At 39.1% G+C, this 60,948-nt stretch overlaps 1 protein-coding gene across 2 annotated transcripts; it reads left to right on the top strand.

The window, feature by feature from the left end:
• The first annotated feature begins 486 nt into the window (after window positions 1–486).
• Window positions 487–38,155, top strand: HTR7 (5-hydroxytryptamine receptor 7). 2 transcript variants are annotated; one of them, XM_037401333.1, is made up of 3 exons: window positions 487–1,331; window positions 26,018–26,764; window positions 36,007–38,155. In XM_037401333.1, the coding sequence occupies exons 1-3, from the start codon at window positions 805–807 to the stop codon at window positions 36,041–36,043; spliced, it is 1,311 nt and encodes a 436-aa protein (XP_037257230.1). In that variant the 5' UTR covers window positions 487–804; the 3' UTR covers window positions 36,044–38,155. The 2 variants fall into 2 exon arrangements, with proteins under 2 accessions (XP_037257230.1, XP_037257231.1); XM_037401334.1 differs by lacking the exon at window positions 36,007–38,155 and having other exon boundaries at window positions 26,018–27,209.
• The last annotated feature ends 22,793 nt before the right edge of the window (window positions 38,156–60,948 follow it).

Here is a 60,948-nt window from a genome sequence, read left to right as displayed (position 1 = left end):
CTGATTTAGTAGAAAGGAGAATGTGTAAGCTTGAAGATATAAAGAAATACTTCACAGGTGACCACGCTGGGGGTAGATCTTACAAGAGTGGCCACTATTAATTCTCCAAGCAGCTGTCACGCTCCGGCCGGACCCGAATCTGGCAGCAGGGACATTTCCATAGCGGGGACAGAGGCTCTTCTGGAGCAGCCGCGGGAGAGGCAGGGCTGCGGGGCGCCCACCCGCCGCCGGCTGGAGCCGCTCAGCCTGCCGGCGCTCCTGCTCCGGGCGCGCCCTACAGACGTACCGATCGATCTCTATCTACCTATGTACACACACACGCACATACATAGGGGCTTTCCCGAAGCGCCCCCCGCCCGGGCCGGCCGCGCAGGCGGAGCCGGCGCCCGAGGCCGCCGCGCAGACGGGCTGCGGCCAAGGGGCTCCCCCCCAGCTGCCGCTCGGAGCGGGAGGCGGGAGCGGGGGGCGGAGCGGCTCCCGCCCCGCCGCCGTCGGAGGACTCAGCCGCGGGTGGGAGCGGGCGGTGGGCGCGGGTGGGCGGGGAGCGGCCGCCACCCCCGCCCGCCCCCCTCTCCCCGCGGGCTGGGGGTGATGGCGCCGAGCCCACCCCCCGGCCGCCCGGGGAGCGCCGTGGGCGAGCCCGGCTGTGCCGGGGGAAGTTGAAGGCTGGGCCCCCCGGCGGGCCGCTCCGCCGGCGGCGAGGGGGCGGGCGGCGCCGGGGGCCCGAGGAGGAGCCCGAGCATCCCGGGCGGCGGGGAGAGCTGGCGAGCGGGCGGAGGGGCTTCATGGGCGGCTCACGCCAACATGGTCCTCGCCCTCAACGGCAGTCACCTCTACGGTAACCTCCGGCCCTCGGTCCTGGAGGACCCGCGGGCGCTGAGCGGCGGCAGGATGATCGCCGGCTCCTGGCCCCCGCGCAGCCTGGCCAAGCTTGGCCCGTCGCCCCCTCCGTCGGCGCTGCCCACGGCGAGCCCCCTCCCCGCCAACGACTCCCAGTGCGGGGAGCAGATCCTCAGCTACGGCAACGTGGAGAAAGTTGTCATCGGGGCCGTCCTCTCCCTCATCACCCTGCTGACCATCGCCGGCAACTGCCTGGTGGTCATCTCCGTCTGCTTCGTGAAGAAGCTGCGGCAGCCCTCCAACTATCTCATCGTCTCGCTGGCCCTGGCCGACCTCTCGGTGGCCCTGGCCGTCATGCCCTTCGTCAGCGTGACCGACCTCATCGGCGGCGAGTGGATCTTCGGGCGCCTCTTCTGCAACGTCTTCATCGCCATGGACGTCATGTGCTGCACGGCCTCCATCATGACTCTCTGCGTGATAAGTATCGACAGGTGAGACACGGGGCGGCGCCGGCCCGCCCGTCGCTGCCCGCGCTCCGGGGGCCGGCTCCGCGCCGCTGCCCGCCGCCCCGGGGACCGAGGGTGGCCGCGCCGCTGGGGCCAGTCAGCGGTGCCACCAGGGGTCTCTTTCGCCTCCTCCGGGCCCCTTGGAAACGAGCTGCAGACGAGCTGGAGGCACGGCGGGAGGCGGGAGCCAGCCTTGCAGCCTCTCCTGTTCGAAGGCGCCCGCCGGAGCGGGCGTGCTGCCCCCCGCTAGCCCAGCCCGGGTGCCTGGTCATCCCTCGGGGTAGCTTCCCCGCTGTCGTTAGGTCCAAGTGTCAGAACCAAGCTGGAGCTGGACTCCGTAAGTTTTCTGTGGCTCTGTACAAATCACGGGGCATTTGCAACCGCTTTAAAATTTGCAACGTTACGTCTTTAAACTATTTATACCACAGCTAGATCGGAGCTGATTCTCCCGAAGCTGGTGATAGTGTAACCTCACTGAGTTCAGGGGAGTCTTACCGGATCAGAGAATTACAGCTTATTAGTGTTTTATCATTGCTCTGTGACAATCCCAGAATAGCTCCATTTTAACTAACAGAACCATTTCTGACAAATAACGTTTTCTTTGAAGGAAAAAATTTCTTTCAAGTATTTGCTTTTTAAACATTTTCTTCTGCCTTCTTAAAAACCAAGATGCTCATTGACATTTAGCTTCATCCAAAAGATGCAGACACTGGAGCAATAAGATGTAGACAGACTGTAGAAGAGGATCTTAGGCATTCACTTCTGATGTTAAGGCCATACCTAAGACCTTACATTTGCCCATGTCTAAGCTGTCCTCTGCAGAGGAAAGCTAACAGATCCCTTTATTCCATGCAGGTCCCATTCTAATGTAAGTTGCAGCCTGTAACTTCCCTCTTCCACAGCCTAAATCCCATGCCAAGAATTTCAGCATCTAGAGGGAGACTGTTTTCATTACAACTCAAGACAATTAGCAGAAATCGAAGAATTTCCTAACTAGACTCTAGAAGTAGTTTTTCAAGTCTGATATCAGCAGTCGTCTTGACTATGTACTTCAGAAAGTTTTAGGAAAAAACTCCGTATTAGGTTTCTGCAAAGAAACAGTCTCTCAAAAGAGTTGCCCACAATAACTGGAGATTGTTTCATGCCAAGGAACATCATGGTTTATGTTAGTTTCAAAACTTTAGTTTCTGTATAAGCATGCCCTCCTTCAATGCTCTTTGTGACTTATGTAATAGCTAGCAGTTATCTGAATGCTGCAATGCATCTTGTAGCAATGAGATCCGTGTACAGACTTCAAGTACCAAACGGTGGGGTTTTTTTGTTGATGTTGCCTTGAAGCTTGCTGTCTTTTAACTTAATTCCAGTATTGTAAGAAAATATTAATAGTTTCATCTGCTTTCCCAGTGTTTTTCTATCCTATTTTTAAGATAGGTGATTTAATTTTTCCACTCTCTCCACATAAAGTATTTCTACTGATTGTTCTTGATGTCCATCTCTGAACTCTTCACCTCCGTTTCTAATAACCTTTTGAAGACAGGTATAATTAAACCTTCTTACCCAAGTAAGGGTGTGTGTGACTGATTCACACTGTAGCACTGAAGTAGTTCGGTTTTACTCTTTTTCATTTCTTAGCTTAACAATTGAGGTCACTGCTGTATGCTGAGCAGGGGCTTTGGCTGAACTGGTCACAGTGATGATTGCATCTCCAGCTGTTGTCTTTCCATTCTCCCTCCACTCTCCTCCCCCCCCCCCCCCCCCCCCGCAAACACCAACAAGAGATATAGCTATATATTTAGAACAGAATATAACCTATTATGAGTGACTCGGTTTCATTAACAATTGCTGGTTTAAACTTGAGTTATTCTCCTCTTGTCCTTGCATTCTTACTTCTATCACTGAATGTTTATTGTACATCATCTCTTCATAATTCATTATACTCTTGTCTACTTGCTACATGAAACCAAAATTCTGTGAATCATGATGTGTTAACCTGTGCCACCCAAATCCTATATACAGTTAAGACAGGTGATATAAATAAAAGGTGACAAGCCAGCAATTCATTAGCAAAATGTCTCTACCACTTGGCAACAAAGAATTGAAAAATCTCCATGATTTGTAATCCTGTTTAGAAATAAATAATCTTATACTGTTGTAACACTGCTCAGTCAGGCCAAAGATTAGCTTGGGATGTTAACTAATCTTTGAATAGTGAATATGTACAAAATACGCAAACCAGGGAGAAATGATTAAAATAAATGTGAATGATGAAATGTTGCCAGTGTAGTATTGATTTTAATGGTGCTATCTTACTGGCAGTTGTTCTTACACTTCCGTACTTAGGAACTTAGCCTTGAATGATCAGTAAGGGAGATTTATCTCTGAAAAAATGAGTACCTCCAGATAGAGTATTGTATGTGGTACAGGAGCCTGCAAATCACAACATGTATAGTGCGTTAGAGGGCCAGACCATTTTCACAAGGACCATTTTTCCATGGGTTTGATGGAAACACTTGCATGTTTTATATTATCTTGGAGGAGGACATCTCTGATGATACAGTACCTATTATCTCAGTGCAAAGAATACAAATACAAGATGAACCAGGAAATCCAGAAGCAGGGAAGAAGTGAATGAAATTCACCGTCCTTCAACTTTGCCACTATCCTTGATGCCATTTAGACAGACTTAAGCCTTGTAGCACAGTTAAGTATCCTGGGGTCACACGTGAGACATTTGTTTAGGGAGAAGGGTTAAGACAGGGCAAAACCCCCCATTTTTGAATAATAATTATTAATTGCATTGCCAGCTGTTTTCATAGGACAGTTTAGGAAGCCTTTGTCGTGATCCAGTAAAGCCTCTCCTGAAGGGAAAGATGCTGTTACAGCCAGTGCAGAGACAGCAAATGGCGTTGGGTATTTTAAGATTTTTGTTGTTAAATCTCTAGGTTCTTCCTGAGGCAGATATGAAAATCTGTTGAAGGTAAACAGCTGAAAGAATGTTACTATTGAATTAAGCTTTTTTTTAAAAAAAGTTTGTTATAACTGTTAGGCAAGGTTTGTAGGGAGATGTAATATCTTTTGTTAAACAAACAAATACAACTGGTAAAAAAAAGAGGCTTTGAGGCCCTTCCAAACGGGATATGTTTGAGTAAAGGATATGAGTAAATTGAAGAGGCTTTTTGATTTGTTTCCCTTGCACAAATATGTGCTACTCAACACATGGCACTGAGAGCCATGAAATGCCAGCAGCTGGCAGGCCTATTGCATGCAGAGATATTTTGCTACACAGCCCTTAGTGGTGGATGTGTTTTTCAGCTGAATTTATGAGTTGGAAAGCTCTGAAAGATGCAGATTAGCATGGAGTCTACAAATGGACTGGTATCATTCTGTTGAAAAAAAGCCATCCTTTTTTCCTAGTCAGATATATGAAGCACTGGTTGTACTGTTTAAGTTGCGTCTACCCTGAAGTTGTATAAATGTTACGACTGTGAAGTAGATGTTAGTATGCTATTATGGGGATCTCTAACTTTGTAAAGGGTGCACAAGAAAGAAGGTAGTTTGAAAAGGTTATTTTATTATCCACAAAGTACTGAATTTGTGGTGATCATGAGTTAATGTCTGTAGTGATACCAAGATTTGGACTATTACGCTTTTCTCCAGATAACATCTTTCCTTTTATTTCACAACCTGAAAACCTCCACATATCTTTATCAGGGTGACCTGAGATAAGCATGTTATTTTTAAAGTATCTCTGCCTTATTTAAGACCCTGTTTTGGAAGAAGACTATGTGCTTACAGGCAGGTCTGTCAGAACGAAAACAGATGTGACAAAGAGGCAAGAGTATTTCTCCCTTTTCAAATTTCAGAAGGATTAAACAGGCAAGACAGCTTGATACCTGAACAATCAATATTACATTCACTATACTCGCCATCCATGATACAAGGGGTATCTCTGGAGAAAGGTAGGCATTACAGAGACTTTGGCAGGATAATTGTGCCGCAGTGAATAGTAGCTTCTTTTAAGAATTTCTTATTAGTGTGTTTGTGGGGTTTTTTTTGTTTAGGTTTTGTTGGGGTTTTTTTTGTCTCTTAAGGCTCTACTTTTTTGGTTCTGAGTTAAATAAATTATACCACATTTAGATTCCTTCACATTTAAGAGTGAGAGAACATTGGGCGTGAATTATGAGGGACGGATGTGAACCACATCTTAGTGGGTGAACGAACATATAAAGGGAATTAATTGAATTTAAACTGGTGGTGTTTGCATGCTGATTCATCATGTTCTTCTGACCCAAGATAGCTACAGAAATCTTGTTTTGGAGAGTATCCACTGGATAACTGCAGAAGTAGCAATTTTTAATTCAATTTAAAAATAGCTCTTTGGCTTAGAAAGTGATAAAGTAACATAACTACTCAAATACAGTTGATGAATTATAACACTTTCGTCACACCCACACAAGTAATGAAACACTTTTGGGGAACTTTTCCAGTCTGTATCTTAGCCAACAATTTGTGAGTATTCCAAACTTCCATTAAATAGATGAGGATTTAGAATTTTATGCAAATGATACCAAAGTTTTTGTTGATCCTGAGATTTTTGTACACAAGGATCAGTTCTTTGTCCATCCTTGTTTTGTATCTTTTTTCATGCTCCAAGTAAGTATGAGTACTTATGCTTGACCTTAGAATATGTCAGCCCCTAAAAGCTCACCCATTTCCAGTGTCCTTGCTGCATACCTCGGAACTGAGGAGGCCTCCAAGTGCCTCACAGGAAAAACTTGGTGCTAAACTTAAATAAAGACTTAAGCACTTTCAATAGAACCCAGGTGTCTAAATTGTGCCTACATCCCAAACTGAAAATGTCACCTGAAAACCCTGTCAGCGATTTCCTAAGCCTAATGACACCTAAGAGCCCTGCGTGGCTTCCCATTCGATGTGGAACTCCTCTGCTTTCAGGCCATGGGTGGAAAAGGCTGCAGTCGTACTGCCAGCTCTGCTCAGTTCCGTCAGAAAATACATGTAGAGTATATATATGTAGAGACAGATATGAAGAAATCCTGTATGTAATGTATTTTGGATCTAGAATAAATATAGGCACCTACCAGCAGTGTCCCCCATGAGGTTTTGGTGAGTATGTGTTTATGCCGGAATAACTGAGGAATTAGGAAAAAACTAAAGGAACTATAGGAAAAGCATGTGATGAAGTTACTGCAATTAAGGTCTACATTGCAGAATAAAGTTTGGGGATTAATATCCCTCCTAACCACCATCACAAGAGCCATTCTTTCCATTGCTCAGCCCAATAAATAACTGTATTCTCTCAGTCTGTACATAACTTGTCTAGCTTATGAAAGATACAGGCAGCATTGATACACTAAAGTGGAAAAAAGTTTTGTTTTTATTCCTTTCCGTGTAGTTTTTCTAATTTAGTCCACTTAAAGAACGTTCCTCAAGTTGTTTGAATCTGCAAATTCGTTTTGCAGAGAAGTTCTTGCTGAACACCTCTGCAATCTCAGTTTTATTATTTACATTGAAAATGTATGCAACAGAAATTTTTTCTCTCAAATCCTGAGATGAAGAAGTTGAATTGGAAGTTGGAAGCATTAAGTAGTAGAAGGCAGTGCAATGTGTATCTCTCACTGAGAGCCACCTCCAAAAGAGTAAATGGGGTGTTTTGCTGTACTAATGATCACACTTTAGGTACCTTTCCGTGGCGTTGTCCGGTATGTTTTCCTACGTCATGCAGGCAGCCTGCAAGAGATGCAGTTACTTACACTGTAACCTGGTCTTGGCCACAAGAATTGTTTTGTTACATCTTTGCAGAGACATTGTGCTTCATGACTAGCCTGCCAGATGCACAATAAGTAAGATAGGAGGTAGCAAATAAAAGATATTTTATCAGAGGGACTATTTAGTGAAGACTTAACAATTCAGAAGTAAAGAGGGTTCTTTTACCACCAAAACGAGTGGTAGTTTTGTCCTTCTGCACTGGGAATAGATGTAAGATCTAAAGTTTGGTAGGTGTGTCTTGTGGCTGCACAGTAAAGGCTGACAAAGTTTGGGAAGCTAGAGGATGTTACAGAAAAAGCGTGTAGATTGATTATTCTATCGCTGTTATATACTGGATGCATTTAAGTAGTGTCACTGAAATGGAGTCATGAAGTATGGAGATGCAAGATAACCTAGAGGTGGCAGTGAAATGGCGACTGCAAATGGTAATGTTCCAAGGTATGCATGAATGGAGAATTATAGTTCAGCCACTATCAGGAGATTTGGAATTACACCCCATTTATGTGAATGCCTTTTCTTGAAATGATGTTGCATTTTCCCCCCACATTTGAAACTATCTTCTGTTTGCCTACCAGGGTTTAACACTGGATGAGTTTTCAGAAATTATTTTGGGGTCTCTAATTCTTGGGGGTTCAACCAGACATTTCAAAGGAAGCCTAATAAACAGAGGTAAGGGAACATTAATTCATATTTTTGCCAAACAGGGCATTCTGGAGACATTTAAGAAGTGACTTTTTTCCTGTCAAGGTCACAAAAATAGTCTCCATAAAGTAAGGTTGGATTTGCCTCAAAATTCACAGGAAAAATACAATTCTAGAAACACTCCTCTTAGGTTTTGAAGGGAGCTTTCAGAAATATCTCCTAATATAAATCACAAAAATGCAAATACCTATACTGGCATGATGGTGTAGTACAACCTGTGTACACTGGTATCAAACTATATTTTCCTCGAGTGTTCTTCTTGAACTGAATGAGTATCATAGAACAAAAACATCAAAGCATTTGTAGTCGTTATACTGTGTTTGAAGCAAGTTTACTCTATCACTGGCAGCATGCTCTCACAGCCTTCTACAGGAACAGAAATTAATCAAGGAATGTTCTTTGACTTTTCTAGAATAATTTTCTCTGAAATTTATTTATAAAAATCCCTGTAAATTATATAAAGAGAGTATCTTATTACTTTGAAAGAAATCCAGTATTTGTTGAATTTGAAATATTTTATTGGAAACATTTGTGGCAACTTTTGAAACAGGACATCCCATTTAATCTGCAGTTGATACTGTACATATGGTGCTGTCTTTCAGCTACAAACACCTATTTTTTTTCTCTCTCAGTATATCATACAAAGATCTGGTCCTTCCTCTGTGGACTAGGAAATCTGCAGACAGAGCTGGCCATTGCAGGTTTTGCATGAACATTAAAGAGCTTGAGGAATAGTTGAGCCTGCCAAGCTGCAGCTGTCATACAAGCAAGACTGGGGAGCAAAATTACAAGTTCTGCTATCTGAGTGTACAAAGCACAAGCATCATAAAGCAATGCTCACTGCAGCTTTGTCCTAGTGGTCACTACTATTTGTAAGGTGAGGATAACTTCTTCCAACTGGAAAGCTTGCAAGTTTTAGTTTTTCATGTTATACTGCATGGCCAACTATTTCTAAAGGACTGATTCATAGTATATCTATTCCTATGTATACTGAAGATAGAAAAAACAGATTAAAAGTTTTGAGGAAACTCTTACTACGAAGGTGAAGTTTTCCTTTCCGCAAGACCCCAGTAATTAAATATGTCATAGGGAAAATTTGTTTCTATTCTGTTTGAATTAACATAACAAAATGAAAGAGCACAGCAGCTTTGATTTTCTTCTTTTACCTTGCTTTTTACTCAGGAGGCTTTATATAGATAGAGCATCTAGATTATTTGATACATATGGGTGGTTCTGTACATATTAGTATGTATGCAAATCAGGTAGTGACTCACCTCTAACTGTAAACAAGCTTTTTGTGTAATGTACAGACAAGAATGAAATTTTTAATAATGCCAGCTGTTCTAATAACATGCAGAACTGAGATATGCAGGGAGATCAAGCCAGTAGTCAGTATATTTCTGTCTTTATCTGGCCTCTGCTATGAAACTGTGAGTTAGCATAAGAGACCTCTGAGAGGGGTTAACGTCGTCGTGGACAGCTATTTCACTGCAAAATGGTCATGATTGTTTAAAAAAAAAAACACCCAAAGCATAAAAACAAGGAGAGATATTACAAAAATAACGTTTTTTAAAGTAAGGAGAAACCAGGGTGGAGTCTATTTTTAGAGGTACATTGTGTCTTGATGAAAAAGCTGGCAGCAAAGTTTTTTCCTGAGATATATCAAGGAAATGGGTGGGGTTTTGGTACTGTCAAAAACTTGAAACCAAGCTTTTTAGCTGAAGAAGAGTAAGTTAAAAATATAACCACAAGGAAAGTTGATTATCCATTTTTGTTTACAGTTTTCTATGTTCCTGTAAGGAAATTGTGAGAAGTGGAGGTAGAGCCATATGAAAGGAAACACTTTTCTGATGTTGGGAGCTATTTGTTCTCCAGGGTATAGCAGGTTGAGGGGCAAGCAGCAGCTTGCCACATATTAATGGTGGTGGAAAAACTGCTCAGGGACAAAAGGAGACTGGGCAGAGTTTGTTGTATCTCAGAAATTCACTGAGTTGGGTAAAATCAGAACTGGAAGCAAAGGCTTGACTGCAAGGGCACCATTTTGTGGGAGAATTGTGTACAAACTGTTTTACTTCTGACTCACTATGTGATGAATTTTCTGTATTTAAATATATCAAATTTCTAGTTTTCATTTAAATAAACTTACTTTTTTGAGTTGAAAACTTTTTAGTCTTAGGGGAGAGCTTGTTATTAGAGGTCTAGGCAGACAGATCATGAGATCTCCCAGTAACCTGACCTGCAGCTGTGTCACCTTCACTCCCACTGAAGATTACTGATCGCTAACCTTGCTGGCATTGGAATCATCATCACTCATCAGCTGTACAAATACCTGCAATCAGAAATATGGTCTATTGCTGCTGCAAGTTAAATTGAGCCACAGATACAGAGCTTTCTTTAAGTACGTTATTTATAAACAGCTCACTTTTTATGAGAGATGTGTTAAGAGACTAGGGACAATGTATTTCAACATATGGTTTGCAGATCTCCAGAGAGGAACATAAAAGGTAACTGCAAGAAACCCAAGTCTGTTGTCAGTAGCATGTATTTACTGGTTAGAGAACTGTTCCCATACTAGAAAATGTAGGAATTTTTGAAACAAAGTAAAGAATAATGGCCTAGAAGAGTTACTCTGGTAACAGGTATTTAGAAATTGGCAATAGGCATAAAATTTAGAAGGTGGAAATGGAAAGCATGAGCTCAGATAATAGAAGTATATGCTGTTATCTAAACTTGCTGTAGAATTTGCAACATAACTGTCATAATGAATACAAACCATGAAAACCTGTTGTGATTGTCATGAAATATTTCAGATACACAGTACCATCTGCCAGTATAATATTTTGTAAGCAGTTCTCTATGCGGGTTGTTAAATTTTGTTTATTTGCTGTAGAAGTCAAGGTTTAACAAACAGTTGAAATACTAAATCCCTGAACAAAGTGTGTTGTCTGGCCACAAATTACTTGGAAATATTTATACCCATGACCCAAAACAGCTGCTGACAAGGTGCAAAGCTTTTCTTTAAGAATCTAATAAGATGTTTTGATGATAAGTCTTTAGAGCTAAAGCTGTGCTATTTTTAATTTTTGCATTGTTATGTACTGAAGTTTCCCTTTTACCTGAAGAGTCTGCATTTGGAGACCACTTAGCACAAGCAGTTTTAGCTACAATACTGATTGTAGTCTCTCAAGAGTGTATTGTCCCATATTAAAAAGCTATTTTTGCTAAATGAGTTTGGTCATTAGCAGAACACAATCTGCATTTTTTTCAAAAAATAACTGAAATTAAAATAGCACAGTGGACGGACTGCCTGTGAATTAAACAACACAAGAAGGAGCTTAACATTTCCAAAGCCTGTTACTTAACACAAAGCTTCTGCACCACTGCCTAAGCACTGAAGGGGAGCATCTTATCAAATATCCCAAAGACCTGCAGTTTGCAGTGAGCTCCCTGAAATGTCCATAGGCCACCTCTGGTGATTCATCCCACACTGACGCCAAAGTTCTGCTCCTAAATTCAAGTGCATCTTTGAAGTTGTCAGCCTGGCAATGAGAACTGATATTATTGGAAGCTGTAGGAACAGCAATAAACCTTAGGTATTTTAGTCTTTATCCACACAAAGTTGATGCCACTACATCTCAGAAAAAAAACCTTAGAGTTGCCAACTTGCTGCTGGGAAGAGCAACGGAAAGACATACTCACCGAGAGACAAGAAGAAGGGCCTCCTTCTGCTGATCCCACTTCATTGCTTTCATGTGTGGTGTAGCACCTGTGAAATGAACAGAGAAGAGGGGCCTCGCATCCTTGATAACGTCCAAATCCCACTATCTTTAAAGACTTTGGAGGAGGAGATGGTTTATCACCAGCTGTATCTATTTCTGTTTTAGCATAAAGGTATAACTCTAAATTCTGATGAACATAAAAAGGCATTGTAAAAGAATTGTGATACACACGCTGAGGTGGGAAAATGGTCATTTGTGGATAACCAGTAGTGGAATCTGGCCTCCAACTTTGCCATTCTGTACAGAAAGTCCAGGGGAAGAAGGCAAGAAACTCCTTTCTTGACAGGAGAAAGGCACAAGGTTCATTCTGTAGATTGGATGTACTATGTTTTCATGCCTGTGAAGTTGGTGGTAGCAATTTGTGTTGTGCTGAAAGTTGTCCTGTATTTTAAAAATATTTAGTGTTTTGGATTTTGCATTATTTTAAAAATGAGGAAAATTATAACATATTTTGCTGAAGGAAAAGAATATACTGTAGTGGAAACTTGTCATGGGCAGGCTCTTATTCAAGAAGACAAAGAGGACACATTATCCTGGCTAATCTTTTTTTGGGTTTCTTGTCTAGCGATCTCTAAGCTTTCTTGGAGCTGCCTTTGCAAAAGTAGACCCGTTGACACCTGAAATGGGGAATATAGACTTCTGGATTTGGATTAAATTTTACTGAAGCAGCAAGCTGGAAAAAAACAGCTATGTGGAACCGCAGCCTGGCAAGTCTGAGCAAGACCCCGGAGACTCAGAATTCATTACAGTGGAGGACTGGTTAGCTAGAAAGAAGTAGTGTCCATTTGGCCATTAAATTATTCATTCCCAAACCTGCTGGTAAAAATGAACAAATATTATGACAAATGAACTATTAAATACTGTGGTTGTAAAGGGCTGAACATAACAGTTTCACCCACTGCAATTTGGGTTTTACTGCAGTTATTTTTCATCACTTGATGTTTCCCCCCTTCAACATTCTCCTTCATTAAAGGGCACCTGGAGCTGTGTTTTTAAGGATTGTGAGTGATTGAAAGGGGAAGAAATACTTGTAAAGTGACACTAAATTCCTACATTTTTTTTATTTCCAGTTTATGGAGGAGAGGCTTGATCTTGACCAATTTATTTATTGAAAGTAAATTCCAAAATATCACTGAATGAGACAACAGGACGTTCTTTGAGTATAGCCTGTATGGCAGCGATGGGATCCAACTGTATAGAAGAGGCAAGAGAATCTTTGGCAGCAGGCTGGCCAACCTGGTGGGGCAGGCTTTACACTGAAGGACTCAGGGAGAGGAGTCCAAGGTGGCAATGCTCATGCCATTGCATCTGACTGGGAAATAAACCAGGCCAACCGGGGCAGCAATGTATGTTCCCTTGCTGCCTCCCAAGATGGGTACCAGAAAGCCGGCCACCTCAAGGGTGTGCGTGGCCATGGTGGATCCTTTTGCAGCCCTCCTGGGAAACCTGTGTGCTCAATTACCTCTCTGAAATGCCTGTACACCCACACGGGGAATAAACAGGAAGAGTTGGAGAACCGTGTGTGGTGGCAGGGTCATGATCTCATTACAGTTACAGAGACATGGTGGGGTAGCCCACATCACTGGAATGTTGTCATGGGTGGCTACAAAATTTTTAGGAAAGACAGGCCAGCAAGGAGAGGTGGTGGAGTTGCTTTTTATGGGAGGGAGCAACTAGAACATATTGAGCTCTCCCCAAGGATGAATGCAGAATAAATCGAGAGCTTGTGGGTAAAGATTAAGGGACAGGCCAACATGGGGGAAGTAGCCTCATGGTCACAGGTCCTGGTTCTCATGGGAGATTCAACCTCCCTGATATCTTCTGGAAAGATAACATAGCTAGGCTCACACAGTCCTGGAGGTTCCTGCAGAGCACTGATGATAACATTTTGATGCAGGTAGTGGAGGAGCCAACAAGATAGTGAGGTGTGCTACTGGACTTTGTACTTTACAAAGAAGGACTGGTTGGGGATGTGAAGGTTGGGGACAGTCTTGGCTGCAGTAACCATGACATGGTGCAGTTCAGGATCCTGTGTGGAGGAAGCAGGGCAATAAGTAGGATTGCAACCCTAAACTTCAGAAGAGCTAACTGGCTTCTTCAAGGACCTACTTGGAGGAATCCCATGGGTTAGGGCTCCAGAAATTCGGAGGGTCCAAGAGAGCTGGCTAATATTCAAGCATCGCTTCCTCCAAGATCAATATAGGTGCATCCCTATGAGTAAGAGATCAAGCAAAGGGGTTATTTCCTGGTGATGTCCTCTTTTGATGTTTCAGAACAAGCTGGTTCAGTTCATTTGATTGTATGTGAAAAGCAGGGTCCAGTGTGCCATTGTGTTCAGGAAACCAGTCCGTTCAGGAAAAAAACCTTTGGATTTTTCTTTTATAGAATTCAAAATGAAGGCCAGTTCTAAAGCTTTCCTGAAACACAGCACGGCTCTTTTCATTCTTCACACAGCACTGCTAGATACCTGCTACCATGTGACTTGGAGCAGAGGTAGCTTATTCTTCTAGTGCTTTGACTAGAGTTGTGCTTAGTTGCTCGTGCTCAGGGAATTTATCACAAACTCCCTACCTCGTGTTTTGGATGGTTTGCTGGTTTGTCGGGTTTGTTTGTTTGTTTTCTTTTTTTCTATTGACTCAGCCTTCCAAAAAAAATCTGCTTTGTTTGCTGCTATTCTCAAGTAAAGCATCACTGATCTAAGTTAGCCAGAAAATATTGGTGTTTGTGGAGATACAGTGTCCTTTTTCATCTCAGACTTTTTTATGAAACAGTATTACTTAGATGCTTTAGCAGCTTCAGTACCTCAGTTACAATTCCAACGTTGCCATTTCTCACTTTTATTCTGTTAGTGGGTTTTCTTCATGCTTCCAGACTTATTTGCATTGAGAGTTCCTTTGTGAGAGGATTACATTAGTGAAAAGTGTATTTTACGCTGAACTACAATGACAATGTTTAAAAAATATTTTTTGGGAAACGAGGAACATTAAAACTCACAGTGCCCATTTTCTAGGAACAGTAGGTACTCTGGCTGACATTTCCATGGGTAATATTATAGAGAAACCCAGACTCTATACAGACTTCATATATGATGCTTTACACATCCCAAAGTTTTAGAAATAAGACTTCTAATTAAAACTGCTTTAGACTTAGATTTTCCTGTGTATTTAGCGCAGCTCATTGATATACCGTGGGTTTTTTTCTGAAGCACTTAAGCAAAAATGGAAAACCTGAGGTAAACATTTACAATTTTTACATATCCAATCCAGCAGAACATAACAAAATCTTTGTGTGGTTTTTGACAAATTCAGATCTACCCTCAGGCCAGTACAGCTATAGACAAAGCCAAAACTGTCCAGGTAGATTAGTTCTGTATTGAGATTCACCTGTAATGACTATATAGGTGTTCCTTAGGGTTCTTGCAAAATTACTGTCAGAGAAGCAAAGAGGATTTGGACCAAGTCCTTCCAGTATTTTTCCTGTCTCCAGAGAGAGGAAGAGAAAGAAGGGGGAGGAGGAAAGAAGTATTCTAGAGAGGTTGTTTTTTAAGTGCTTTGTCGAGATACTACATTTAAGTCCTCTGTATTCAAGGAAGGAAGAGAGGGGACATGAATATCAGCACATTTAAATAGCTATTCCCTGAAGATACTTTGTTTTAATACAGTGGTATTACCAGTTCAATGGGCTGTGATTTTTCATTTCATTCACTTATACTTTAAAAGTTTCTGGAATGCTTCATTTAATTATACTAAAGACATCAGTCATGATTTTCTAGTTAAAGTTGTGGGAGGCTTTCATTTTGAAACACCATTATAACTTTCAAAATAATTCCTTTTAAGCTGATGTTTAGTGTCAATCCAAGCGTGACTCATATAGTAAAGTTGGAGAAAATCACCTTAGCCATTTCTACTTTATGGAAGCCTGAGGAGGGTTTTCTTTTTAAAAAAGACAGTTTTTCACAGCTCCGCAATCGAGCCATCACACGTTTCAGTTGAAGGTTAGCTTACCTCAAGCAACACAGAAAAACCTGGTAATGCAACAGAAGCACCACCCTTGCCTTGTGATGGCCCAGTGGTCGGGATCTACAGGCTTACGTTGTGGTTTCGGGGAGGCCACTTAAGCTGCATCTAAAGTGACAGCCTGGTACACTCAGGATATTCAGGTACCCTGATCGCCCAGAGCAGAGCTCCCTGCAGCCTCCTCTGCCTTTGGGCTTTCTCCTGTGAAAAGCCGGGGGCACAGGAGGCCTGGCTCTCGTGTGGTGCCAGGGAACAGCCACAGCACCCAGCTGGGCGCCGCCACCTGGGAGTCCTGCCTTTCTGTGTTGTTGCACTGGACATTCCTGTACTGTTTTGGCAACTTGCTTCCCCTGAGAACCATCCAAAGGCCTGGTGTCCTATCCCCAAGTCTGGGTCTCCACCACCTGTCCTGAGAAACTCTCCAGGCTGCCTCAAGCTGTACCCACAGGGGCCTCCCATGCCCATCTGGCACTTCAGTGCCCTCGCTGGAGATCCTCCTAGAGGTTGCTTTGGTGCTGGGATCCACCTTGCTGCCAGACGCAAAGAGTCATCTGGTGCGTGTATGTGTGTGCCTGCACACACAAGGGAGGAGGAGGGGGTAGGCTGATGCCTTGGCCAAAGTCGAGACACAGATCCCATCAGCCTACATGGCACAGTCTATCAGCATGCCTCCGCTCACCTAAGGGATGTTTGTGCTGGTGTCTGGCAGAGTACAAAACTGAGGCACATTGCAACTTTTTATTACAGCCTGCCTGAATACTTACACAGAACAGGATGGTCCCAGGACTCAGGCATGTCTGGTGGTTGTCTCCTGGCACGTCTCTTCTGGCCTGGCTGAAGGTAACAGGCTGGCCTGGAATCATGAGTGCTTGTCTTTGCCACAGGAAAACACCAGTCAGGATAGGGGAGGGCGAGAGATCTGAGCTCTGTTAACAAGTTGTGAGTTTGAGTCTGGAGGCGTTAAGAGGTGTGTGTGAAAATATGTTAAAGGTACTGCAGACTCTAACAAAAGCTTGAAATCTTCATTGGCTTTGACAATAACCCCTGGGCGTGAGGAACGAGAGGAGTAAGATGGGGGAATCTGAAAGAGGAAAATGAGGATTTTCCAGTTCCCAATCTGCAAAACTTATTATTTTCCATTCCTTTGTTTTCTTTTGTCAAAGTCTGAAAAACAGAGGAACTGCCTCTGTTTAACACAGTAGGGATTTCATCTCAGCTGCTGCTTCAAGAAATCACATCTTTACCTAAAGTAACTCTTCCCTACAGGAAAGGCAAAGCAGCAAATAAACCTTTTCCTATCAGCAAATATCAACTCTATGGAGTGCTTCTGCCTATCAGCTGGGCAAGTTGCATTATCCTGATGACATCCAACTCTCATGTTTTTTCTATACTGGCTAGCCTGTAGATCAAGTTAAGTACAGGAACTTGACCCTTATCTTCAGTTGTATAGGTGGCTCAGGCCAATGAGCAAATGAATCATCTAAGGCTTTAGATCCTCTAAACGTGTAGGCATTCAGCAAAAGATCATGGTTAGTGCCTGTTATCTGACAGACCGTAATTGCCAGAAGAATGGTGAGGTTTATTGTGCAGGAGGTAGAAATGCTTGGGAGTAAGGATCAGAACATGAGATCAGCTCCTCAGGAACTAAGGACATCGTAAAGATGACTTCCAGTGCTGAAGCATTCTTCCCCAATTTCTTTGTTACAAACAAGAAAAAATAGAGCTATGTCATTTCTCCTCCAGTGCCTTACCAGCATCCAGTGGTCCAGTCCTGCATCCAATCCATTTACTTGCCGTTTTAGATTCCCTAGACTGATCAAAGGACAAACCTAGGTAATTCCCTGTACACCTCTGTCTTTTTTTCCCTCTCTTGAGTCCCACGTAACACTATTAAGCAACATATCAAGTCAAGCCTCATCCCTCCTCAGTAGCTTTTGAACTATATATGCATTCATGTTCAAGGTCTCCTCTGCTGCTACTCAAGCTCACTGCCAGCAACGCCTCCCTCCAGTCACAGCAAATCATATACTTGTCATCCTCAGAATCATTTTCCCTTTTCAGATTCAACCAGTTCTTTGCTACCATACAAAAGACCATATGAAATAAAACCTCTTCCCTAGCTTTCTTCCAACCTGAACTTTTTTGCTGCACACCCAGTCTCAAGTGAACATTGCAACACAAGACAGAAATAAATGAGAATGTGATTTCTCTTTCTTTTCTAGAATAAAGCTTTTCCTATCTTAGTCTTCTAAGATAGTATCAGAAGGCTGAAATACCTTCTTTGCCCCCTCAAAAAAGGGGCCAAGCATCTTCTAATAACTTTACAAATGAGATACTGCATCATCCACATAAAGACAAAGAAATAGTCACAGAAGACAGATATCAGTCCATATGTAATTAGATACTCATTTAAAAAAATTGACATGGTGCAAATACACCACATTTGTTGCTATGAGTCCAAAATATTTTAGAATAATAAGATGACAATGTGGAGTAAACTGCAATGTGAATTTTAAACAAAATAGTGTTTTCTGACATGAATCACTTTATTGAGTATAGCAACAAACAGCCATTTCTGAAGTCTTGCTTTTCCTTTCTCTCCTTGATCAATAAAATGATTTAACAACTAGTGTAAATTATACCACAGGGTACAAAGCTGTAACAGGGAGCTGTACGAAGGCCTGGCCTTCTGCACTTGTGAAGCAGTTTTTGTGTATACTATGATGAATGCCATGAAGAATTTTTCAGTGAAGTGAGACATTGCTTAAAAAACCTGAGAAGCCCTTCTCTAGGGAATGTTCCTGAAATGTTAGTAATATGCATTGTGAATAGTACTTTATTCTATGTTTTAATTAATATAATTTTTTACTTCTGAAAAGAAAGAAAAATTTTACTTTTTGGACCCTCTTCTCACTTCTTTTTCCACAAAAAACTTAGATCAATATAAAATAAAGGGAACTTGCAAATCTAGGAGGGGGGATGAAAGGGCAGAAGTGGGTAGTGTGTCCCTTTACATTTTCTTTTAGAAAAGCATGACATTATTTTTTTAATTTTCCCTCAACCTTGGATTCTGTTGAACAGTGTAAAGAAAAATGGATTCTTCCTATGTGTGACTTGGCCAGATTTAGAGAGCTTTTGAAGTGTTACAGATTATCTATCAAGAAGTGGGGTGAAAAGCACTTTTGAGCTCTGTATATAATTAATCCTACTGCACTCAGTAAGCAAACCACACTTATATATAGGAAACTAGAGATGATGAGAACCACAAAGTTGGAGATCAAACATTTTGAAAAAAATTAAAAATACGAAGTCTTCTATTTCAGCATGCAACTTCATTCTAAATATTTTTTTGCCAAAACCTTTTCAGTTTTCAAATGCATCTAGAGTCCAAGAGGCTGGTGAAGGATGGAATGGACCGAGATCCATTTTACTTCTTATGTCTCTTACCTTTATGTCACTGGTGAAGATAGAAGAAAGGAAAATATACATATACAGTTTTCTTCAAAGTCAGTTAGGAGTGCTTAGTGTATATAAATAAAAAGTATTTTTATTTGGGTAATTGCAAAATATTGGCTGGGAAATACATAGTATCTAAAATTCAGAGTGTTGCAAGATAAACATCAGCAGCTACATGTTGGGACCTTTTCTTCCAAACAGCATATTATTTGCAGTGGAAAATCTAAAGCTACAGAACTGTTTTGTCAGGAAGCTAAGAACAAGGCAGTGACTGGTGACAAATGCTTCGACAGTCACACAGGGGGAGAATGAAAGGCAAAGAGTGAAGACAAGGTCTGAAAGGAAAGAGGAATATGATTCCAGAAATTATGACTTAAGATGATAGAAGTTGGATGGAAAGACATTACACATCTGTTTCTGGCAATACAGTGGTTACGTATTTCTTAAAATAAGAGCAGAATATATCCCCCCCATCTATGGGATGGATGGCTTGGATCAGTACGCAAAAATAAAGAGGGGAAAACACAGAGCTAAGAGAGAAATAGAAATAAGGCAGGGCAAGAAAGTGAAGTAGGAATGGAATGAGTGAAATGAAAGAATAAAAAGGAGGTAAAATAAACAAAAAAAATAAAGTTATGCAATATGAGAGAAAGAAAGTACAGAGAAACTGAAAGAAATGTAAGAGAGGATAACAATCTACCATGCAAATTACATTCCTTTAGAACGAACAGATATTTAATTTTGATTGACTTAATCCTCCCCCACCACCAGGAAAGACTACAGTTCTTGAGTTCCATCAAAAATAAACCCCTAGAATGATTTTTGAGAAAAAGAAAAATCAAGTCAGAACATTTACTATGTACAATAAAAGTATAGTACTGTATTCTATATGTACCCACTGTAACAGTGGGAATGAATGTCTTCCTTTTGTGAAGAAAATTTAAGGAAATACGTTTAATTGAGAGCAAGAAGGGTAATAATGGATAGTGTTGACCTTGTGGAAAGCAAAAGAAATATTTCCTTCTCATTCTTCTAAGTATCAAAATTAAAGTATGACTGTTTCAATAATAAGAATAATGCTGAAATTGTATGAGATGTGAAGCATAAACATCTAAAAAAATAGATACCAAAACATTAGTATTTTTCACATTACTGCATTCGCCATCAACTGAGAAGGACAAAGTAGAGTTTTAACCATTTTTAGCAAATGCAATTAAGGTGTGAAAGGTGATCTGAACTATGTTCAAAATCACTACATAGAAAAGATGCAACATTTAACTAGATGGAGCACAGAACTAGTTAAGTCTTTTTTTCTCCACTGAGTGAATAATGGTTTGATTTTTTTTAGTTCTGCTGTCCTGCTCTAACATTGCACAATATTTAATGTTTAGGTTTTAAAGCCATCTAATTTATATTCTGAAAGCTGTCACATATGGAATGAAAGCAGTAACTTTGTTCAGTTCTGGGAAGGAGAAAAGTGTTTCACTGCCTCTGAAATATCTTCCCAGACATTAAATGGCAGATATCACGATGTGGTTATCAAGCCAGTCTGTATTGCAGAAAGACAGCTAACAATACTATCATACAGTAATTAACAAGGTTACTTTTCACATTATAACACCATAGTCATGCACTGTAATGCTCGTGTCTCAGCATTTAAGTATTTTTGTGTTTCTATCCCTTTACTTCCTTCTCAGTTACTTAAATATGTGATGGGAATAGTATTTCCATGATCATTTTGTATACCTTGGTCTATTTAAAAGCAGGTCTGTGGAACAGAGATCTCTTGCATAGTGTAAATACAGTATCTTTGAAAAGGAAAGAACAGCTTCTGTTAGGTAGTTTGATGTAGCCATAACAGAAATAATAGTTTTGATCATTACTTCAACTTGTTATATTTATGTTTAGTTTACTTCTTAATGTATCAAAGTATAAGAAAACAATCTAGATTGATCACTATACTAGGGAGAATATTTCTGAACGCTGGATAGCTTTTAGGAATGGCATTGTGCTCCTATTCTTGTGAAGTATCTCTTAATGTTGCACTGAATTAAACAGAAAAATTATGAAAGATCATAAAAGAATTTTAGCGACTGAAGGAAAACCAGTAGATAAGCATTGTTCTTCAGAACAAGTTATTATTGCAGGTGAATCATTAGACAGGATTATATAGCTGTGGGCTGGCAAAGAAACTAGTACAAGGAGACAGGTATTGAAGCCAGAAAGCTGCTGTACTAGAAAAAGAGCACAAAAGCAAAGTGGTAAGCATTTTTGTGTCTTTGAAATACATCGATTTTATGATTCTTTTAAAATACAAAACCGGGAAGAACTGAAAGAACCTCAGGTTAAGCACAACTCCTACTCAAATCGTAAGTGGTAACAATGATATGTCAAGATTCCTGGTAGAAATAGCTATAATACACATTTATATAATTCCAGTACAACGTTTCTAGCTCTATTCCATAGCAATACATCTGCTTCATAAAAGCCAAGTCAGACGGTGCTAATCTGATTCTGGAACAATCGTCTGTTAGATCAGGTCAGTGAATTCCGAGAAATGAACGTGGACTAATTAGAATGGAATTCTATTTGCCTATAAAGTACATGGAGACCAGAGACAAAGGAATTACATGTGTGTGTGCTTCAAAAGTGGCATAAGTGATGCTGGTGTCATGGTGCATTCAATTGATTATTGCGTTGGGCAGGAGGCTTCAAAACAGTTTTAATGCTTTTAGCTGTTAGGTTTTCTATTACTCTGTGACTTTGCTCACAGTGAGAATTCCTTTTGCTTTTTTTTCTTTATCTTTTAGCCATATAACAGAGGTAATAAAGAAAGATTTTGGACACAGGATCCCAAATTGGACCATGCTATTACTATTTTCTTTCTATTGTTGAAGTTGATGTAGCTGTTAAGTCTCAGTTTGCTTTCTGGATATTTCAAAAGGTGCAAGGACTAGACCCATCTCAAAGTTGCCAACATAGCTATGAACAATTCATCACATTTACAGCTTAAATATTACAGCCATGTTTAGCTTCCTCAGGAAAAAAACACAAAGAAAAGGAAATAAACTTTCCTACTGCTGAAAAAAAAAAAATAATTCATACCTGGTTAACCTGAAATGCTACCATGCCAGCACTGCTCTTTCTTTTTTTTTTCTTGGGGGAAAATTTGTTATCTTCTTCTACATCTATACATCTATAGAATTACTAATCAGTTCAGCCACAAATGGAGAGTTATCCATGTGAAGGTGATGAGAAAGATCTTCCTGAAAAGTTCTGCTAGGAGATAAGTAGATGGCTCTGTGAACTCACTCCACAGTAGTGCAGATAAAGCAAACTACTTTTCACAATTGTCTAAATTAGAGAATGAAATAGATACATTTACAAGAAAAGAAACCGTATCAAACCTTTCATGTTTTAAAATATAGTAACATCTAGTGGGGCACAGTAGCAGTCCAGTTTCCAGTTTGATAATCACTGTGTAAGTGGTAACATGTGACAACTATCACAACAAGCGAACAGCTAAGACAAACTACAGAGTCACAGAGAGATAAAATGAGGTGCCAGAAACAGACACCAGGATCTGTGGATGCCTATTCCCTCTGCCATATACCATTCTACTTTCTATATACGTTACATCTTAACACTTGCTATAATCTTTAATATATTGAGGACACTGTAATAAGAAATGCCTATGTGATCTACAGTTCGAGTGACAATAGAGACTTTTTTTAGTGCTGTAGGATAAAACCTATTCTGTGTGGTCGTTGTAACGCATCAATATCAAAAAAGCCAGAATGGTAAAACCCACAAACTGAATGATCTCAGAAGCAGGCCTATGCATTTATGATTTTACATTAAATTGTCTGTAACAATTGCCTGTCATTAAATGGTAACAATATAGAGGTACTGGGAAAGAATGCTGGATCACAGGGAGCCAGATTTTTCATAAGCAAAGGAAAAGAAAGAATTTACTTATTCACCTTTTCCATTGTTGGCCTTCACTGGGTGAATGTGGCAAATGACAATTAAGTATGGTGGCTGATAACAGCACCCCACAAAGGAAGGAGCTCTTTACCCCCCACCTACAGAGCTCCAGAAAGAAGATGGCAAGGGATAATTCTTCCTCCCTAGAGCTGGGCACCCTCTGTGCACCTCACACCTGAATGGGACTGCAGCACAGACGCCAGTTTCTAATCCTCCAGCAGGGAAGAGGAGGCACCGAAGAAATCATAATAAACCAACCCAGAATGGGGATGTGTTCATGTGTTTACACGTATTTGTTTTAAAAAAATCTATTGTGTCTTGGACACTCTCTAGACAACAGTAGTGATCTACATTATTTTAGAGTTGCAAGTAAGTTTTCAAGGGTAATGTATTTCATATGTAGAGATAAAAAGATAACATTCCTTCATTTATGCCTGCTGATTTCTTTTCACTATCATACCACATTTAGCAAAATGGATAAGGCAGAAAGGATGCTGGTGTATTTTTATGTTAATTGATGTATTTTAATTTCAAATAGCAATTTTGAAGCTCAGATAGCTTCCCCAAAAAGTGGTGCCAGCGTAAAACTAATGAATTTTAATTCTTTTCAGTATACTTCTGCTTTCATGAATTCTTTTTGTTGTATTCTGATGTATGAGAATGCATCAGTGCGCATTCAGAGCATGCAGCCCACAGATCTGATTTTTACAGAAATCCAGTTTAACTTTTTTAGCTACATAATAAAGCTCACTTCATAAGTATGTTATTTTTAATGACCAATTGAGTAATACCTAGAAAAATACACACTTCAGGAAGGTAGACCAACTTCTCAAAGACTTTTTTAAAACAACACGTTGTAAGTGACAAGTAAGCTTTCTGCACAAAGGGTGTGCTTAATTTTTGTAGCGCTATCATGCTACTCAGAAACATTTTAAGGATGTGCCACTCTTGTCCCAGAACAGCTGCAGCTAATAACTTACCCTTGCTGCAGTTACGTTACTTAAAGCAGTATGATGTATCCCTTAGGTAGTTAACTCCAGAAATTCACTGCATTAACCCTGCTCTTCTACATCTTGGAGTGCCTTGGAAAACTCTCAGCTCCTTGGGATTTTGCCCGTGATGCCGCAAAACAAAAATCTCTGTGGACCCTACAGTGTGCCCACAGCTGCTGGAGCTGGTCTGGTGATTATATTCTAATGCCGATGGTGAGGAGCACAAGAAATGGCAGTTTTTTTAATACACGGTCCATATATTGCACTGGTCTAACCCCAGCCCAAGAGGATTTTAATAACTGTTCTTAGCTCACAGCCCCACTACACACAGCTTCACTGGCAAAATACTGGCCTGCTGTATTTACTTGTATACACTATCAAGAATAGGGCACAATAAGCCAGTTCTGTCCTTTGTGTAACACTTCCCACAGCATTAATATAAAATTAATGATGTTGTTGAAAGGGTTTGCTGTTACCCATCAGAACTGATCCTGAAATGATGCTTCTTTTTACTCCAGAACTGTGGCATACCTGGGTGCTTGTATAAAGCAGCAGCACTGGCCATAATTTACTGCATTGCAGTAAAATCAACAATGCAGCATTCCGCAGAGCCAGGCAAATACTCATATTTGATTTGCTAGGTGAATAGAGAGAGAAAAAATGCTCTGGGGAAAAACAAAATTAATCACGTTACTGTATTTCTTGTTTGTAACCCTCCAAGACTTTCACTGTGTAAACGAAACACTAGTACCTCTTGAAACCAAATGTTGTTCTGAAACCTGATTTGAAACCATTTCTTTTACAAGTAACAAAGTGAATCACAATGTTTTTTCTTAAAATTCTTTCTTTTGAGGGAAGGAAAAAAGAACAATTTTAGAACTTAATGGTAACTCATAGGTAAGTTCCAGTTCAGCAGAAACCAAATTTCAAAGTAAAAATGTTAGGTGTAAAAAAAAAAAAACACAACAAAAAACCAAACAAACATCTAATTCCTTCTAAGGGAAAGTTCCTATAGCTGGAGAGAAAATTCAGAAATTTTCAGTAGTTGAGAGTAGACACAAACTTAGGATATTGCTATCCAGCTATATAAGGCCATAGTACTATTTATTTTAATTAGAAAAATATACATAGTTTAAGCTATCACAGCTTAGGAAATGTAGAAGTTGTAAACAGACCTCTCTGGGTTTCTCTATGAAAACTTGACATTTCATAAACGTTTTCTGTGTCTGTTTACAATTTACCACCCTAAATTTAGCTCCTAGTAAAACTATGGTTTTTTTCCCCAGGTGATCTTCTGACACTGTGACAGATTGTTATTTTGTTCAGTAAAAGTTTGAAAATTGAATAAATATGGTTTCTTTCTAATTAAAAGATGATAAAGAGAATTGTTCTAGTATTAAAATAATCTACTCCCAGCATAAGTTTACAGTTTGTTGTTCCCATCTGAAACATAACGGTAAGAAAGACAACTCATAATTTCTCAGTTTAACGGCAGTGTTGAATATGTAAGAAGAATGCAGATGAATGTATGCTTGTTTTAACTAAACCATGCACTCAATACGAAAAGTGGTACGCTTTGTGGAGTGAGCATTCATCTATACTCCAAGATTTCAAAAGTTAGGCAAATAAAAAGTAGGTTTCAGAATTTCCTTAAATGCCAAAAAAATTAGTTATCTGCACGAAGATGGTACGAATTCAGTAAAATCAAGTTTGTTATGGCCAAGAGGAGATTTCCTTCTAGAATAAAAGACCTTTTATACAGAATATCAGCACCATAAATTTTAACGTAAGACAGAGATGAATTTACCAGTTTGAAATACATAAAAATAGAAGAGTGAAAAATGAAAAATAGAAACCTTAGCCAAAGATGTTTTGGTTTAGGGTAGGCTGTGTGAAATAACATTTATCAGTTAGCCACTGCACTGTATAACAACTCTACATTATTGTTCTAGGTACCTGGGAATAACGAGACCTCTCACGTATCCTGTAAGGCAGAATGGGAAGTGTATGGCCAAAATGATCCTGAGTGTATGGCTCTTATCTGCCTCTATCACTATACCCCCACTCTTCGGCTGGGCCCAAAATGTAAATGATGAAAAGGTTTGTTTGATCAGTCAAGACTTCGGCTACACCATTTACTCCACAGCGGTTGCATTTTATATTCCAATGTCAGTGATGCTCTTCATGTACTATCAGATTTACAAAGCTGCCAAGAGGAGTGCTGCTAAACACAAGTTTGCTGGCTTTCCCCGGCTGGAAGAAATGGAAGCAATTTCTATGAACGGAGTTGTAAAACTGCACAAGGAATCTGAAGAATGTACTAATTTTTCACGACTCCTAAAGCATGACAAGAAAAACATTTCCATCTTTAAAAGAGAACAGAAAGCTGCCACTACACTTGGGATTATTGTTGGGGCTTTCACCATCTGCTGGCTGCCCTTCTTCCTCCTCTCAACCGCCAGGCCCTTCATCTGTGGTACAGCATGCAGCTGTATCCCGCTGTGGGTTGAGAGAACATTTCTATGGTTGGGTTACGCAAACTCTCTCATTAACCCTTTTATATATGCCTTCTTCAATCGGGACCTGAGGACAACTTATCGCAACCTCCTGCAATGCAGATACAGGAACATCAACCGGAAACTATCAGCTGCAGGGATGCACGAGGCTCTGAAGCTTGCAGAAAAGCCAGAATTTGTTCTGTAAGGTCACTCATCCTTTACTATGATAATTTATGTGTTTTTCACCTTAGCTTTTTCCTCACAGATTTGAAAGAAGAATGATAGGAAAAATCAGGCTTCTTGAGCACTGTTAATGCAGTCATCAAGAAACTGGAAGGTACCAAGGTTAATTCTTGTGCAGCCCACTAAGTCCTAGTGAGCCTGGATAAATAAGAACACCATCTAAAGAATCTGGGTGTAAGGGAAATACTAGAAAGGGGGAGGGTAAAAGGTCTTGCAGGATGTTTGAGTTGCTAGTGAGGAAATAGCAAAGTTGGCCTAAGCCATTTGTTTGGCCTCTGGCCCCAAACAAATGTTTGGGTTTGAATGGTGGATGCATCTTGTATCCTAGTGATTTTTTGCTGTAATAAAGACCTGAAAATGGTGAAAAGTTCAGTATAATTCACTGCTTTCCACTTTGTTACTATAAAAAAAAAAAAAGGCAAAAAAAAAAGCTGGATCAAAGAACTTCTATTGCTTAAAAATACTCTTTATTATAAAAAAAGCGTATGCCCATTAAGCATTAATTTACTGGATTGCCTGGAAATAAACTACTTTGTGAAATACAATGGCACTGGAAGAGTACATTACACTTCCAATGTGAATGTAAAAGTTTGAGTAAAGTCACATGGACCAACATCTGCTGCTGCATACAGTCATGCAGCACAATTAGCTGCAGTGCTGCTATGCCAATTACACCAGGTAAAGACCTTGTGCTATACTTCTACATTTCTAACATAACAAATATATCTGATTACAATTTATTTCAGAAGCTGTCTGGTCTTTATCCATCTTTTCTTTCTTTTCTGTTGATGTATGTCTAGTCCATGTTCCACTTCAGTAGTTAATTTATTGTCTATTTGAAAACTCTTCTAGCTTCTTGGGATTTCTTTTCTTTCTGAAGTCAGTAAGGAAAAAGTAAGTGTAAGACTTTATGAAATTCAGAGGTATCTGGTCTTTATGTTTAGAAATTGATTTTGGTCATCGCTTCTGCTTAAAATGGTTTAAAGCCTTGCCTTGTGTAAGAATCAAGATAATTTACTGTTTCTAATTCTAGTTGTTTCCCCTACCACTGCAGCTCACCCCAGGATTGATTCTACTTCTCGTGACTCTGGTAACAAAGCTCTTCCCTCAGTGGAACAGGGTCAAATATAACAATATTTGTATTAAAATTTAATATCAACAAATGCATTAATTATATTAATATATTAATACAAAATATATTAATATAAAATGCACTTATGTAATATATTAATATAATAACCTGAAATAATAATAAACTTAAAGCAAATCATAAGAAGATGCTTTTTTTGGACTGAGTTTGCACTGCACACCATGTTCCAGATGAAGCACAGGGTACGTTAGTGAATGAGGACTGTTTCAGAGCTCGGTCTGCTTTTTCAGATATTGGGATATCGATGAGGAGACACATTCATTATCAAATTGCCTCAGCAGCAAATCACAGTTTAGGCTAACTTCTGTCCCTGCTTTCTCAAGTTTGAAGCCAACATGACTTAAATGAATTCAGCGATGTTAATTTGGACTAAGCAGTGAGAAGTTTGTGCCAGATCCTTATTCAAAGCATACAGACATTGTTGCAAACACCTGAGCTTTGAAGTGGCAGATACACAAAAGCTGGATCGATGTGCTATGTGTGCCGAAACAAGCTTAAGTCATTTTAGATGGATTTATACACTAGGATACACACAGTAGGAAGTACATTTTGGCCTCATTTTTAGCGAAGGTTCATAGTTTTGTAATAGTAAGAGATAGGCTACATCTCAGCTTCAGAAACATTTTCTAAACAAGATTCAAATACATTTGGAACAGTCCAATTTCTTTTAAATATTCCAAAAGTATTCTGTGTAGAAGGACAAGAAGAGGTTTTGGCCCAGATTATCCACAAACTCTGTAGTACGGAGTAGAGCTCATGTTAATTCAAGCATATTTTCCATGTTTGACATGAAATTAATGTTTCTGGCTTTGTTACCTATCAGAGTGGCCTTTTCTGAGTTCCTAGCCTAAGTGAGGAGTTTTCACAGGCGTTCTGTATTTTTTTTTTCCCTATGTGAGGATATGTATTGGATTATACAAATAAACGTACCTGTGAAGATTCCAGGTGGGATTACAAAACTCTGAAGGATTTTGAGAATTCTGACAGAAGGTTCAGCCATTTTTATTCTGCAGGGAAGCCTGAGAAATTGTGTTTTCTTGAAATAAGATTTTTTTAAAATGAAATACTTGTCTTGTGAGTCAGAAATTGATATTTGCCCAACTGTCACTAAAGGCAATTGCTTTCCTCAGGGAAAGCATCCTGCAGTACTCCACCTCTCCTCTGCCATATGCTTCAGGTAATGAAAGCCCAGGAAAGAAAAACAGCTGTTATGGGCTGTGGTCAGTACTTGAAGTTTTGGAAGATAAACAGACACTTTTCATCTCTGGGTATGTTTGGAAAGAAAAGGAAATGAAAAAGGAAAAAGGAAAAGACAAAGTTTATGCATACAGCCAAAACAAAACACAGCTATGTGGCAAACAGAAGCTGTTAGATGGAGCTGTATTTGAGGGGAAAAGTGAAGAAATTGAGAAAGTTAGAAGAACGTCCCATGACCCAAGCACACAGGTAACATGGCACTGAGAAAAGGAGGAAGCTCTCAGAGAGAACTTTAACTGAAAGAGGCTTAGGTAAGAAGCACAAGGCAATAATTGCTTGGGTTCCAGAACAGGACATACTACATTTTAAAAAGATAAATAAATACAACTGTATCAAAATACCTAACTGCAGCAGTAGTGTTTTTTTAACTGAGTAATTCACTACTCATCTGACAAAGGGGTAACATATAAATGGGTGAATGAGAACTCTACATCATCCTGTGTGCAGCCTGGCACGTGCTAGTACCAAACCCTAGATGAGATCTCACTCTTGGTCTGTGTGTCCTTTCACATGTTTCTAGGAGAAAGCAAGAGGGGTGAAAAAAATGGTGATAAAAACCTCCCAGAACAAGCCAGAGTACAGGGAAGCCAGCATAACACTAAACCAAACGAAGACAGTTAAGATATCGGAAGCAAGACCTGGAAGCAGTTCTAAGTTTCAGACTTGCGATTGGATAGGTACTTTTGGAAAAAGTTCTGCCTTTTGGCAACAAGGGTACATATGCAAGATTTTGAGGATGAAGATGCAAACCTTTCTGAAATACATTTGTACAATCCCAGTGAAAACACTTGCTGCCTCATTGCTTAAAGGGGAGCTAGGCTCTGCAGGTCAGCACTGCTCTGGGTTTAATCAAAGTATTTTGGCTTTTTAAATTTTTTTAAATAACAACATGAATGGAATCTTGATTTTATGTAAGATCCGTTGAGATGTCAAAGCAATGAAATCTAAGCCAATATTTCTTTTTAAGAAACAGTGCATGTTGTCTAAATCCACAAACAGTAGCCACAGCAGGAAAGGCTGGAGTTGGTCCTTAGGTGCACAGGGCAGCATAGACTGGAAAACAAGAAAGCGTGGAAAAAGCAATCCTAGAGAACAGGATTGCCCATTAACTGTAGTGCAGAACTGGCTGCATAAGCCCAGCTTAATTTTTTGTCTGAGAAAACTGAATGCAGCATTTGCTGTTAGCTACAGTAGCCACATGCAGTACTTCCAATTAGAAAAGCTTAGTCATATTGCTGTACATCCTAGACTGTATTTCTACCAGCCAGTCATTCCAAAATTGCTTTCTAGCTGCTATGTGATTCCTGGCTGGTGATGGTGACAAAAAGGGGACCAAATTTTGCTTCCATTTACTAGACTGACAAGATTTTTAAAACAGTTGTGCCTAGTTTATGCACACATTGCACTCATGTTTGCTTTCCAGGATCTCATGAGGCTGTTTAGACTTTTTGTTTCCTCTATAGCTCTTACTTGGGAACTCACCTCTCCTTATTCAGGGAGAAAGGAGTCACCACAAAGCATTTTTTACGTTGGGGCTTTTTTTTTTTTTTTTTTTTTTTTTTTTGCTTTTCTGCTTGGCATTTCTAGGGAAACGTAGCTAACTATACTGGTTCATGGGATGATCACTCAGCTGTACCACACCCTAAACACTGGGAAAAACAAAGTTATACTGGGAAATGCTCAGGCAGCAATTTCAGAGGGATTACCCTATTTTGTGCTAGGAGCTGAGGAAATCAGGCAGCAGTTGTGCAGCTGCCAACAGCATCTAGACTACCTCTTCATCCAGCACAAGCAGCCACTCAGAGAGTCTTCAGCTGCAGCCTGAGATCTTCAGTTGCTGCCAAGAGTTATCTAGAAATCAACATAGGGGGATGCCAGTCAGACCTTCTTCACTTTATGTGTCTCTTTGTTCCCCTCTAAAGTGTATGTAAAGCTCCTTGAGAGCAGCCGCTGAGTGAGGCAGTTTGCTAAAAGGAGTTTTAGCCACCGCTGTGCCAGAGAGCCTTCTCTGAACCCACCTTTCAGTATCACAAACACATTTTACTGAAGATAAACATCACCTGTGGCCAAACTAAAAGCCAAAGAGCAAAGCTTTGAAACAGACACATGCAAAAAACCCCTCTAACACAGCTCATTAAGTGGTATTAGTATTATCCTATCTGTGATTTATCCATAAAGGTAACACTAGCTATCAACAGATCCCAGGTGAGGCAGTCCTGGATGAGCCTCCTTTAGCTGAAATAGTCTTTCCATAGCATGGCTCATGCCAGTAATATAGCAGCCAGTGTAAGGGTTGTGCTTTATCAGGAAGTCCCTTGCATCCTTTTAGTCTCATCCTGCTCAGATGCCCCATGTTTATGTCATTTTTCCTCAGTAAACAGGGCACAAAACAGCTTACAGTAAGGGCTCTAGATGCGTAGACTTAGGCTGAACAATTCTCAGTGTAAGCAATGCCCTTGGAGGGGAATTTGAGATAATGGTTTTGTGAAGAGTTTAGTTTGGCTCGTTTCACAGCCTTCCCTGCCCACCTTGCAGCCTCCCACCTCTGTTTCTTTCTATCGAGTTAATTACTGAGTCAGATCTGTAACTGTTGCTCGGAGGGTCTCAAGTGTCATACGTATAAATATGTCGTCGTATAAATACGACTGTATTTCTTCATTGCCATTCTTGCTGATAACTGCCTCTGTAAACATAATGCTAGCCTACTGGAAACCAGTCTCTGATTTCACAGTAGCAATTAATCTGCAGGAGAACCAGGCAGTAACAACATATAGCATTCCCCACGGTATTTTTTCCACCTCATTCAAATAAAACTCAAGTGGGTTTTTTGCAGTATCAAGATATAGTGAAAACTGTACTCCACTTGCTCACTCAGTAATGCTTTTTTGAGGGAAACCGCCTGTGGTAGAAACCTTGTTCCCAACATTTTCTCCCACCTCCTGCAGTCTACCAGCCTGTAAGTTTAGTGCTCAAGTACAGTATTGACGCTTACCACATTCCTCTGTTTAGCAAGAGACTTACTAGGTAGTAATAGAAACAGCCGAGTAATAAAATGTGGATTTATGATAATATCTCATTTTTATATGTCCATTGCTTCACATTTCAGTTTCGTTAAAAGAAAAGCAATGTCTTTCATGCTCTGTTCAGATGATTAACTAGCTAGCACCACCTGCAGAAAGGTATGTCAAATGTGGGAAATAAATCTACTACAATGAGAAATAAAGAAGGGAATTATTTATCAAATTAATACTATAAACAATGCAGACAGAATCCATTCACTCCCTCCCCCCTGCTTTATGGCAGGAAAATGGATTCCTAGGCAGCCCCTGCTCCAGACACTGGAGTCAGCACAGCATCATTAGAAGGATATTATTGAGGTAAGTTTAGAGGTCACTGACCAAGATGCTGTAGGTAAAGAACTGGAAGGTGTTTTGAAGCAATGTCATTTGTTCTGTTGCTTTCACCTAGTTATCAATTTAGCTTTCCATATTATTTTTCTTATCTTTCAGGAAAAACTATTCAAAGTATAGTAGTCTCAGAAAATGTGCAAGATCCATGTATCATCAAATCCTGTTAGCAGTTTGCTTAGGAATCCATTCTCATCTTTTAAAGCATTGTTTCTCAGGAAGAACCAGGGAGAGGGAAGGGAGAAAATTCAGAGATGTGGGGAATGGTCTTAATGTACAAATTATTAAGACTCTTGCCCCTTATTTCAAAGGGTGAGGAGGTAGGAAAGGCGAGGACTGGATTATTTTTATTTTAAGAGAAGGGCTCAAGTAAATAAATTTGAAAAAAGCCAAAGAAACAGTGCATTAGAAGAGCAATCTTTGCAACATGCAAGAAATACAAACTTTGCAACATGCAAGAAATACAAACATATTATCCCTCTCCACAGATTTTAATTCTTTTAAGTAGTTATTGCTGCTAAAGAGTGGGTTCAGCATGAGTTTGAAGTGAATCAATACCGTTTTCTATAGCCGCTTTCTAAATGTTTTGCCAAATAGGCCTGTTGTTGTTCCCCACCCTCGCTATTCTGGTCCCCCTCTCAGCTGCCCTGCTGCATTGCCAACCCCCTTCCTGTGCAGTGGTATTTCCAATAGGGCAGAAGAGCTCGTATTTACTGAAAACTGAAAGATGCTTATAATCCCCAGATTATTTTTTCTCTGCTGCAAGCAAATAAAACCCCACTGAGATATTCTTTTCTTAAAGATATATTAATATATCGTTACTGTACAGGGTAATATTTTTGATGATTTGTAACTTCATGACTTTCTTGATTGAAATTATTATTTCTGTCATTTGTGATCTTTCACATAGAACTAGTCAAGTTACTTCAGCAAAAAAAAGCATACAGATGTATCAAAGTTTCCAGAAGAGACCAATGCACTTTTATAAACCAACATACCAGACTGAATAAATATTTTGCTTTTAGTTTTCTATCTACTTAATCAAAAACAATATTTCATTAAGTCAGTAGTTGTGTGGTCCTGCTAGTTCCAGAAAATTGTGTTTACAGTATACTTATTTTTACTTTCTGCTGGAGAAGACAAAGAAAGCCACTGTAGTACACTTAGTTCAGCGCTTCTGGATAATCTATGTTTTAAAGCATGGAAAAATATAGCAGAACTCATCTGGACAAACTCAGTGATGTCTCAGAAAACTCTACATCTTTAGCTAATCTAACCAGGGTTTTGTCAGGTCTGTGATAAAACAGCAGAGATTCTTCAGTCAAATCAACCATTGTGAAGATGGTTGCAAGGAAAAGATAAAATAGGCAAATTAAATGAACATTTAATTCCAAACAATAGTTGCGAAAGCAATACAACCCCACCCAATAAGTAAAAACGATGATATTTTTGTAATCTCAACGCTTAAACAGCACAATGACGAAACATTACAGCTGTGTCATAGAAATCCAGAAATTAATACCTCAATAGTATGTGTTTCCAAACAGAGTAAGAGCTACTTAACAACAACTTTAGAGACTGTTTTCCTTGCATATTTAATTAATAGAGACTTTGACGAAGGAATGCTCTAGCACGTTGCTGTGGTTTTGCAGTCCAGTAAAATAATTTTACCCTAGCATATGTTTGATGTAAGGAGGATGCACGTCTTCCGTATACTGATGTACTATCAAGGACCTACTAAAGGTACTTATTGCCTCTCCAAGCTAAGGACATTAAAGAACCCCAGTATTTATCCTGAGAAAGAAGAAATAACAGAAATATTTAAAAAGTAAAATGGGAACTAAACAAGCAGACAGAACTTGAAACCTTTTGGATACTTCATTGTGAATGTGCAGAGAGCCTTTCTATTCCTTACAGAATACTTAGAGTTTTTCTTAGCTTGTATACAGCAGATACTTTTGTGAAACTCATAAATTATATTTCTCTCTTCAAACAAAGCAGTAAATACAGCAAGACAAAATCATGCTAAGGACCTTTAACTTGCAATTACCGAAAAAAAATATTAAATAAATAATCAAATGTTCAACTGGCCAGATAAAGTTAATGCTGCAAAACAACTACTTTTTTTTTTAAGATTAGTCTTCTCTGTCCAAAATAATCCTGTCAGCCCAGAAAACAGGAAAGATCATGAGCATCAAAATGGCTTGTAATTACAAAGATTTATAAAAGCAAACGTTTAGCCATGATAATGAAATTACTCATTGTCTTTTGTCCATATATTTTCTGGCTGTTCCTCCAATGAATGCAATACATGAACAGAACATAACATTTCCTAAGGCAAATTATATAAGGTCCAGAACTTTATTCTGGCTTTAAAAACTGCCTAGAATTAAAATACATAATTTTAAAAAATCCTTGCTTTCCTTTATATCTAGTTTTGAACGTGGATATAATTACCTGGTCAGTTCTCAGAAATTCCTACCTACTTGTCTTTCTTTAATTTAGATCTATTTTGGCCAAGATGTGTTTTCATGTAATAAAATTTTGAAATGAGGGAGAATGCTAGTTTTTCTGTACAAATACTTGCTCCTGATCCATTTACTGTTGTGAATAATTCAGTAATTTCAACAGGGAGGTTATAATGAGACAAAGGAGTGCCTCACAGCATGCTGTAGCCAGGCAGAGATGGAGCTGGGGTGCCCTGGAAAGCTGCTTTGTAATCTCACAGATGTTTCTGTTACAACATTTCAGCCTGGTTACTGTAGAGGGTTGGTTCTTCCCTTCACCAAACTGGAAGAGAGGCAGGAATTTGCCCTAACTGTAATTAGAGCGATGGTGCTATAAGTAGGATAAAATACAATGTCATTCCAGCTAGTTAAGATGTATATGTTTCATGCAAAGATTTTGCAGCAATTCCTTGCCTATAGATGGTTTTATGAAATTGGGGGAGAAGCCTTTGTTATGGCTCTGGCCTCTTACTCCCTCTCTTGCACACATGAGATCTCCATGGGCAGTGACACATGTAGGCTTGTGCTGCCACCAGAGGCTGGAAGGCTGGGCCAGATGTGGGGGGATCAGTAAAACCAGCTGCATTTTCTGAAGTCATTTTGGGCTTCTGCCACTGAATTGTGTAAAATGGCCTGGGAAAATTCCTTAGTTCTTGCAGCCACGCAAAATGCAATGAGTACAAAGGACTCGAAAACCACCAGAACCCTCCGCTTTCCCCTAGTTTCCTCCTTTGTACAAGACCTCTAAGAATTATCTTATTAGCCATGATCTAATTGCCTCTTAAGAAATGTTTCCATTTATTTCAGTGGTATCTGGATCAGGACTTATAGTTGCTCCAGGACATTTCTCATCTAATTCATCCACTTTTTTAAAAACAGGAGAAGTTCTGATTTCTCCAGGGAAAAAGAGTCATGACCAAATGTGCATCAAAGCAGCCAGTAAAGGTCAAGCCAGAACTGGAGAAAGGAAAATGAAGAATTGGCTTCTGAAGAACCAGATAGATTGGTGAAATGTACTTCATCTTCTTTTGATGGGAACATGCTAAAAATACTCAATGAGCTCAATATATTACGTTAAATACATTTCCACCGGAAGTAGTCACATCTTGTTTGTTATGAAGAAATGTGCTGATACATACAAATGAAAATAGTTTTCTGCCTGAGAAAGCCAAATCATTTCAGCAATAAACTTGGCATATGGGGAGGAGAAAAATAGGCAACTAAAACTCAAAGGTGAAGCACTGTACAGATTTCCATCACATTAAATAATGTAGAAGAGCATTCATTTATGTTTATCATGCTTGTGGATTGTAATATTGGTATTAATATTCAGGGATCATCAGTGATACCAAATGTATTTTGTTGTACTACAAAAAGAAGTTTTCGAGCCAATGGTGGCTCGGGGATGCTTTCAGGGCTCGTGTTAAAGAGATGCTATGCACCTGCAATGGGATTGAGAAAGGCAACAATAAAAGACTGATTTTTGTAAAAGCATCCTGTTGTACTAAGTAAATGTCTGTTTACTTGTTAACATACACATGCTTTGTTCTCCATAACCTTTTAAAAAAGCTGCCATCGAGTTACTGTCTGACAAAAGTTAAGAGACAGAATTAGAGCGCACACCTGTTACAACACAGTTAATTTACAGATACGATTGCTTTGCTTTAATGTTTTAATTTTCTTGACCTGCCAATTTATAAAAAACAATTCTATCTCATTTTAACTCAAACAACTATAAAAGGCTGGAGAATTTCCATAGCACTTTGCTTTTTGTCCTACTGCCTAGCCAGACTAGACTGAGAAATACATGTTAATTTTTAAAATGTGTTTAAGAACTGTTATTTATGCCAATGTCTCGTTATAACTAAAATAAACCCCTTTGACTTGACAAAACTTAAATAGGCAAGTGTTAATGACCATTTGTCCCGGGGAAAATTGATTCAAGAGATCATGCCTTTGAACACTTTTGGGTTTTTTGAGCTTATTATATTCATTTCTTCTCAGTTTCTAAACTATACATGGTTAAAAAATCCACAATGCAGCAGGGTATAGCATTCGTAAATGCTATCTTCTTTAAATCTTTACATCTTGATGAGCACTTGCCTTATTTCCATAGCCATATGATTTGTGCTAACTTGGTCTCCTACTTGCAGTTTAACCAAAATGCTGCTGGTAAATCGTCCACTGACTACACACACCATTACAGCTTTGATTTCCTGTGTTTAAATTAACATACAAGTTCACAATAGTTATCTAAATAAGAAGCCAGGCATCGACCAACACAAGACAACTCATTACTTATCAGCGAGAGATGACTACAGAATGCAAATCAATCCATGCTAAGTCTATGTAAAACCTAGGACGGAAAGCCTAGCCCATTTTCTGCTCACTGTCTGACACCCTAAGCTGACGTCTGCAGTTAGGCAAGAGAGCACCAGGGTAGCGTATTTTCATTGTATGAGGTCAGCAAGACTCTTTTCAGTATTTCACTGATAAAAATAATCACTGTGAACTCTGCATTTGAAACAAAATGAGTCTTATAATTTGCTTTATTTCCCAAAGGCAATGAGACAGCAACGCTTTTCACTGGGTTAGCTTTAAGTATTTAAGAGGAAATGGGACAATTATTGTCAATGGGCAATGGACCAGTTCTGGTTGGATTACACGAGAATATATTCAGGGAAACTCATCTGAAGTTAAAATTACACTGGCAAATAATACTATAACTGGATCTAATGAGAAAGAGAGATGATAGAGTCATAAATGGACAAAAAACCCCAAAACATTAAAAAGAAAAAAAAGTCTGTTTCTTCTTTTAAAAAACCCAAACCTTAAAATAAAGGGCAGTAGTCATACTCTGAAACTAATTTTTAAGCTTTATGGTCTCATTTGCGTGTCCATTATACAAAGGCAATGAAACAATTTTACTTAGATGAATTAGAGTTTCACTTCCCTTGTTCATGACATTGTGTCAAAAACTTCACAAGTGAAATGGAAAAACTATACATCATATGAATAATTAAAGTGGTTTTTTTAAAAAAAAAAACAACCAAAAAAATGCTACAGATGATACCTTTCTGTGAAAATTCATGGGATTTTTTAATACTGCTGTTGTAAGCTTAAGTGAAAATTTATGTTTTAGCAGAAATATAACCAAGGACAAGAGTCAAAAAGTGCTTTTACCTGTTAGGGATCTACAGTTCTAGATAGATATATTTATACATATATATATATAAAACACACATCCAGTCCCTCATATTTTAGAATGGTACTGCTTCATGAAAAGAAGGCAACAAATGTTATTACCTAATAAACATTTGTTTCTTTTAATATCTATTAGATTCCCAGAATCTTGCAGAAATTATGAGAATATTTTGGAATAAGTTGCAGCATCATGGGTCTATAAAGTTGCAGTTGTGCCTGATTTTTTCCTGAAGAGTTTTTCATCCAGGAGTTTTTGGACTTGTAAACAACACAAAGAACATTGGGAACTACAGAATACCGATACTTCATCATACAAGATGAAGCCCTTTTTTTTTCTTACTGTAACCGTCAGGTCTGTCACCTCTCTCAAAGCAATGCACAAACCCACACAATAACTAGAAGAATAACTCAAGGCTAAGTACATATTCAAGAGATGCATCATAGTACATATTCAAGAGATGCATCATAGCAAACAATGTATACAGTATTTTAGACGATTAGGGAAAAAGTGGGACTGATCAAAAGAAGTCTAGAGATTAGATGGCCTGCTGGGACGATGAATTGAGCTTTCAATAGTTTCTGTAGCCAGCAGCACAAAAGCTGCACACAGACCTGCCTTACACTGAGATAACGCAAGTCCCGGGCTGTAGGCATAAGACTAGCACAGTGAATAATGCCAGGAACAAGGCTCAGACTCTCAGTCTGAGAAGATGCCATTCTAGCTCCGTCACCAAACCTGTTCTGGGATGTGACAGTGAGCAGCTTGCGTTTTCAAAGGGCTGCCTTATGGTAGTTACCATTGCATTTATCAATTTTACTAAATAAAATTCAGTTCCCCAAAGTTTTGCAAACCCCTTGATGTTTCACTATGTGCCCCAGCCTGTCTTGTTCTCCATATGTATTCTTGGGGTCAACAGACATCCAAGGTATTTGGTGGACCAGAACACTTTTATTATATCTCTCCTGTTCTTCCCTCATTATCATTTTTTTGTCCAGGTTCATCTGTTCATTACAAACCTAAAGCTTTTTGCCTAGCTGCCCTCTTAATTCTAATGTAAAGTTCTTACTATATAAGGTAGCTTTATTCATTTGACAAAGTGATTAATTCACTTCAGACCTGAGCAAAAACTAAATACAATGACAAAAGAAGATATTTTTTCTTATTACCACAAGATGCACTGCTGGAAAAGTTGTGTGAAAGCACAAAAAATCGTATCTATGTATAATATGAAAACAGTCAGATGTTCTTGATAATTATAATAGATAAAAGTGAATTTTATGTATTATTTCAGTCAGACGGGACTTTTAATATGCAAAACTCACCAGAGGATTGAGCTGAAACTCTATATATTTTAAGTAATTTATTTTTCCTTGATGAGATCTAGTAAAAGTGTAAAGGTGGTTAACATAAGAGACTACTTCCCACAAATAGCTTACCAAGAAATACAAATACAAGGAAATTAAGTTCTTCAAGTTGTAAGTGGCCTGCCCTGAAAATGCTGAGTGTCTTTGGTTGCAATATGAGTCTTATTTTTAAAACAAAGAATTGTTGCCACTTGCATTGTAAATGATTCCAATTTATATAGCAGACCAATTTAGTAAAAAAGGAAATAGGGTTCTTCTGTATTAGGTACTGAGCTATATTATGCTTTTAAAATGTGTAAGCCCAGAGGGATATTAAAATGTTCATTTGGATAGTATTTAAAAGGTAATTACTTTTATACAATAAAATAAGAAGTCTACTGAATACTAATCCCTGTGTCATGTGCTTTCTTTGAAGTAATGCTATGGAAAATAGAGAATCCATTTGTTTAAATGATTTATTTCAGATTCATTGAAGACATTCTCATGTACAGAAATGTCTGATTTTTTTCAGCTTGACTTATTGAAAATCCTTACTGTATTAAAATTAACGTTAAAGAAAGGCACCTACACTTGTTGGATAGCACTGAACTGAAAGAGTGAGAGATTGGAAATTTGAATGATGCTCCTGAGGAACGTGTGGTTTGGTTTGTTCAGCACAAGCACTGCTGCAAAGAACACTGGCTCAGGCCCTGCTGAGCAGGTCGAGATTAATTGCTCCTAACCAAAAACTGATTTCAGCTATTCAAGCCTTTTAAGGGAAGGGAAAATGCTCAAAAATTTTAGTTGTATTTCAGTCCAGAGAAGGTTGCGCAGACCAGAAAGGATATTTTGTCCAATTTCTCAAATAACATAATCTAAATACAGATTTGGATTTGGTTCTAGCTCTATTTCAAGAAGTCATATAGCATATTGTCTAGGAAATCCTCTCATGTTAGTTTTGTCTGTTAAAAATGGATGACCTAACATTTCTTTTCAAAAAGTCCAAAGACCTTGGCTAGTGTAGTCAAAACTATTTTAATTTATAAAAAAAAATTAAAATGTTTGCATCCTACTTACATTCACACCCATTTTATTTGTCTCCTTGCAGGAGTGCATATATGAATACTATATAGCTTTGTTTTTTCCCTTCAAACTTTTTTTCCCATAATTTGCAGACCACTTCCAGAGTTTTTACTGATAATGATAATTCAAAGGCCACAGGCTAGGAAACACTGATCACAACCTCTCAACCCAACCATCATTTTGATAAACCAGACCTTTAGCATAAATACTTGACATCTAGATTATGCCTCTGATGCTCTATTCAATACACAGAGGGCATCCATCTTGAGACATCCACAGAAAACAGTAAATATTCAGACTTTTAATAAGATGCTTTGTTTATGCAAGTGTTTTCTTCCTTTTTCCTCTGCTGTCTCAACGCTGATATCAACATCTTCTCCTATAGTTGACTACCTAACTGAATTCTTTTGTTAAAAGCACAATGTATCTAATTTGGGTATTTACTCAAATAAGCAGACATGATTTCCAGCTGACTCAAAATAAACCAATAAGTGAGGCAGCCACATATGACCATTTGACTACTTTTTCCAGCATATCATAAAAGAGATTTTTAGAAGACAGTATTTTGAAACTGCTCTCAAAAAATCACTTTTATGTGTAACCATGTGAGTTGTTCTGAGCAAACCGCATCCCTTACAGTTTCGATTACCAGATTCAGAAAAGATGAGAAACACAAACAGCAACACAAACCAGGCTGGGAAATCACATCAGAAAAAAGCTGGTGAGAGAAGTATTTGAGGCAGTAAATATATACATAGTTCTCCAGGACAAATGTATACCAAAGAAGCAGGCTGTACCGGTGTCCTCAGTCTAGGGTTACTTCCCGGTGCCTGAACGCAGATGTGTACCGCCAGATCTGAGCGCAGGTTTCCTCTCCAGCACTGTTCCCCAGGCTGTGCCCATGGGGAGGGGAGCAGGGCGGTGGGCACCAAGCAAGGTGAGGCACAGGCCAACATGCCTCCTGCTCTGGAGCACACCGCAGGGCACATCTGCCCCCCAAAGCATAAACTGCCAAGGAACAAGAGCTCAGTGAGGTCAGATCACCAAACTTTCCCAGGGCGCACCAGGTCACAATTAACCCTCTCTTCTTGGAGAAGAGGAAAGGTCCCCTGTGAAAAGTCTCATCCTGCTCCCTCCGAGGAGGTAGTTGGTGCGAATGGAGCACAGCTAAAAAGCCTCACCTTTCCAGTGCCTATTTTCTTGACTGTAGCTGTCATTTTACTGAATAGAAAGGAGTCTTTGTGCTATCCCTGTTCTTAATTTATTCTTACCAAGCTGGACATCTATTAACTATTACTTAATTTTTAGCAAGAACGTGAAGCTGCTCTTAAACGATTTCTGATGAAGTTACAACCAGGACAGATGAACTGTGTAAGCTTCTTTCACATGATGAAACTTAGGCTGATCTATGCTTACAACGAGAACTGCCAAGAACCTCTCTGCTCTCCCAGGCCATTTACATATGCCCACTCTATATTCATTAGTTTGACATTTACTGCTCCTATTCTGTCAGCAGAAGGTTGATTTGATTTTCACTCTTGCTATTACAATGTCACAGGTATAACAGCACTGTGAATGGTGCAGCGGATTTACAGATTAAATAAAATATGATTTCTGAGGAGTAATTATGGGTAGGAAATGAAATCTTAATAACAACTTACAATGGGATAGCAATTAGCTAAATACAATTATTTTATTAATTAACATGATTTATAGATGAATCACTGGAGAAAAATGCCCAACTACAAACTTACCTCTTCTCTAAAACATTCTGAAGATCAAGATATGGAGAGTGATCAGTTTCTTGAAAAGGGCAGCAAGAGCAAGAAGAAAGCAAAGAGAAAAATGGTAAAAAAGCTGCTGCCTATCTCAAATCACTCAGACCTCTCACACTGGAAATGCTCGCTTTCAAATTTGAGCGTGATAAAGTGAAACCAAGCTCTAGTTTTGCCACACGTATGACCAACCAATAGTAATTTTTGAGCAGGAATATGATATATCTAAAAAACCCCTAAGTACCCTAAAGGAAAAGTTTTGTGGGATTGGATGAAATTTTTCTAGAATTGTGATCCAATAAAAGGCCACGTGGCTGCTGCTGCAGCATGGATGCCTCTAAACCCTGTTTAGCTCTAAGCTCCTGCAAGGCACAGAGGTCTGCAGACCCAGAGCCAGCCCTTATGAAGAGATCCTCTACTCAAGTTGCCGATCCAGTGAGAACATGGACTGTACACCCAGTAGAACCAGAGCTCTACACGCTGCAGATCTGGTCACCTCCTTTTAGAGATGGTTGTGACAGGGGTAGCATCTGTATTTCTTATAAATGGTCAGGGCACTTGCCACATGGAAAATCTGCCATCAAGGCTCACATCAAACCCACAGCCTACTTATTCCCAAGCGGTCCAGCCAGCAGGCTATTCAGAGTGACATAAACATTGTCTGGCCCTTCTAGTGAAGACTCTTTGCAGAAAGCAATTCAACGTTAATTGGATCAAAATGGAACTGAAGGGGTGCATGACTCCATAGCCAAGTACTTCAGATGTTAATTTACATCTAAGGAGGTTATATCAAGCGGATGTATTGTAAAGGCACAAAGTTGTGGGTAAAATGACAGAGGCAGAAACCGGGACTCAAGTTTACTGTTTTTCCCAGATGAGATCCTACAGAATCAAGCCTCTAGAGGCTCTGTTCGGCCCAGAGATCCCAAATGCTTCTCCCCATAAAAGAGCATTACTTCAACAGCAGAAAGGGAAACCATTCCACCACCAAGTCAAAAGACCTTGGTGATTTGGTGCTTTATCAAGAGACAGCTGAAGATCAGCTCTCTTAGCATAAGGATCACTGTCCATAGTGAGTGTTATAAACACTAACTCTTTTCTGTAAAATGCACGCAATATAATTGTCCTTTCAAAAGAAATAGAGAGCTTCACTAAGATCTTCAGAGAAAAGAGCATAGATGCCCATCTCTAGGAATGAATCCAAAAAATAGTAGGCACATCCCACTTCCAGAAAGTAGTTTCAAGTGTAACAGAATTATATTGGCTAATTGAAGGAAGCTTTTTTGCTTTCAGATCCCACGCTGAGGCTCCCAGCCCATCCCCAGATGCTCCAGAAGAAGCCTATATACCTAATATAGGCATTGGCATTTCATTTTGGGCATCAGGCACCTAAGAAGTTAACCCAGCATTGGGCCTGATACAACTATTTTCAAAGTATGCTGGCACAAACCTGTGGATGAAGTCATGGATATTATATTACCAGCTTTAATTAACTAAATGAAAAGATACACTGTTCTCTCTGAGGATTGACTAAGATGCAATGAAAATTATTAAGACCGTAGAGCCACAGTGCAGCTAGAACAGGGATAAAAATGTTATTTTACGGTGAATGATTATATCCATTAATACAGCTTACCAGAGAGCGACTTAAACCTTCATTTGCAACTTTTCATTTTCATGTATTTGAAGATATGTTTCCATTAGCAACAGCAGTAATTCCTTTGTTATGATGCATTTTGGAGTTATGGTAAATAAGAAAAATGCAAAGTGTTACTGGCAATTTGCATATAGATAGTGAACTTCTGTAAGATAAAAGCCAAAATAAACCAATTTGTATATTTAAGTCATTTAGCCTTTAATTCTATGTTCAACTTGCTGCTTTGAACTACTATTCCGTATTTACTTCTCACAGGCTTTTATGCTATATGGCTACTAACCACTTCATTTAAAGTAGTCATTGGATACAAAATTATTGATACATTATGGATATTTTGATCCATTATTGATTATTTGCTTAAAATCCAAGAAAATTAATATATCCAAAATCCTGCTGAGACAATCATCAGCTATTTGTTGCTATACACATTACTCTGCATCTCAGAGCACGCCAACATGATGACAAATGTGTTTCCTCATATAATTTCATCCTACGTGGATGCACATATTCCACTCAGAAAACTGACTGTTTTAACAGGTCATTTCTTCACAATGTTTCTCAATGTATTTTTGCAAGATTATTTTCTAACTGTCTAAAATGTTGATGTTTTTTATCAAAGTCTCTTACCTTTTAGGACTCTCCTGGAAAACCTTTATCTGAATTTATTGCTGTGCTTTACTTCTAAGTTCTCCTTGCTTCTGCAAGACCCTCCTTTCCAGACCAACCGAATACTCAGTCTGACCTTGCTACTGTAAAGACAGAGCCTATAAGCTGGGACATCCTCCCTTACACTGCAGCTCCATCGCTGTGTCTTTGACCTCCATCAGCAGTTGACATCTGCCATGCAAAAGTAACCACACATCTATTTGAAAGGTGTTCTCACTTAAGATATTTCATTAATTCAATTTTTCCTCAGCGGCACTAGGATCTCTTAACTCTGTACGTTTTATGAAAATGCAGGACAACTAATTTCCCACTAAAAAAAGGCAGAGCACGAAGTGTGTTTGCTGTAGCAAGGTCTGCAAGGTGGAAGGCAGGCCAGACAAACCCACACACAGAGGGAGCCCGGTTTAGAGGGGGCTCAGGCGTTATGATTGTGCTCTGACTGTTTAGTTCAGCATAATTCTACGCTCTGATTTACAAATACACAAAATGCAATCGTGAAGTTCCCTCACATCTAAGTGATGGTTGAAACTTCACAAGACTTTAATCAGAAAGCACTGACATTTTGCCCGTTAATAAAAAACAGAGAGGGTGCTATGAATATGCATTACGCACAACCTGAAAAATGTAACTTACAGGGAGGGCTTCAGACCAGAGGCACTTACTCAGCCATTACATTAATACTGATGCAATATTACTTGCTTCAGCGAGGCCTTATGAAAAATGTTCTGCATCCTAACACTCAGCATTTGGAACTCATAACAGAAATTAGGCAAGCTCCGTCATTTGGATTTGTCCTAGTGAATTTATTTCTGACTCCTAGCTATCCACACACTCTTAGGTGGAAAAAATACTTTCAGAGCATAATTGAAGCTAGCAAAGTACTTGCTGTATGTCATATATTAATATATTTTACATAGTATAAGCTTGGGTTTAGCAGAGTAAGCCCAGGTAACAGCTCCAAAAATATCAAAATAATATTGAAAACTTGAAAATTGACAGCAACTTTTGCAATGTGTGGCCTCTTATTCTTTTGCTCCAATATGACTTTTCTCAGTGAAAGATCTTCAGATTGTCAAGCATAAAAGCTTTTGTATCAAAGCAAGTTTTAAAATGTTATTCGGAATTTTTCTGTTGCCACAAAGGAACACTATAGCCTTTGAAATGCTCCCTTTAGAACTTGCTCCCGGATAACTGACAGGGTGAAAGAATGTTGTTTATTTTGTTAAGTTATTACACAGAAGAAGCTGTAAATAGATCGATTTTTCTCCATTTCCATGAATCAGGCTACCTAATTAGCTGGCTAAACAGCACAGTAGGTTGCAAAATGCATACCTAGAAGAAAAATAACCGGAATGATCTCCAAAAATGTATTTCTCTTTATCTGCTATAGTTCCATAAACTGCAACTCACACAGATACGCCTTTTTCCATTTAGGCTTCAAACTCCTACCTGCAAATTACAGTCTGTAGAACCTGAACTGTGGTTTAGTGAACAATGTAGTAGAAAAGACTGACTAGTTCTGATAAAATACAGAGAAAGATTAAGCTTTTATTTGAGAAAATGGTCCTGAGATTACTTGGGATACAAACTCACATGGGTATCGCTGTCCTCCAACCGACATTTGCTAAGTATTTCAGTCTTTGATTTGTAGTACAGATGTTACTTCTTGGCTAGCAAAGGCTTTGAAAGAAAACTGGAACACATCAACCCTTTGTGGATGATAGCAGTAACAAACAGCTGTGTCTTTTGCTGGTGTCACACAAATATGTCTGCTAGCTGGATACTTTGAATCCACAAGGACCCATGAAGCAAACTGTTTTCCAGTTGTTTACTGGAAGATGTAGGATTCATTTTCTTCCTCTTACAGGAAGAGACAACTAGAGCACACTTTTTTTTACTATGGATTTTTTCTCAGCACATAAGTAGCTCAAGTTGATGGGCCTGTGATTGATAAAATATGCTATGGGGTGCACAGTCGAGTCTGGGTGCATGTCTCTGTATCACATACAGCCTGTCAGCAGCTGTCAGCAAGTTATAGTTTATATCGACTATAGAAGGTCACAGAGGACCAAACTACAGAAAAGTTTCTTCTCCTACACGTCCTTTGATCTGCCATGATGATGATTCAGCACAAAGAAATGATGCTTTAAGAAGTTCACTTTTTTCTTTAAGATGATTCTAAAAATTGGCAGTTAAACCAGTTTTTAGTGGTTGTGCAATACTGTTAAACTGAAATTCTCAAATCACCTTTTTATGGAAGATTTAAAACAGCAGGATTAAAAGATCAGTTTTAGTTTTTGCATTTGTACGTTCTGCTGTCTTTCAAAAGGACTAATGAAGTCTCATGAATTAGAAATTCTTGACACACATGGATTTGCAGATAAATATAGCTTTTACTTTAATTTGATATTTGCCTTTGTTGACCAAAAGAGTACGATGCAGATGTTAAAGAAGTTATATAGTTTAATGCACATGTATTCAGAACCTTAAAATTTAAGTTTTGTAACAGGTGAATAACATTTCTAATTGAAAGTTTAACGGATCTGAGCTACAGGTTAAAGCCGTTGCAGCTGTGTTATATATCTGGTTTAGAAGGGAAACAAAATTAATGAATTTGATGAAGAACACCATCTTATAATTGATTAGTTATGTAAAACAAAGGAGAAGGATTACAAATTTTTGCACTTCAAAACCTAACCAGTTTATTAACCTGTGGTAAGAGGATCTGTATTTAATGAGCTGAGTTAATGGTTTCCTGTCCTTCAGTGCTTCAGAACTCACTAGTAACAATTAATTGCACACTTCATTCATGGATTCAAAGAGAAGAAACTTTCCTGGATTTACAGTGAATTAAACTGAGAACACTCAAAACAGGGCATCATGTCTGAGATCACTTTTACCAAAAGCAGACCTAGCAGTTAAAAGCACTGGGGTGTCAGATTTGTAGTTTGAGACCAACTAACTCAATAATTTTACCACCCTCTGTAATGCAAAAAGGCAGTAAACATACACCACACATGCTGTCACTAATAAAACTATAAAATTTCTTGAATTTTAAAGGAAGGTTCTTAACTAATACTTGTTAACACTGGAGGTTCCAAACAAAGGGTTCACTCCATCATCATTCTTTTGTTTCAAGGATTGTTTAGGATATAACAGTACCAGAGCAAGTTCTTCATAGCCTGTTGAGGATAACAGATTGCCTCACCGTTTTTTGACATACAATTGCCATAAATGAATCCCCCATTGATATTATCTATTTAACAGTATCATGTTATATATTGCAAGGGAAGCAGTAGTTTTTAAATAAGAGCTATGTTAAATCTAAACTCCATTGTCTGCCGGAAACATCCCCTGGGGGCAAAAAGTTCCACATTTATAATAGCAGGGAAAACATGGAATTTGTACATAAATCAGTAGAACTCAAAAAATTCAGAGATAAATCAAAACCCACCCTCAGTACTCTCCACGGTTATTGAAAGTAAAATACAGATCCATATAGACTGATAAGACTGTTCCACAGGTTTCTGCACTACTGGAACAAAAGAAAGGTCCTGTGGCCTTACGCTTAAGCTTTCTAACATATGGCAGCAATAAAGCAGGATCTTCAGTCTAAGTTTGTAATAATGGCATAAGTTACTTTGAAGGATGACACCAAATCGAATTTTCTACAAGCTATTTAATTATTCCCTTTGGGAATGAATGGCATTCTGGAAAAAAACACTTTTGAAAGGGTTAGTTTGTTAACAAATGCGTCTGGTTTTTTCTTAACTCTGCTGTGTTTCATATCACATTATGAAACTATTTTTCGATAAAAGGTGAATATTTGTCATTTGTTACTGAAGGTGCAGGAAGTAATATTAATCACTAGTACTTCAATTTCCAGTCAGCATAGATAATTTAACATCCAGAGGTTATCAACCCCCTTGAGTCTCCAAGCATAATTATTACCTTTTTTTCTTACAGTCATAAAGAGCTCTCTCATGTGATTACATCAAATGCTTTTCTAGCATAGTATCACAAAACAAAATCCTTCACCTTCTCTTGTACTGAGCTGCTTGTGTCTTTAGCTGTTGGTACTTCAATTTAGCCATTTTGGGGCTTTTTGTGCTGATAATCCCCGATTCAAACTTCATTGTCAGCCCACGTGCAATGCCTCCTGGCTGGCTAGAGAGGCAGAACGGGTCCAACGGGGAAAAGCAGGCAAAGATAGAGTTTGCAAACAATAAATACACCAAGTAGTTTGTAGAAATGCTTTTATTTATGAGACACTGGGTGAAATCAAATGAGTTCATTGTGAAGATGTTCACAGTATGCAACGCTGAGCAGTTAAACATGACATTCCTGCATGGCAAGGCACCTATCAGTAGCAAGACAAAGCTGTGCCAGCGTGCTCACCTGCCGCAGCAGCACAAGCCAATTCTCCTCCCAGGTAGCTTCAGCCGCCTCCTCCTCAGCTAGGCTGAGCAGCATTAGTTTTTTAATTCTACCAACTTATTGCATCTAACTGCTTGGGGCTTATATATACACGGAACTGCGTCCTCATGGACATAATCTGAGCAAAACAAATCCGTCAGATTCCTTAACTCTGAAGGACTGTTGAAAAATGAGCAACACCTGGAGTAAAATGGAACAAGAGGACGTGGCATAAGCTGAATACCAAATTCACCTCCTTCAGTTAATAGCGTAGATTACAAGGTGTAATGAAACCTTGAATATGAATGCTATAGGGCCCTACAGATGGCTTCTGTATGCTACAGCTTGTACTTTAAGTACTATAAATGAATGATCAATGGGATAAAGTAAGTGAGGCTTGAAATTAAAGAATGTGCACAGAAGAGCATAACCCATGATGGAAGCAAGGAAAATGCACGACGAACTAAAAAGAGACCAGATGCTAGAGGATGAGCATGGCTGAAAAGTAGGAGCATATGGTGAAAACAGAATGGCACAATTAATAATGTAAATGGTATGAAGATTGATGCAGAGTACCAGGAACCTGGAGATTTAGAGGTGAGAGAACTAAAATAAAATTGCAACCCTTCCCTGAACAGAGACAGCAGGCTTGCCAGGGAGCTCTCCCACATATTCCCAGGACTAGTGAATGCCCTTAGGTACTGGGCATTAAATAAAGCTACCTGAATGAGACAAGATCCAATTACCACGTCAAACATGGTAAGGTCTGACACCATTATTATAGTCCCTTCCACCTGCCACAAAATCCAGGCAACAACAGAACTCACTGTATTTTGAATTTTTAGCCAAAACTGTGGTAGGCTACACCGAGAGAGGGTGTCTTATGACACTGTCCTCTCTAGAGGGTCTGGTACGCAGCACTTTTACATAGTGCAAAGGTCCATGCTGCAAAGGTCTGGTGAGGTACAACTCCAGTCCTGAGACAACTTGATTCTGGGAAATTTTTGAATGAATTTATTGCTTTGCTGGCTAGGCTCCTGAGCGGTACTGCGCATGTGTATATTTATGCATGTGCATTTATCTATAAATATGAATATGTATCTATATACACACTCCCTTATTTAAAAGGCAAGCAAAGAACATTGTTCTGCTTCATCAAACTATTTAAGCATACATTTAATTCCCTCATTAGTGAGAAAAGCATATAAGCACACATTTAATCATGTGCCAGTCTCATTGAAATCAATAAGATGAAGTGGAGCTCAAGTGGTTTGATGAAACAGAGCCCTATTAGGCAAAAATGAGGAAAGAGAGGAGAATTAATATGGCTGTATCTAAGACAGTTTCTGTTTGTTTGATACTTTCTTTGAGGATCTTATTTCAAAGGCATAAATAAATACAAAAACATTTGTGTGAGACATAACTGTGGGGTTCTGCCTGCATTAACACAGCAAAAACCAACTTGGCAGCTGTTTCTGATCCAAAAAGCAATTCTGTTATCTAGAGCCTCTGTAACAGAGGTATTGGGAGATGGGAAAAGAGAGTGGTGGCCTCCAGTTTAGTGATACACTTTGAGCTTTGATCCTAGACCAATGGATTTTTAGGAAGCAATTCTGAAAAAAGATTTTTATCTTTTTTGTTTTGTTTTATTTTTTTATTTTTAAATAATTTTTTCCTTCTCTTAGCTTTTTGCATACCAGTTCACTCTAGAAAAGCTTCCTTTTGTATTTTAAATTGTTAAGTTATTTAGATTTTTCATTCAACCTGCGGTGTAACATTCCTGTACATATTTCAACCACCAGTTAAATTATTTTAAAAATTAACTTAAATAAAATACAGTATAAAACCCCATGAACTTAACTGTACACATCAATCCTAACAGCACAATTATAAACCCCAGCATGATAGTCTTAAATATTTTGTGAATATTTAAGAATAACAGATATACAAAGAGGAAGACAGAAAGGAAATCATAAAAGCAAAGCAGCGCACGTATCATATAGCCATTTAGGCAGGAGTGACCGTCAAGTGGCAAAACTTACTTTGCACCAGCAGTGCTGCCTGTCAGGATGAGGTAACCATGACTGGGATACTTTTTGCATTTTTCCTATTTCTGTATGGAAACAATTTCTAAACAAAGTGACGAGGTGATGCATTACTATCATCACATTCCCCAAACCATTTCACAATTAGGTATGATTGAAGTCAGCTTGCTTGCACTGAAATTAAATAGCCTCAGATAAAGTATTTCTGATAAACTGCTTTTTGTTTGATTTAGTGAACTGCAGCTACAGTCTGCTCTTCTCACAGCAGTCTTGATGGTGTTTCACCGACAGGTGATTAGTTCAGTTAAACACCTTTAGATCTTCGAAGTAAATTCATTTATTATGTCACAAGTACAGATTCTGACAAAAATTTCTTCTGATAATGAGACTACATGTCATGAATGATCAGCTCTGGGCATTTTTGACCAACTGCACAGTTCAAATGAAGAAAAATCTCACTACTGTCACGAATATTTTATAATAGTCCTGGAATTTTAAAATTATTTGCCACTTAATTCGTAACTTCAAGAATTCATCTGGATCTGTGCTTTGAGGTTTTGCCAGATTTTGATGGTTTTCTTTACTTAGCTATTTTGAAAGACTGCATCATCCTTTGTGTCATTCCACCCACATGTCCAAGATGTCAACATATTATGTTTAAACTTACCTTTTTTAAACCCTGACTAGCATCCTTTTTCTCTCTATTCAATACAATGCCACTGAAACCATTTTTGTAGAACCTCTGTGCTGCTTCATTTAATCCCTGTGACAGCTGCCCTTTTGTCCCTGCAAGTCTTCCCATTGACCATTAAGTCCTTGTATCATTTAGTCCATCCAAGTTGTAACTGAGTATCCCATTTTAATGGTCATCTCTTAACACTGCTGTGCCAGCATCCTTCATCTTTATTGACCAGCCATCAGCTTCACCCCTTGGTTCTTTCATAGAAGAAACTTGGTGATTTTTCTCTTGATGTTTTTTCTGCCTGAGAAGAGCTTCCTCAACAGCCTCAGCAGTCTCTTTTACTTAGTTCACCTACACACACTGTAGAGATGAAACCCCGTCATTTACTACTTAACAAGAAGGTGGGATAGTTATCTTGATCTCCTGCAGAAATGCAAGCAGCAGCTTAGAGCACAACCATGAAAAATGCTAGGTGAAAACTGGAACTAATTTTCTTCCCCCAGGGCCTTTGTGTTCACTTATGAAGAAATAGCTCTGATGCTCCTTTAAAGGTCAAAAATCTAGTGCTAAAATGCTCATCATGCTGCCCCAACACAGAGGGTGAGCTGACAGCCTTTAAACCAGAGTGACAATATCACAGTATTAACAGAACAGCCTGGGCTGCATCCCAAGGAGGTAAGCAGAGCACCAGCAAGGAGGTGGCAAAGCAATTTTAGTGTGATAGAAGAAAATAATTAGAGGAAGAACAAAGCTCTTCATCTTCATTAGCTCACTTTTCATCGCTTTGTACTTCTGATTTTCTACCTGAGTAAGCCTGGTTATATAAGATAGCAATTTCTATTTTCCATGTCAGTCTTCAGCATACTACATAGAGAGCTGAGGGCATGCTCTCCTACGTAACCGATGTTCTTTCTCAATCTGTACTTCTGGGTGCTGATGTTTCACCCACTCTAGATTAATCCTATTGATCAAATCTGACATCTAGGAAACTGTGGGTGTTCCCCAGCATACCCTAATATTCCTTTCAGTGACCAACTGGTAATCAGCATTTGTAGGGAAATAAGCTATGATATATGGGATTTTTGTTATGGAAAATGCAACCTATGAAAATGCAGCATTTGCAATGTAATATAGCAAGCATATTCAGTATTATACCATAAATGCACATTTAATCTTGCAAACATGAATAATGAGGATTTGGAGCCATACATTTGGCTACTCCCAATACCTGTAGGAGTGGTGACACATTGTTGATACATTAAATACATTGTTCATACTTTTATCTCATACTGCATGAGCCGAAATCTGTAGGGTCTAAATCCGCAACAGCCTTACACAAGCAGCCCTCAAGCTTAATATAGGGGCCAGGGAGCACAGGAGGAAAAGCTGCATTCTGTGTTGTATACAAGCATTAGTGCAGGATTCATTATGAGGACACAGACCTTACTTTAAAATTTGCATAAAATAAAACTTAATTTTCTTTTAAAAAAATCTGTATAGAAAGCAAATTATAAATATATATTGCTATTCCACCTGCCATTTGACATTAAATATCACTTTTATGTGCACTTTCCCCCAAAATGGCATGTAAATGCATCTCTACATGTTGCAGTGTCTGAAGAAATGCATTAGCATTCATTAATAGAAAACTAAAGTAAGACTACTTTAATGTTTATCTCCTTTAATTGTTATTCAGCTCAGTGCACAGTTACCTTGAAAAGCAGCCTTTACATGCCTTTTTACAATCTTTAATTATAATTTAGATTTGAAGTAAGACATTTAGATACAGAGAAAAAGTTGCTCAGAATAAAAATTTCATCAGGTACACTAAAACTTAACTTTTGCTTGTGATTCATTGGAATCATTTAGGTTGGAAAAGACCTTTTAGATCATCAAGTCCAACCATTAACCCAGGACTACCAAGTCCATCACTAAACCACGTCCCTAAGCACCACATCTACCCATTTTTTAAACACCTCCAGGGATGGTGATTCCAGCACATCCCTGGGCAGCCTGTTCCAATACTCCACCACCCTTCCAGTGAATTTTTTTTTTCTAATAATCAATCTAAACCTCCTCTGGCACAGCTTGAGGCCATTCCCTCTTATCCTGTCACTTGTTATCTGGGAGAAGAGACCACCCCTACCCCCCCACCCCTAGCACTACCCCTGCCTACAGCCCCTTTCAGGTAGCTGCAGGGAGTGATAAGGTCCTCCTTGAGCCTCCTTTTCTCCAGAGTAAACAGCCTCGGTTCCCCCAGCTGCTCCTCATAAGACTTGCTTTCTAGACCCTTCACCAGTTTTGTTGCTCTTCTCTGGACACACCTCAGCACCTCTACATCCCTGTAGAAGTGAGGGGCCCCAAACTGAACACAATATTGGTGAGGTGAGTGTGATTATTCTTCTGTACTGTACTGAAGATTTATGCTGAATTGTCAATATTAAGTGATGGCACCAGAATATTGACAAGCATAAATGGAAAAATAAAGTGTACCTGGCATGGATTTGATGCTGAATGGACACAAAGGTCTGGAAGAGGACCCAAAAACATATAAAGCTGATTCAAAGGGGAAGAAATAATGAAGATCTGTAGTCAGAGTATCAGTCAAGGAAAAGATGTATACATTATCTTACAAGCCTTTGTGGTTTTTTTTTTCCTTTGTTTTCCCACAAGATTCCCTTATTAGCAAAAATTGCATTGCTTAGCACAAAAATGAAGCCAGTTAACAAATTCTCCCTCTTCATTTGGCCCTGTATGTGGATAGCAGCGGTACCCACTGAATCAGCCAGCCCTCAAATTGCACGTGAATTACATGTCTAAAAGCAATTTTAATATTTCTCTATTTTAAGAGGCTCGGTGAACCTTGGAAAGAAATTATGAGAGATGGCTGAGCTTATCCAAGAGCTCATTGCTGACCCACGTGAGAGGTTTCCCTCCTGTCTCTCATGGCCGGAGCCCACCAGCATCACGGCCACCCTCCAGTGCTTGCTGGGGCTTGCTGCAAGCGGCGACAGCCGGCCGAAAGCCGGTCTGGCCCGAAGGAAGAGCCTGGTCCCATGTGTGGCTGGCCAAGGAAAGGCAATGGGTCACAACTGGGTCACTCATAGAACTGTTTCAGCACAGGATCCAGCAAGGTCTGGAGCCTCCCTTCTGCCAACAGGCTGAGCGGTTAGGTCAGCTCACAGTCTCACACAACTCTAAAGAAAACATTTCTATGTGGCATTCATTCTCACGGTTTTTACTCTTGAGTTGCTCCCTCTCTCCACTTTTCCAAAGAGTTAGCTGTTGCTGATGAAATGCCCCAAGCACCTTCCCCTCCCAAAGCACTGTAGATGCACACCTCCATCACACGTAGCCTGTCCCCACATGGACAGTCAAACACTTATGTCCCTCTTCCAGCAGGAAAAGCCAGCAATAACCTCATTTGTGGGCCTGCTCTCCATTCCACTTGTTTTGTTGCAGATCTGCTTTGGCATACACAGAAAACGTCATTTAACATTTTAGAAAGTAGTACCGGAATAAACCATCGCTTTTCCCACCTTGGAGTAAAAAAGGAGGAAAAGAAACTCAACCCTAAACTCATTGCCTTTGAGTTCCATCAGCTGGAGTAAAGGATACTGTAATTTTTCAAGGACAAACTCAATTCTGTGTGTTTTATCTCTATTTTTTTGTGTTCAGAAACAAAGGAATACTACAGAACCCATACTGGTGACCAAGAGAAGGACACAGCTCACTTGGCTTTAAGAAGAATTTCACCCTGCAGCTCCAAACCAAAGAGGTTTTTAACACTAATGTTAGTCCACTGATTAAACAACCACTTTAAATTGTTCATTCTTGTTTCATTCGAGTAAAAGCTCATTTTAAAAATAAAAGGGCCATGTATAAAGAAGTTTAATTAAGTGGCTTAAAAAATATATTGATAGTATTTATTCTTCAGGGGTATATATTTAATGAGAATGGTGCAGTGCTAGAAGAGTTTCCAAATGTAAATGCTACATTGCTTTCGTTAGCTTCATCTACACAAATTTCTGTGAACATTATCACCAAAGGTTTTTTTTCCTTTCTAAAGTAAGATTTCAACTTTAATTAAAAGAAAACAAAAGTCCTATTTCCCTGTTAGCTGTATTTTCAGTGATAAAAGAATTACTGACTAATGTAAATGGCAATAGACCCAGCACTACTATTTAAATAACTGGCATCTGTAAAATAGAGCAAATTTACATAGAAAAACTAGGCCACAGTTACAGAGGATACATTTTTGTGACACGTAACTATCAGTTTCTGTTTCTATTATCTTTGCAAGAGTCGCTAGAAAATATTTGAGGGGTGAAGTATAACAAACTACACTAGAATTGCTATTTGCATGTCAATTAAATTCAGTTTCAGAGTGTGATAATTTCACGAGCTCCCCAAATGAAGGACGGGGTGCCCAGCACATCACTAAATGCCCAGTGCCAGACCAAGCCCAGCAGCTGTCTTGGCCATGACTGATGGAGCCCGTACTGGTGCTGCCTTTCCCACTCCCAGCCACAGGTAGCTTTAGAACCAAAAACTTCTTTTGTCAATGTATGTAAAGCTACTTGTTAGGTTTCAGTAGGTGCCTTCTTTCCCTGTTCCCAGGGCTGACGGCCCTGTCAGAGCAGGCTTGCCTGCTGGACCATGAAATTCCCAGAAGAGTTACTTTGGAGATAATTGCTGCAACAACAAAAACAGGAAAGCAACATTTTATGCATAATCCATATGCAGCACAACTCAAATCAGTCCAGCAACAGAAAGTGCAGATGGAAAGAGTCCAACTGTTGCTATTCTGATGCTGACACAGTTTTCAGAAGAATGTCATGTTTTATTTAAAATCATCTTGGCTCTTTTGATTGGAAAGCACTTTCAGGCACAATGTGACACTGCTGCAATGTGATTAAAGTGGGCAAACTTTGAAATAGTATTTCAGTGCAGAACAGGTTGTTGGCTTCCATCTGATGAAGGTATGCTGTTAAGACTGCAAGTATGTAAGATGCTACAACCTTGATCTTGAAAGTAGAGGAGCCCTTCTGTTCCAGGCTCATTATTTTTTCCCATGTAGATAACACAGTTGGGAAATCTGAGACATACCAAGTGCTAGCTCTGTTCATCCAATCTTAGTAACTCCTGCTTTGGGAGGTAAAAAATCTCAGTAACTGGGAAACCAGTGAGAGGTAAATAGATGGCTGTCCCTCTGTCTTAGATTTATGTAAGATGTAACAAAATGTTGACTACTTGTTGGGTATTCACATCAAGATTTGATGCAAGCCTTAGAGCATGCATTTATTTAACATATTAGAGCTACACTGCAAAGCTAGGTTAGAACAGGCAGAGAAATAAAATGAAAAAACCCAGTTGCAAAATAATTATACTCCTGAAAAAGAATGGCAAAAATAGAGAGAGCGATTCATGTGAGAAAATTGCAAAGGCAGGAGTAATTAACTTTGCACTTACTGCTTGATTCATATGAGGAAAATGTAGAGAACATACATAAAACAACAACAACAACAACAAAAAAAAATCACACACGTTACACCAGTCCACATACGCAAAAAATTCCCCTTTACACCCTTTTCCCAGCAGCTCATTCTGAAAGCAGGGCCAAATATTCCAGTGCCCCAAGCCCCTCTCAGCACTGCAGAGGACAGGGAGCAGACCATACGTTTCTGTCTAACACAGTTCCAGGTAAGGTTTGTGCATACCAGCAGCCCCTCCATCACCTATCAACAGTGCAAGCACAAACAAGCTCTGCTCCATGTATCCCCCTAACTCCTTTCCATAATCTAAAAACAAGAAGACGACGTGATACGTGCTAAGCCTGACAGGAAGATCTGTCTTTTGCTCTTCTCCATGATTCCGTAAGACCACTTCTTCTTCTTCAGTCATTTAAATTCAGAAACGTTGCTGTGGTACCTCTTAGGTAACATAGCTAGGTGCCTCCTGCTCTTATCCTGGCGGTGCTGAGGCTTTATGCAGGTTATGTTTCCATGCATGTGGGTGATGGAAGCAAGACACATCTGAGAACACCTGTCTAAGCATTGTCAGCTGCATGGGTGATAAAAAACCCTGAGATGCAAGGAAAGTAAAATACAACTCTTACAAGGCATTACCTCAGCACACTTCACTTACAGAATCAGAGCAGCTTTATTGTGAAAGAAAAATACCCAGAAAAATACAGTTAAAGGTATATTTGACCAGCACTACACAGAAACAGCTCTCCACTGTCTGGAGGTCCCCTGCATGCCACGTTGGGAGGCACAGCAAGGGAGCTGCAGCCCGTTTCTCTTTCACCTTCACAGTGCAAAGGAGTATAAAACTGGGCTGTTCAAGGGAGACTGCCACCAGTTCTGCTATTGCTGTGTGTTTAACCAGCAAACACTGAACCACAGAGAAGGCAAGTCATTTGGACTTTACTTCATCTCCATTAATATGAAAAGGCTGCAGCTGAGTAATTAATTTTCCTTTTGTGCTTCTTTGTTTTGACTAGTATTGGTACCTAAATTGTGAACCACTATTTGGTGTATGGGTATTGCACACACTACAGTGAGCCATAGAGTTTGAATATGTATTTTACACTCAGCAGACTGCTTATCCTAGAGAACTCTGGTCTTCACAGAAAGACTGACTTCAGATGTTGCCTGTAAACCACGGAGCTTTCAAAACAAAGCTCATTTACAAGACACACGGTGATCTACACTATTATGTTAGAGATACTCCAGCACTAAGCAGCTACATTTTTTTATGGTCAGCAAAAGAAAATTATTCTAGCAAAGTGACCCATTTTACTATATTTCATTATCTGGGAATTATTCCAAGTGAATAAATGTTGAGGAGCTCCATTAAATTATCATTCTGCGATTAGTATACTTTTGTAAAGATTTCTAAATCACCCCTAGAGTGGTTTGCCCAGGTAATAGCACTTCAGCTTTAGCCTCAGGACAAACCAAAATAACACACATTATCAAGATAAAATATTAACAGAACAAAAGGAGAGTTAAAAGCTTCAGGAATGACTGGACAAAAAGTAAAAGCTTATTTAAGAAACTGTGTTCCTACTTTTGCAGACATGTTCATCTTTTTGCCTCCAAAGACAGGCTGTGGAACATATCATATGAAATGATCCTGTTTTTAAATGGTTGCAAAGAAGTTTATCAAGTAACCTTCTTTGGGTGAAAATGTCATCGTTTAAGCAGGTAACAAAAAAAGAAAAAGAAATTAGTTATTCTGTTCAAAACGTGTGACTACTTCTTAGGTCAAGATTAATAAGCTATATTTCTTTAGTAGAGAAGTTCTAGAAATTCTACAACTCTAACCTAAAAATTGCAGCATCTCAAAATGCCTTCAAAGGCATCTTGCTTGTACAGCAAAATAAAAGCAGTGTCTATGAATAACAGCCCTCAAAACACAGAAATTCCCATGCAAGACAATGAAAGAAGCTTTTTATCTAAATCCTGATCAGTGTAATCTGGCATTGAAAATAACTTCCAAAATAAATGCTTTCAGAAATAATTAACAAGCGATATGCAATAAAATAATTTAATTGTCTGCAAAACTGAAAAATGAAGTCATAACTGGGGGAGATATTGTTTTGGTATTAGAAGCACCTTTCTTTACTGTTTTTGTAATTTACCATAAGGGTATTTTGAGCTTGTCTCTATAGAAGACAAGCATCATCACTATTTTTGAGAAGAACGTAAATTGCCTCAATACAAACCCACATATAGTATGTAAATAGAGTATTAACCTGTTCCTCTTATTCCATTTAACTCTTTTCCAGTTATGGACATGTAGCTATGCTTTGTTGTATGTCTGTGTGGAACCAGGAAACGACGATGAGCATGAGCATGGCTCTGAAGCTCACTAGTTATGGCTAGTTTATGGTTTCTGTTCTAGGAATGTTTCAGTTAATTTCTAAAAAAGTACTCAAAGAAGGAACTGGAAACATGGACTTTTCTCTCCAAGGTAAATGCCCTATACTGCTGGGCTATAATGTTCTGATCTCACCTCACTGCACTTTCAGTCCACTGAATCATTTTGTGCACAAGAGAACAAATGAACATGTTGGAAGAAGGGAGTTTAATTCTCTTGGATTTATGTAAGAATTGATCTTCTCTTTCCTATATCTGAGTTCTCTAAATGCCACGTTAATGGAATTTGCAATAAGGAGGCAAGAAGGGAGAAGCTACTGCTGTATTATTTTGAGAAGCACCCAGTTCTCTCAGTGAGCATTAAGGCATTTTCTGAGAATGGCACATAGAGAGATTTGCAATAGCTGAAAACCATACTGTCCACTTCAAACATTTCAAAAATCAAGTAAAAGTGTTAATGGCTTGACAGGCAATTTGATTTGGGAAGGGGAGGGAGGGGCAGTTATGCGAGATTTCGCTGGAATTGCTGTTGATGTGTTAAAACACCACGCTAGAGAAGTTTCGCTTACAGAGAAGCTCAGAAGCATTAAATTGGCACTCAGAGGCACTCACTGATGTCCCCATGTCAGCTTTCCATGAAATGCAATATCCTTTGCAATATACTAAACTGTCAAACAAAAGCCAACGTATCAGTGTTTCGTAATGTTCAGAACTTCTCTTTCTAAAATGTTAAGTAAATAAATGTGATTAACTGCATTTGAGAGACAGCACAGATACAGGATGCTTCAACAAACAATCCTAGTACATGTGAGCTCTGCTAAGTGGGCAGTTTTATAGCTCAGACCTCAAAGATGAGGTATTATTTTTCTCATTTCATCAGCTGTACTGAGTATTTCTGTCAATCCTGCAGTCCCCAGGAGGATCTGGCCCTGACATTTTTCTAATTTCTTTTGTATGGCTTTATTGTTACGAACCCATTTACAATCAGGACTCAAAGATGAGAATCAAGCGGATGAGCTCAGCCAGAGCACAAAGTTAATTGTAATTTTATTCCCACAGAGAT

Source organism: Falco rusticolus, chromosome 9 (genome assembly GCF_015220075.1).
Source record: "Falco rusticolus isolate bFalRus1 chromosome 9, bFalRus1.pri, whole genome shotgun sequence".
Classification (NCBI taxonomy): domain Eukaryota; kingdom Metazoa; phylum Chordata; class Aves; order Falconiformes; family Falconidae; genus Falco; species Falco rusticolus.
The sequence above is the reverse complement of the archived record's forward strand: the minus strand, read 5'-3'. Positions and strand labels throughout refer to the sequence as shown.

Excerpts from the sequence above, each read along its gene's own strand:
- HTR7 (XM_037401333.1), top strand. The coding sequence starts at position 805 with ATGGTCCTCGCCCTCAACGGCAGTCACCTCTACGGTAACCTCCGGCCC. Across the intron at positions 1,332-26,017 it reads TGCGTGATAAGTATCGACAG|GTACCTGGGAATAACGAGAC; the intron begins GTGAGACACGGG and ends TTATTGTTCTAG. Across the intron at positions 26,765-36,006 it reads GAAAAGCCAGAATTTGTTCT|GAGAAGTTCTGATTTCTCCA; the intron begins GTAAGGTCACTC and ends TTTTAAAAACAG.